Source organism: Hippoglossus hippoglossus, chromosome 3 (genome assembly GCF_009819705.1).
Source record: "Hippoglossus hippoglossus isolate fHipHip1 chromosome 3, fHipHip1.pri, whole genome shotgun sequence".
In the NCBI taxonomy this organism is placed as follows: domain Eukaryota; kingdom Metazoa; phylum Chordata; class Actinopteri; order Pleuronectiformes; family Pleuronectidae; genus Hippoglossus; species Hippoglossus hippoglossus.
Window position 1 is genome coordinate 1,425,416 of NC_047153.1, and position 69,412 is coordinate 1,494,827.

The 69,412-nt window shown below is 44.2% G+C and overlaps 5 protein-coding genes and 2 long non-coding RNA genes across 20 annotated transcripts in view; 2 read left to right on the forward strand and 5 right to left on the reverse strand.

The window, feature by feature from the left end:
* LOC117752668 (ankyrin repeat and BTB/POZ domain-containing protein 2-like) overlaps nt 1-12,267 on the reverse strand; it is a 12,836-nt gene extending 569 nt beyond the window's left edge. Inside the window, 21 exon segments of the mRNA XM_034570213.1 lie at nt 1-231; nt 376-489; nt 863-931; nt 1,366-1,380; nt 1,382-1,439; nt 1,857-1,959; nt 2,046-2,082; nt 2,084-2,152; nt 2,342-2,398; nt 2,400-2,432; nt 2,434-2,522; nt 2,737-2,978; nt 3,065-3,200; nt 3,745-3,841; nt 4,104-4,205; nt 4,309-4,398; nt 4,965-5,130; nt 5,246-5,398; nt 5,785-5,992; nt 6,729-6,878; nt 11,337-12,267. The exon segment at nt 1-231 is cut by the window's left edge and continues 569 nt beyond it. Of these exon segments, the coding sequence (XP_034426104.1) occupies nt 4-231; nt 376-489; nt 863-931; nt 1,366-1,380; nt 1,382-1,439; nt 1,857-1,959; nt 2,046-2,082; nt 2,084-2,152; nt 2,342-2,398; nt 2,400-2,432; nt 2,434-2,522; nt 2,737-2,978; nt 3,065-3,200; nt 3,745-3,841; nt 4,104-4,205; nt 4,309-4,398; nt 4,965-5,130; nt 5,246-5,398; nt 5,785-5,992; nt 6,729-6,878; nt 11,337-12,213 (3,093 nt within the window). The 5' untranslated portion in view covers nt 12,214-12,267 and the 3' untranslated portion in view covers nt 1-3.
* Nucleotides 12,268-15,381: 3,114 nt separating this feature from the next.
* LOC117752790 lies at nt 15,382-26,461 on the forward strand. The gene is made up of 3 exons (XR_004612139.1): nt 15,382-15,393; nt 23,757-23,759; nt 26,390-26,461. It is a non-coding gene; the product is annotated as an uncharacterized LOC117752790 (long non-coding RNA).
* Nucleotides 15,643-28,441, reverse strand: LOC117751889 (USP6 N-terminal-like protein). Of its 2 annotated transcripts, none has more exons than XM_034568924.1 (15): nt 28,059-28,441; nt 25,694-25,767; nt 23,876-23,961; nt 23,727-23,766; nt 23,083-23,163; nt 22,207-22,314; nt 21,893-22,002; nt 20,574-20,622; nt 19,671-19,791; nt 19,456-19,550; nt 19,231-19,296; nt 17,589-17,688; nt 17,012-17,164; nt 15,908-16,441; nt 15,643-15,826 (listed from the first exon to the last, which is right to left on the reverse strand). In XM_034568924.1, exons 2-15 carry the CDS (start codon nt 25,757-25,759, stop codon nt 15,810-15,812), a joined length of 1,626 nt encoding a protein of 541 aa, XP_034424815.1. In that variant the 5' UTR covers nt 25,760-25,767; nt 28,059-28,441; the 3' UTR covers nt 15,643-15,809. The 2 variants fall into 2 exon arrangements, with proteins under 2 accessions (XP_034424815.1, XP_034424823.1); XM_034568932.1 differs by having other exon boundaries at nt 15,643-16,441; nt 28,059-28,220; nt 28,330-28,432.
* A 550-nt stretch (nt 28,442-28,991) lies between these two features.
* si:ch211-71n6.4 (para-nitrobenzyl esterase) lies at nt 28,992-36,054 on the reverse strand. Of its 6 annotated transcripts, none has more exons than XM_034568773.1 (10): nt 35,947-36,054; nt 34,178-34,448; nt 33,631-34,051; nt 33,016-33,123; nt 32,119-32,303; nt 31,412-31,611; nt 31,277-31,335; nt 30,847-31,014; nt 30,301-30,528; nt 28,992-29,646 (listed from the first exon to the last, which is right to left on the reverse strand). In XM_034568773.1, exons 2-10 carry the CDS (start codon nt 34,439-34,441, stop codon nt 29,504-29,506), a joined length of 1,776 nt encoding a protein of 591 aa, XP_034424664.1. In that variant the 5' UTR covers nt 34,442-34,448; nt 35,947-36,054; the 3' UTR covers nt 28,992-29,503. The 6 variants fall into 6 exon arrangements, with proteins under 6 accessions (XP_034424664.1, XP_034424682.1, XP_034424702.1 ...); XM_034568791.1 differs by having other exon boundaries at nt 35,853-36,002; XM_034568811.1 differs by having other exon boundaries at nt 29,480-29,641; nt 30,295-30,528.
* On the forward strand, nt 30,571-31,018 carry LOC117752815. The gene is made up of 2 exons (XR_004612150.1): nt 30,571-30,707; nt 30,763-31,018. It is a non-coding gene; the product is annotated as an uncharacterized LOC117752815 (long non-coding RNA).
* A 434-nt stretch (nt 36,055-36,488) lies between the features above and the next one.
* On the reverse strand, nt 36,489-53,420 carry LOC117752656 (EMILIN-1-like). Its single transcript, XM_034570204.1, has 15 exons — nt 52,785-53,420; nt 48,900-49,025; nt 47,915-48,126; nt 47,303-47,562; nt 46,838-47,011; nt 45,610-46,405; nt 44,936-45,054; nt 43,889-44,195; nt 43,462-43,812; nt 43,136-43,384; nt 42,702-42,893; nt 40,084-40,200; nt 39,894-39,911; nt 39,641-39,775; nt 36,489-38,955 (listed from the first exon to the last, which is right to left on the reverse strand). Exons 1-15 carry the CDS (start codon nt 52,916-52,918, stop codon nt 38,633-38,635), a joined length of 3,513 nt encoding a protein of 1,170 aa, XP_034426095.1. The 5' UTR covers nt 52,919-53,420; the 3' UTR covers nt 36,489-38,632.
* A 6,971-nt stretch (nt 53,421-60,391) lies between these two features.
* The window catches only part of vps13c (vacuolar protein sorting 13 homolog C), a 35,886-nt gene continuing 26,865 nt past the window's right edge, over nt 60,392-69,412 (reverse strand). For 5 of the 8 annotated variants that reach the window (XM_034614938.1, XM_034614928.1, XM_034614919.1 and 2 more), the window contains 17 exons: nt 69,117-69,257; nt 68,965-69,046; nt 68,487-68,556; nt 68,093-68,204; nt 67,896-68,009; nt 67,547-67,677; nt 67,224-67,305; nt 66,942-67,055; nt 66,609-66,684; nt 66,181-66,344; nt 66,050-66,095; nt 65,700-65,823; nt 63,636-63,750; nt 61,700-61,791; nt 61,496-61,619; nt 61,291-61,371; nt 60,392-61,187 (listed from right to left, as the gene is read on the reverse strand). In XM_034614938.1, coding sequence (XP_034470829.1) covers nt 61,086-61,187; nt 61,291-61,371; nt 61,496-61,619; nt 61,700-61,791; nt 63,636-63,750; nt 65,700-65,823; nt 66,050-66,095; nt 66,181-66,344; nt 66,609-66,684; nt 66,942-67,055; nt 67,224-67,305; nt 67,547-67,677; nt 67,896-68,009; nt 68,093-68,204; nt 68,487-68,556; nt 68,965-69,046; nt 69,117-69,257 — 1,770 coding nt within the window. In that variant the 3' untranslated portion in view covers nt 60,392-61,085. Of the gene's footprint in view, nt 61,188-61,290; nt 61,372-61,495; nt 61,620-61,699; nt 61,792-62,997; nt 63,247-63,635; nt 63,751-65,699; nt 65,824-66,049; nt 66,096-66,180; nt 66,345-66,608; nt 66,685-66,941; nt 67,056-67,223; nt 67,306-67,546; nt 67,678-67,895; nt 68,010-68,092; nt 68,205-68,486; nt 68,557-68,964; nt 69,047-69,116; nt 69,258-69,412 lie in introns of those variants that run through there. The other 3 variants (XM_034614910.1, XM_034614965.1, XM_034614957.1) reach the window with 3 other exon arrangements.

The window sequence follows — 69,412 nt, forward strand, 5'->3', positions numbered from 1 at the left end:
CTTCTACTCTCCACACACACGGTGAAGGGTGTAAAGTCTGTGGATCAGCGCCACCTTCAGATCATTCAGGAGCGACACGTCCCCGTCCTGAACGATCGTCCCCGGGCAGAGCAGCTGCTGACCGGCGCCCCCTAGCAGCAGGCGGTGGAAGTCCTCTCTGTCCAGGAGCAGGTCCATGTGCTGCAGGAAGAATCCTTCACAGAACCTGCAGAGTTCAGCGGCTCCATGGTGCTGCAGACACAGGAATACAAATAAATTAAAGACTGAACACAGAATAAAACATTAGATTTGATATAAAGAGTCTCACAATCACAAGAGGCAGAGTCGTGACTCCGCCCTCTCGCCTCACATTAACGCCAGCCTGTGTTTTCGTACCTTGGCGGTCTGGTAGATGTTGACCACGTTGTCCAGCGTCAGACTTCGCGACAGCGTCGTCTCGCAGCTTCTCTGCAGAACTCTGACCTGGAAGAATGTGGCAACAGGAAGTAGCTACAAAAACAAAAACATCCAAATCAGTGTCGGAAGATAAAGTCTAATAAATCGAATTTCCAAGTTTCCATACTTTATATGTTCAGCTTGTGTTTTTACTCATCAAGTGGAGACTCAAAGACACAAAGTGTCCAGGTTCAAAAAATATTATCAATGTGTCCTTCTGCTTCAGAGGCTGAGAAATACAATTTAGTAAATGTTGTCTTCAGAGAAACTTCAGGTTTCAGGAGGTTGATTTTAAACAACAGGGTTTAGAGTTTTTATTTAGCTCATCAGGGTTTTAATCACAGGAAACTGGAAACTGGTGAATAAGTAAAATCATCAGACTGAGATGAGCTGTGAGAAAAAGCAGGAAACGTGTGAGTGACGTTACCTTCACGGCTTCGGACTGAGAGAGAGTCGTTCCCTCTGTTCCTCCACAGTACAAAGCCTTCATCATCATCTGCAGAGACACACACTTCATCAGCTTCAGTCACATTAACACCAAACAGGAAGTGAATCTGACGACAGGAAGTGAATCTGACTTCGGGAAGTGAATCTGACTTCAGGAAGTCAATCTGACTTCAGGAAGTGAATCTGACCATCAGGAAGTGAAATCTGACGACAGGAAGTGAATCTGACTTCAGGAAGTAAATCTGACTTCGGGAAGTGGAATCGGACTTCGGGAAGTGAATCTGACTTCGGGAAGTGAATCTGACTTCAGGAAGTAAATCTGACTTCGGGAAGTGAATCTGACTTCAGGAAGTAAATCTGACTCTGGGAAGTGAATCTGACCTTCGGGAAGTGAATCTGAGTTCAGGAAGTGAATCAGACTTCAGGAAGTAAATCTGAGTTCAGGAAGTGAATCTGACATCGGGAAGTGAATCTGAGCCGAACCTGGAACGTGCTGTATGGTCACGTGACTGATGTGGATGATGTTGTCGGGGGAGTCGCTGAGCAGCCGTCGGAAAACTGAAACAGGACAAAAGACCGAGTTCATTAAAGAAAGTTTTTATTTTACTCATATTATTGTGAATTAAATAACAGGAACATCTGGAGGGACTGAAGCTGCTGTCCACCACAGGAGGTGGTTCCTGTTCAACTACAGTAGTAAAAGTACACAAAGTATAAAAGGCACAGTAATATCTAAATGCTATAAGACTTTAGGTTTTTTGTTTGAATTTGTAACATAGTAATAGAAATTATCATATGTAAGATATTGATTCTTCTTTCATTCCTATATATTGTTTAAACTTTTGTCTCTTTTGAGCCTTGAAGAGTTAAAAAGATGATTTTACATATTTTCACAGGCAGAAACTCTTTGTCTCTTAATCACAGGACAACAGACACAGTTTAATACGTGTGAGGTCAAAGGTCAGAGATCAGACCGTTCAGAGGCCGACATCAGCAACACCCGGTGAGCGAAGAATGGACGTCCGTCCACCATGAACGTCACGTCAGACATCTCCTGGTTGTTGAGGAAATGAACATCTGAGGACAGACACATCAAATCCTTTAAGTGTTTAAGTTGGAAGAAGAAAAGTAAAAGCCAGAGGTCGACGTCAGCGACGTGTTACCGAGCTGTGTGGACAGAGTGAGTCCACTGGGCGGGACAGGAGTGGACAGGACAACAGCCGTAGCAGTGAGAGAAGACGGACGCCAGACGCTTGGTTATCACATAATCCTGCAGAGAAAAACCACAGGACCACGTTAAACTGTCCTGACAGAAAAACTCAGGCTTCAGCTCCTCGCAAAGACAGACTGAAACAACGGTCTGTGTCCTGTCACTTAACAACCCTCAGGACGCAGCGCTCAGAGGGACGAGTGGACGGACAGACGGACGGACAGATGGACAGACGGAGGGGTGTGGTACCTTGCTGGTTTCCAACATGCTGAACATCAGCGGTATCCCTGTGGAGAGCAGCTCGGGGGTTGTAGTCCTCTGTCCTGATGGAGGGAAACTCCTGTGAGGAGCGAGACGGTCACTTCGTCCCTGCACAGCTGCCGAGCTCTGCGGAGAGACTCCAGCCAGATGTGGAGCCTCCAGGGGACACCTGGGCACAGCGGGGAGATGGGGGAGGTCAGAACATGTCCGTCTCCCTGGTGGTCAAGTGGTTAGAAGGTTCGATTCCCAGTCAGGGAACATGTTTCGACTGTCTGTTCAATACAATGGTTAATGAGCATCATCCGATTCTCACAGATTATAAACTGAGATTAATTCCAGCGTCACGTGATCCCGCCGACGTCAGATGACATCATCGTTCTCACCCATCTCTCTGAGCTCCATGGTTACGTCCAGGTATCCGTGCTCAGCGCTGTAGTACGCCGCCTGCTGCAGAGCCTTCATCCTGGCTTTACACAGCCTGGGAACACGACTCGAGGAGTCGGGAGGAGGAAGAGGAGTCTTCACCTCCTCCTCCTCTTCCACTCCTTCAGCCAGGATCTCCTCCAGAGAGAGAACATCCTCCTTCCTGTGCTGCGGCTGCAGCAGCAGCCTCCTGAGAACGTTCCTGTAGAGGAGGAGACGGGCGATGAAGCTGAGCAATCATCATCATCATCATCATCATCTCAGTTGTGAGAGGAGGCGGAGTCTCACCTGTGTCCGTGAGCGGCAGCGTAACTGAAACAGTTCATGTCTTCATACAGCGGTGATGTCAGGGAATTCCCATGATGCACTCTGAGCAGAGGGTCGGCTCCGTGGGCGAGCAGCAGACTCACCACCTCATAGTGACCTGAGGGGACGGAACATGGGGATTCATTCATTACACAAAATAACTGACGACAACTTGAGAAATCTGCTCATCTTCAGTTTCACACTTCACCTCAACAAAAAAACACAAACACAGAGTTTTTAAACACAAACGAGGCCAAAAGTCTCTGATTCAGACAAAACTCAGTAGTGTGGACAACAGGCGTAACCATAGCAACAGTTTAGAACTTGTTTTAGAACTAAACCGTGTCAGTGAGGACGGAGCTTCACGTTAGTTTCCTGGAGACTTAAATTGAAATACTGCTTAATAGAAATCTAATCTTACTCCAACACCTTCACCCAACATGCACAAAACACCACAAACACAACAACTAAACCAATTACTCGCTGCCAACCTTTAGAAAAACACAGCTGATATTCTTAGAACCGATAAACTGATGGACCAGCAGCTCGAATCCCATTGAGCCTTCACACTCTGAAGCTGGTGAGTCAGGGACGTTCCTGCTTGTTGCTCCAGTCAATGTGAACACGTTGTATTATAATATCTGTGGAAACTGGAAAGATACCTGCAGCAGCAGCTAACTGCAGCGGCGTCTCCGCGGAGCTCTCCTGGTCGTCCAGCAGGACGCCACCTTCCACGTCTGCTCCGGCCTCCAGCAGCAGCTGCCGAGGAACGAGGACACGAGGACACAAGCACATTAGGACACGAGACATTAGGATACGAGGTAATTTGTATGTAATTCATTTCCAAGAATTACATAAAACACATATCAAACACACTTATGGAGGGAATTGACTGATGCTACTATCATCATTAACATTATTATTAAGCTTTCTTTAGATGTAATTTTGTCATCTTGACTTATTTTGGCCTCCGTCATAGTGAACTGAAAATCAGGACAGTTCTCATTCCATCACAACTCACCTGAGCCACAGACAAGTGACTGTGCAACACAGCGAACGTCAGCGCCACCCAGTGTCTGCTGCCGGGGTGAACAGATGGATGTCTGACGGAGCAGCCTGGGACCTGAGCGACACACACACAGACACACACCACACACACTTCAGTCACAAACACACTAACCAGCCGGGTCGTACAGTTACAGCTGAGTCAGCAGGAGTGTTTCTACCTGCAGATCCAGATTGGCTCCGCCCTCGATGAGCATCTGCACCAGCGCTTCATCTCCTGCTGCGGAGGCGTACATCAGAGGAGTCATTCCCTCACACACACACACACACACACACACACACACACACACACACACACACACACACCACACACACACACACACACACACACACACACACACACACACACACACACACACACACACACACACACACACACACAGCATTGGTACACAAATAAACTGAACACTGCAAATATGTACCTTCAATTATTATGTTAAAATCATGTCTGAACCACAGACTGTAAATAACCATTGCTCGCTGTCGGCTGCAGTGTAGTCATAAACCCTCCTCCTCCATGTTAGCAGCATGGGACATGGACCCAACAAAAACTAAATCTAAGACTTTAAATAAATGTTTGCCAAAGATGGTTTCTGTCATTTCCGGTCGTTCTCATCTCCCTGTACATCGTTATCAAAACAGGCTGAGACGTCATGATTGACAGCTGAGACTGACTCCTGATTGGTCGAAATTATGTTTTCTTTTCCTAAAGACAACACCTGTGATAAATAGTCATGAGCATCAGAGAGGATCAGGATTATTACGTCTGCAGCGCTAACATTCCATAACGTTAAAAGAAGAAGAAGAGCGCCCCCACCTGGTCGTCCATGGTGTTGACGCTCTCCGCTCCCAGGAGCCGAGCGGCCTGATGGACCAGATCCGCTCGACCACACGACAGCATCCTGAAGCCCAGGTCCAGCTGGAACTTCAGCGAAGCAGCTTCAGCGTCCAGACACTTGAACGACTGGAAGCAGCACCCCGACCTGCACACACACACACACACACACACACACACACACACACACAGACACACACAATGACTCTGAGCCTCCTGCTTATCACCACACACACACTCAGTCACATCCTGCGACCGCTCACCTCAGCTGTCTGGGCTCACAGTCCAGTCCTGGAAGAAGCTGCCTGGCCGTCTGTCTGACATCATCGCTGTCCACCAGAAGGCTGCGGCGGTGTTCCGCGTGCACCACGGCAACTCTGATCCACTCCATGAGAGGAGGCAGCAGCAGGAAGGGCCTGAGCGGGGGGGCAGCAGGGAGCAGTTCATCTGTCTGTTTTACTCGTCTTCAGGTTTTGTCTCAATTTTAAAATTCAAAAATTCTCTTAAACTATTGTCCAAAGAATAAAATGGAAAATGGTTGTGCATGTAAAATAATTGATTTCCTCTGATATAGATATATTATTTGTTGACATCATTTTATTTATTTTCCTTTTTTTTTGTCATTTCATCATCTCAACCTGTTTTACCATTTTCACTTTAACTTAAAATAAAAGGAGTGGAACTGAAAATGTTACAACACACACACGCACGCACACACACACGCACATGCACACACGCACATGCACACACACGCACATGCACACACACACACGCACATGCGCACACACGCACACACACACACCTCTCTCTGGTCAGCGTCATGCTTGGAGGCTCCAGGTTGGGACTCTCCAGTGATTCCATCTGAGGGCTGGACAGGAAGTAGTAGAGCGTTCGGAGGGCATCAGGCGCCCAGGACACTGACGGCTGATTGGCTGAACGGGCGAGGCTCGTGCAGGCGCTGGAGCTGCGCAGACGCTGCATGTGGTACATCGCTCGAGACACCAGGTCACCTGCAGACAGGCAGACGGACAGACGGACAGAAAACATCATGATCGTGGCCTCACAAATCTGGGTTTTTGTCCTTTTGAACATTATTTCTCCATCTGTCTTCAGGGAATTTCTTCCAATTTTGACCAGTTGTCATTGGACTCGAAAATCGAGTGATTAGATTTCAGGGGTCTAAGGTCAAAGTTCACAGTGACGGAGGCACACAAACACAGGGTTTGTTAAAGCAGCTTTACCTTTAACTTAGAAAACAAACGTGTGCATGTGAAGCCTGTAGTGAAACTCATCGTCTGAAACTGTGACTCATTATTATTAAATTATATATGAACACAAGATTCCTGTGTGTGGAGTTTATTCTTTATTTTTTGTTGGTTTATTGATCAAATATCATTTAAACCAAATATCAAAAGTAACAATGTGAAATCTGTAAAAACAATATGACGTGAATGGACACTTTAGTAAACTGAGTTCAAGTTGTCTGTGGTCACATGACCACGTCGTCAGGTCAGTGACGGTACAGAGATTAACGAGCGTTCACATAATGAGATGCGTGGCCAGCAGGGTGTGAGGGCGTCCTTGTTTTCTGGATACAAGCCACACGCTGTTATGTAACTGAGGGGGGGGGGGGGGGGGCAGGCAGCGGCTAACGATGTGTCCCAGGAGCCCGACACAGTCACAGTTAAACAAACACACACCAGACACAGGAGTCGACTGTGGCAGCAGCGACACACACACACTTACTGAGCTCTGAGATGCTGCCCACGCACGTGGCGAGCAGCGCCTGTTCCAGTGTCCGCAGCTCCAGCTCGATGTAAGCGTCCTCCCTGCTCTCCACTGAATCCTCGGGAACCTTCGTGTATGGGCTCACATGGGCCGGCAGCGACAGCTCACCTGAAAACACACACACATTAAATTATAATCTTATAGCTGCTCAGTGACAGTGTCTCGATGACGATGACTTCCATCAGTCCGTCACTTTGGCCCAGAGTCTATATATATATATATATATATATATATATATATATATATATATATATATATATATATATATATATATATATATATATATATATATATAAATAAATGTGGATTTTTGTTAATATTAAAATCTGCATTAATGTGTTCCATCAAAGAACATTGATGTGGTTGTGCTGCAGAAGTGGATTTGAATGGACGCTGACGTACAAAGACATCAAAACTAAATGTGCTCATGTCGAAAGCAGGAGCCACTTCACTGAAACTTCCTCACGTTCTCTGCACCAGGACCACAGGTGATTTGATGGGACCCTCAAAACACTGAAAACAGATGCACTGAGGACGTCCTCATCTGTTGTGACCCGTTGAATCAGGTATTTGCTGACTCCTGGTCCTGAACACAATGGAAACAGCCTGAGTGACAACGACGTGCACAGAGCAGATTCATCAGCTGCAGCGGAAACTACTGGGACGGGAGTTTTGTGCAGAAATCCTGACTTCTTTGCACTTTACTGACAGAAGCAGGAATAAAAGGTTTTAGATGTGTTCCACTTAACAGAGGAAACAGTGTAAGGCTCATTATTGACACGTCACACTGTGATTAACGATGTTTGACAAAAGCCTGAGTTTCTGCCCGATTCAGGAAACACACCTCTGCTTTATGGACGTCAGCTCCCGTCTGGACCGGGAGAAACAAGTGTTCGGTTCAACAAGACACGAGTGTGAGTCCGATAATTGGTTGTGATTACGCTGCTGTGTTGACACACACAGAGCGAACAGGCAACTATCATGAGAACACAACAGGAGACCAGTCTGCAGCGCACAACGCACAAATCACTGTTCTCTACCTGTGTACGCACACACACAGGCACGCACACACACACAATCATGAGTGATCAAGTCATTTCCTTCCACTCTCTCCTTGTGTACGTGTGGCTGAATGAAACAGAAAAGTGTGTGTGTGTGTGTGTGTGTGTGTGTGTGTGTGTGTGTGTGTGTGTGTGTGTGTGTGTGTGTGTGTGTGTGTGTGTGTGTGTGTGTGTGTGTGTGTGTGTGTGTGTGTGTGTGGAATGAAAACAGAGGCACAGTCACCAGGTCTAAAAACAACAGCTCTTTTCTGGAGTGGTATAAAGCTACAAGTGTTTGGTCAAGACAACAGAACCACAGAGAGCCAAGGTGTGTGTGAGTGTGTGAGTGTGTGTGTGTGTGTGTGTGTGTGTGTGTGAAACACCTCAGTAGAATCTGAGTTTTAGTTTTAAACAGCTTTAGATAGTTTGGACAAAGGAACGTTGGACCGTGATACTGATATTAGGGAGTAAAAAATGTCCAATACCAACATTATGTCCGATATAAAATATATATATATATATATATATATATATAAGAAAATGTAAGAAAACTAGTCTGTTGTAAACCTGCCTGTTCAGCCTGTGGTGAAGCTGGTTGCTTGTTTCTGAAACAGTAAAAGTGAGCCACCACAAATAAAGACCTGCTGCTGGTCTGTGAGCAAACAAAACACCGATACTGAAAAGTCCGGGAAAGAATGGAAGCAGAAGGATTCACAGCAACACTCTTAATTTGTGCTGAACTGAGGAAGAGTGAGACGTGAACTTCTGTAGTTCATCCTCTGTCAGGTCGGCACTTCTGCTTTTCCGAGCGTAAATAATGTCTTTACGCAACTTTACACAACAGAGTCATGTCAAACACGCAGGCGGAATTGGCGGGAAGACTTTGTTGTGGTAGTGTAATCTGGTTAAAACCTGCTGGTCGTAGGTCTGGAGCCGGTGTGGATGGAGGCTGTGAGTTCAGGCCGCCGCTGACACAGTGTTTAACAGTGAAGGCGGGAGTCTGACGAGGAGGAGTTCACATCAGAGCCTGAGAGAGACGCCACGCACACGTCCAGCCGTTCATCAGCAGAGCGACGTCATCGACCTCTGATGAATCATTATCTGAGAGTAACTCAGCTCTGGTTGAACTCGCAGCTGAGAAGACGTCAGATTCTCTTCTTCTGTTCAACAGTTTAACACAAAGTCCAGATGGAGAGAACATTACAGACACATGAGGTTCAGTGGAGCTGAGGGTTGGATTACTGCAGCTCTGGGATCTGACTCAGGATCAGAGCTGCGTCGTCTCCACTTCCTGTTGCACGCACACACACACACACACACACACAAGCACACACAAACACAGACAGACACACACAGGCCATCTAGAGATTGATGAAACCCTCCGAGGCTAATTGTCGACACGACAGCAGATCTTTTTGGATATTTTCTCCTCTGTTTTTACAACACATCAGAGTTTAAAAGTCACATATTGAGCAAAAATGATAAATTCATTGGTTTCAGATTCTCTGAAGTTTCCCTGTTTTCTATCCATTCTAACCTGAAGACATCAGCTGGGCTGCGGGTCCATGTCTCTCATCAGTATCAGAGGAAACAGGTTTCATGTGCTAATCAACAGCTGATGGTTCGTTTAGTGTGAAATGAAACTGAGTTAATCTGCAGAATCTGATACAAGCAGGGAAAAGGTCAATAAAGTGTCTGAGTGGATCTGATCTCGTCAGACGTGTCTGAGCTCAGTGTCGAGCTGATGGGACGATAACGACGCTACAAGCTGGAGACTCAGTGAAACAGAGAGGAAGCGTTTTCTCACGTTTCACTGCCGGGATTTATTTTTATCATCAGATCAGACGCAACAATTTGGCCATTTGGTCCTCGAACAATGTCCAGAAGGAGTGTGTGTGAGAGTGTGTGTTAGTGTGTGTGTGTGTGTGTGTGTGTGTGTGTATGTGTGTATGTGTGTATGTGTTAGTGTGTGTGTGTGTGTGTGTGTGTGTGTGTATGTGTGTATGTGTGTATGTGTTAGTGTGTTAGTGTGTGTGTGTGTGTGTGTGTGTGTGTGTGTGTGTGTGTGTGGCTGACAGACTCTCCTGCCTGGACAGCAGCAGCTACACTGGCTGTTTGTTTAGCCGAGCAGACGGACCTGGGAGCCGTGAACCTCGTGGCTCTGCAGCCTGAGCGGGAATGAGAGCTCCTTTGTGTCGTCTGTGCGGGTCAGAGGCTAACAACACTCACTCAGTCGCTCGACCCGCTTCTTCTCGCTCGCTCTCATGGGGGGTTCGGACCTGTATCCCAGCATGCACTGGGCAGCAGGCTCAGAAACACAGTGGGGTTGTGTTTACGTTTTCACGACCACTGAGCAGCCTATTGATTTATTCACAAGTCAAATCTCATTTGGAGGTGGATTCTTAAAACTAAAAGCTTTTTATTCTATTTATTTATGTCCAAATGATACAGGGTTTTCAACATTTAATATCTGACCAAACAATAAAGTCCAGTTTAGTTTATTCTTAAGCTTTTAATTAAACCAACATCAGAACAGATGTTGATTTCCATTTGTCTTAAGAACTTAATTTACTGCTTGAAAGGTTCATTTGAAGATTATCTTAAACTTTAATTCAAAAAGTCCTGAAAAGGCTCAGGAGATGTTTCTTCCACTCCACATGCAGCAGAGGATTAAATACATGAAACCACTGACAGCTCTGTGACAGACACTTTCCCTTAATTGTTTGGTCAGAAAATAGAAAATGAAAAATGATGTTGAGGATTTAAAAACTAAATATATCTCTAGAGATATGAGAGAAAGTTTGTTTGTGTCTGTATCAAACTAACCGGACCAGTATAATCCCAGTGACACGTTTATCAGGAACCATCTTCCACTTCCGTGTCCGTTATTACCCAAAATGCCTGTTTCCTGTCTCAGGGGTTTTCCCTTCACTCTCTCCACGCTGCTGGAAAACTTCTTAAACTCTCAGCACTTATCTAGTATTATTATCTCAGCTACTTTCTGAGCAATTTCATGGCAGCATGACTGCCTGAGCTACAGCCTGGTTTGACATGGACCTGTGTGTGAGGCCCAGTTTCTCTCTGGACGCTTCAGTCTCAGCTGTTGGGGTCATGCTGCCACGGCCAACAGGGGGGGGATGATGAGATCATTATTGAACATCATTATCAATGAAGAAAGATGGAGGACACGTCTCCACTCCACAAAGGAAGCTAAATTATCTCAGATACTGGCGACGTCAACATGTGAGGTTTTCACACAATCAAATCACGAACTAAGACCGAACCTGGTTGGAAGGGTTCGTTCATTTCACGTTTAGTGTTAAAAACCAATAAAACATGAATGAGACAATGTGACGTCACAGAGGAGACTTCAAACTGATTATAAAACACATAAATAAAAAACGCTTCCTAAACGTTTTTAAAAAGTCAGATTTGACAGTTAATGAATAGGAAGTTAAACACAAACCCTGTTTTTAAATGTGATAAATGAAATATAACTGTTATACTGTTTAAAGTGTAAACTCACCATGGGCATTCCTCCCACACATGAGGTGCTCGTACACCTGCAGAAGTCCCCACAGCTCCGGGTCGTTGTTCACGACCCCGTCCAGCAGCTCCGCGCTCACCGGGCTCCAGGGGACCCCGCAGCCCCGCTCCTGCTCCTCCTCCGCCGCCCGCCTCGCCTCCTGCAGCGCCCTCCGGGTCACCTCCTCCGCCAGAGTCTCCAAACAGGCTGCGAGGCACACGGCTGCGTACTCGTGCACTCGCACCGACACGCGCGTGTCCACCATCCACCTGAAGAAGCGGCCCGCGGACAGGGTCAGCCCGCAGCGCGCAGACTTGCCCCGCTGACGCGCGGTGTCTCCGGAGCTCATGCAGTGCTGGGACACCGCCCTGACCGCGGAGGAGACGCACCGCTCGGCCAGAGCCCAGCTCAGCACCAGCCGGACCGCGCTCTGCACCTCCAGGCGGGTGCACCGTCTGTGGAGCTCGCTCAGCCGCTGCGCCTCCCTGGACACCCGGAGGAGAGCCCTCCGCAGCAGGACGGACAGGCGGCGGACTGCCTCCCCGGTAAGGGACGCACCGGGCACTTTACGCACGACCTCCCGCAGGTCCTGCTCGGTCCAGGGACACTCCTCCAGCTCCGGCAGGCACGGACACTTGGCCAGGACGTCCGCCGCGTCCTCCGGCAGCGTGCTCACCGTGTCCCAGCTGCCGTTCCTGCTGGACAGAGAGCCGGCGTGCTGCCACCAGGCTCCCCGCTGAGGAGTGCTGGTGTGCGGCTGAGACTGCCCCGACCTGCCGGAGGAGGACAGGCTGAGGGACGTGCACGGGTCCCCGGGCACATAGCCTGGATCCAGGGTCAGGTCCTCCAGGGTTCTCAGCTCCAGACCGCTGCACATGATGGAGGAAGAGTTTAAACCACAGAGAAGAACCAGAGCCACGTTCCCATCAAACCTCAGGAGCTGGAACCAGGAGCAGCACGAGACTGAGCCGAAAGTCCCCAGGACACCAGGAGCTGCACTCTCATGGACCAATCAGAGCCCAGCAGCCACACAGGTGACTGCTCCACAGCGCCACCATGTGCTCACCGCTCAGACTGACTCGTGCAGGAGCTGAGCAGGTGAGGCCTTCTTCATCTTCATCATCATCATCATCTGGTTACAACTTTACAAATAAAAGCATGATAAAGGTGGATTTCAGAGCTTCTCACAAAGATCAGAAACTGAGATGAACAAACAAACTTTATTTTAATTTCATGAAATCTGAATTGGTTGGTTGAAGGTTTTAGTCGTGTGCAGCCTGTGGAGATTTACAACAACACTGTGATTTCTTTACAAACTAAATTCATTTAATATAAATATAAATATAAAAAATGTAGTTTATTCAGATTTAATCTGGACTGGATGATACCAACAATCTTAGAAACACACTTTCAGATCCATTCAACATTTACAGCTGTGAAAGGTTCATTTCATGGCTTCTGGTCTAATGTGGTGAGAAGATAAAATACAGGTCAAGTCTAATTGTGTTGTTTGATCTGTTCTCTGTAAGAAAGACCTGTATATCTGAAGTTTAGCATAACTGAGGATTAGCTTCATTTAGCCAACACTTTGTAAATCACAATAAGATGATGAATCTTTGAGATTTACAGACACAGGACAGATGAATTTTAACGTTTAGTCAGAACCAGGTTCTCTATTTGTATCCAGCCTAAGCTAACATGAAGCTAACCTGAAGCTAACACGAAGCTAACACGCAGACATCTTATTTCCACAGTAAAACATCTGAATTAATATTTTCTACAGTTTATTTTTACAAAGTAAGTCTTCGGTGCTGTAACTAGTTTTTATTGTAACATATTTATGCTGCTGGCGTTTGTTTGTCTTCACTATGATAATCCACATTTAAAGAGTCTAACTGTATTGGTAAAAAAGGCCTATGTCCACAATGCTAGCTTCGTTTAGCATAACTGCTTCAGATAACGATTAGCATAATTACGGTTGCTAACAGCAGGAGAATCAAAACATCTTTTCCTCTGTTGGTTCTGAACATGTTGAAGTGATAAATCGTGAGTTTGGATTATTTTATTCATGTAGTCACAATCTGATCAGCTGTTTGTATCCAGACTAAGCTAACATGAAGCTAACCGGCAGCCATCTTAGTCCTGTGTTTTCTGCTGGTTTAAATGTTATTTAAATTCTTTATGTTGCTGGTGTTTGTTTACTTTCCTGTATGTTAACGCATTAGTTCACTTTAAACACCCATGTCCAGGTGTTGCACCATCTTGACATGGCCACAGGGAGCGCTGTTTCACAGATGAAGAGGTGGTTGTGGTTTATGTAAAAGAAAAGCTAGATATTTGCTTCTTAAAATGTATGAATATTGAAGCGTCTAATATCATTGTACTTTGGTATAATGACAGAAAAATCTGTTTTCCAACAAATTAGCTCAGTGTAAACCAAAATAATTCAGTTTTTAAAGTGAGGATTTGAGTCTCTTCAGCAGGATGATAAACCAAATGCACAAATCTGCAATTAATCATATTGTGAACCAATTGATGCAGTAAACTGGGGCTTTTCTGGAGCAGTGTCCCACTGGAAACAGGTTTTATTTAGTGTTTTTCAATCCTGAAAGAAGGTGAGAGAAATGCAAAGTACCTGGAAAGTACTGGACGTAGAATAGCTCTCTGAATGTCCAGGTCAACAGAAGCAGAACAGAGTCAAGATCGAAATCACTGTAAATGAATCAAATGTAAAACCAGTGCTCTATTCAAAATTGAAAAAAGAGTAAGAATCACGCAGACATCAAGGATGATAAAAGTTGTATTGTTTCATCTCCAGATTTTCATCAACCTCTTCAAAGTCCTGGGAAAGTTTCTGCTTGTTTCAACGTACAATAAAACTGTTAAATGTTTAACTTGAATACAAACGATCTGGAGTTCAACACTGAAATTCAGTCAAACGTCATAAAAAGCCAAAACATATTCACAGAATTCAAAGTTATGGCCTCAAATCACAAGAATTTTCGATCTGATTTTCTGATCTAAAAGTTCAAATCATCTCTTTTCTCCTCTAAAGAAAGACATGCTTTACCTAAACTGACCACAAGATGTCGATCTCTCACTATTTCTAAGCACAAAGCTGAGTTTCCTTCTCTGTGATGGAGAAACTCTTCTACTTAATACTGAACTTTCTAAACACAAAGTCAACAGCAGCTGTGACGTCTACTGCTGAGTTTCTTTAAGATTAAAAACAGGGTTTATCTCCACGTTTCAAGCACCTCGGTGGAAAGGCAGCAGATACTCCGGGTCTGGAAAAGGACAGTTTTTAAATGACCTTTCTGTAACAGGACAAAACAATAAATTACTGAGCTAGAAATCCACGTATTTGAAATGAGCTCAACAGGTTTGGATGTGTACAATCATAACAGTGAGCCAGCTCACTGTGTCAGAGGTGTTCAGTCCATCCCCTGAAAGTCCCGTCCAGTCAGATCCTCTCAGTGCCTCTGTTGCTGTGCACGCATGTCACACACATGAACTGAAGCCGATACAAATAAGGCATCGAGACGATAGTACAAAAAATAAAACTGTAACTCTGCTAGCAAACGTTTTACAAAGGCCGAGCAAACAAACATTCTGTTCTCTGACGAAACATTACAAAACTAGAAAAGGTTTTTTGTATATTGTAAAGGTTGACGCCTCTTTACGTGTCTCAGCTCCCAGGTGACAGAACATTAGATGGAAGCAGCGGTTTGATCTCCTCGCCGTCTGTCGTCTCCTCTGATCTCACCGAGTCTGGGAACGAGCACAAATCTTCACTTATCACAAACTTTGTTCATGAGAAGTGAGAAGAACTATTGAACAGAGGAATATTTAGTGGAGGGTAAAGTGTGAGTTGGACCTGTTCTGTACAGGTCGAGGTTTTCACTCATCTGAGGATCTAATCATCGATCATTTGTCCTGTTGTTCTGTCGACTGACACCAGCTGCAGGTTTGGATCACAGATTTATCACTATTTTACATCCACGACATGAGACAGATTTAATAAAAGAAAGAATATTGAAAAAAATTAAAGCAGTACGTCGAGAATTCCTGACTTTAACTCCCAAAGATTTACTACACTTCCCACAATGCAACTTATTCAGACCAAATTTACCTGAAAATCACAATAGACTCAATAGACTCACACTGTGTTTCCATCCACATCTGAAAAACAGACAGAAGTTTTAAAATGTTGACGCTGTTGCTTTGCCTGAAAACAGATTTAAAAATATAAAGTCGTTCAGAAACTTTTTCAGGATTCTTAAGAAAAGGAAAATAATGACATCACCAGTTGACAGATTAGATCTTCAACCTGAAACTGAAAACACACTTTAAAGCAGTTATTGCTCGACACTGATGATCTGACTGATAATTCTGTTGTTCTCCACCAAAACTGACAAATGATCAAGTAAACAAAGATGGAACCTCCTGAATAAATCATTGCGTGTTGTGGGTTCATGAAACATCAGGCGTCTGTGTTTCCTCTGGGGCTGAACTCCAGTTCCGCTTCGGCAGCTCGACCACAAAACCGTCCTCAGCCGCCTCAGCTGCCGACAGACTCCCAGAGTGAGCCAGGACCGAACCTGGCGACGCCACCTGGACTACAGGCGCCGAAACGGTCCGTGGGACGCCGCGGGAGGAGTGGTCAGTGCTGACGGCTGCAGAAGAGTCAGGGGAGAGGGTATCTGCAATCCGCCGAGCTGTGGCAGCTGCTGCATCTGGTGTCATTTCATCCCCACGGTGATCCGGCAGTGACGGCTGATCCGCTGTGAACACCGTTTGGCTCCCCGGGGGCTGATAAGGCGGAGGCCCCATCAGCGGAGACCCATCGGGGGTGAGCGGCGCCTGGCTGTGGATGATGATGGGGTCTGGGGAAGGTAGCGGAGCCTCCTCTGCAGCATCGAGGTCCCTGGGGTCCTTGGAGGGGCTCTGGTCGGGGGATATGGTGTCGGGCTGGTGGGAGATGATGTGGAGGCTCAGTCCAGCTTTGGGGAGGCTGCTGGCGGAGGACGTCTTCACTCTGACCGGACTGAGCAGCACCGGCAGCTCCTGGCCCAGAGGCTTCCGAGGCAACTCGTCCGGCTTCCCTGAAAACAACAGGAGCAGGTACAATCACACAAGTCGTGCGTTTAGATTTTTACTTTATGAAGATCGATACATTTAAGCAAAAAACATCTGTTTAGTTCAACCAGCTGTGACGTCACCCTTCGGTTTGTGAGCTGCTGTTTTAAAGCCTCACTTTCTCCAACGCCATCTTGTTTTTTTAAGAAGTAACCATATTAGGAGAAGCGGTTTCAGCCACTTCCTCGTTTGCTTCACTTTCTGGACCCGGAGTCTACAAACATCTTTATAAACAGTCTGTGATCAATTGTGTCAGGAACAGGAAGAATGTGAGGAACTGACTTCCCCTCTGGTGCCCCCTGCAGGTCACAACGGTAAAGAAAGAGAGTAACTCCCTGACCCATATCACGTCCTTATGTAGAAATGTGTGTTCACATCAAACACTTGGTTCTGTTAAGAACTTCAACTTGTTTTCTTGCATGATTTTGAGTGATTTAAAAAAAGTAAGGTATCAGTATAGATACAGTGACTCAGGTTCAGTGACTCAGGTTCAGTATAGATACAGTGACTCAGGTTCAGTGACTCAGGTTCTGTACCTGGAGGAGGAAAGTCCAGCTTCATTTTTCTCAGTTCCGACATGGAGGCCTGAAGCTGCTCCACGATCACGTCGTCGCTGTAGAAGAACGTCTGAGCGATTCTCTCCTGCAGAAACTCCCTGAGCTCCTCCAGCGACATCTTCACCAGACGTTCTGCACAAACAGTGTTATTAGTGTCTGGATACATTTCTACTGTTGGTTGGAGCAACTGCACCGAAACCCAACTTCCTCCTGGGGATCGGAACAACAAAGTATAAAAACAAAGTAGAAACATTATTATCACACATGCAGATGCACAGTAAACAGCCGGTGCTCTCAGAGGGCTGATGATTATTTGCATGATTTTATTTTGAAGTTACCTCGTATGTTTTGGCTTTTGGAACCAATACGGCTAAAGTATGATATTGAGAATTGTTTTTAAATTGTATCTGATGTCAGGAAGTCATCCTGTGACCCTCTTCCTGTGTCTCGTGGCCGGCCAGGGGGTCCAGACCCTTAGTTTGGGAACCACTGATGTAGAATATTCAGCCGGAGCAGATGATTTATGTTTTGTGTGGAACGTGTGGTCGTCTCTTACTCTTGTGAATCTTCAGGACGGTGTAGGACATGGCGGTGAGCAGCTTCTCTCCCTCCAGGATGAAAATGTCCCACAGACGAAGGTTCAGGATGAACGGCGTCTGCAGAATCACAGACACAACAAGTCCCCCACATTACTGCGACTTATCTCAACGTGCCGGAGGTTTCACGTACATGCAGCTCTCGGTCCTGGCCGGAGTCAGGAGGTTTGTTTGGTTCCCTCCCAGACCTCAGGGGCCCCGGAGGCCCCTCTGAGCCGAGCAGGGAAGTGCTGACAGCAGCCGGACGCTGCCAGACCTCCACCACAGGATTGTGGGCAGAGGAGACTAATAGCAGTTCAGCCTAACAGCTCTTAATGCTCTAATGTAACATCCCAGAGCTCAGATATCACCAGAAACATTTTCCTGCTGAAATCATGAAAAATTATCACAAGATAATTGACAGTTTTCTTGTGTCAGTATTTCTTGGGAAAACTTGCAGTTTTGTTTTCAGGCTGAATTTAACATAATCTGAAGCTTCTGTTGAAGGCTCTGTAGGTGGCGCTCTTTACTTGGAAAGCTACGCTAATGCTAACAATGAATATAATCTACAAACAAAGTGGAGACATTGAACATACATTTTTAAAGGTAACAGCAAACATAGATGTTTTCATGACCTAGATCAGTTGAAGCCACAGTGTCCTGATAGCCCCCTGGTGGCTGGCTGCAGTATAGGTCATGTAAACCCTGCTTCATCCATGTTAGCGGATGGGACATAGACCAACCTAAAGAAATCGTTTACACGTCTCCACTGTACTAAAATTAATCGTTAGCGTATCCCTAACCCTATGTTGGATACGAACGCTGCCATCTTGAGTCTGTGCAGTAGTGATCATGGAGTGGAGCTGTGGTATCAAGGTCCCGCCCACACACACTCTCTGTGAGTCTCATCTGTCAATCATAACCTCTCAGCCTGTTTTTATATCATCAAATATCTAATAAGAACCAAACTGATCAGAAACAACTTGAACAAACATCAGTGAGATAAGAAACATTTAGTTAACGTCTACTTATTGTTTGGTCCGCGTCCCATCGGCTAACAAGGAGGAGGCAGGGCTTATGAGCTATTCTGCAGCCAGCCACCAGGGGGAGATGAGATGGTTAAGCCTCACTTTAGGGAGCTGTCATGTCGCCGATATTTTTTGTTGTTTGACTATTTTCACATCTGGATGGAAACAGGACGTGAGATGTGAGGTGGATAAAGATATAAAACATGAATCGAGAAGGTTCCTCACACTGTCAATATAAACAATTAGCCAGCCACCAGGGGGCGATGAAGACGCTGCAGCTTCACTTTTAGAGACTCGTCCTGTCGTCTGTCTTTATTTACAGTCCGTGGTTTTTGCCAATTAAAGATGATCTTAACAAAGCTGCATTATGGGAAGTGTAGTTAGTTTGTTTGGAGTTTGAATATCGGGATCTTTCGTGTGTGGCCTCACTTATCGGATGTCAGGTCGCCCTGTTGCACCCTTTTCCTCCGGAGGAATTAGCACCACCTACTGTTCATCTTGGGAAACAAACTATTTTCCCATCTGGATGGAAACAACACAGGGTGAGATGAGAAGTGGATAAAGATGGAAAACATGAATCAGGCAGGTTCCTCACCCTGTCAATAAAACACTGTAGGAACCATTTAGTGCTGTAAATCCCTGCAGACATCTGCTCCCTGTCCTGCAGAGAGACAAGAGACATGTGGAGGAAGTGTGAGGATCAGTGAACTGACAGAAACTCACATTAGACGTCATCACGAAGTGTTCGTAACAGAGCTCTCGCTGCTGTTGAGTCGCCCTCGCTCTCTGTTATGAAACTCTTGTGTTACTGTGACCTCACCAGATGTTTCTTCAGTTTTGGGATGAGTTTGGAAATAATCTGATCGTGATGTGTCTGGAATCGCTGGAGTTTGGGAAACCCGGGAACAAAAAAGCCTTTAGAAAGAGAGAGAGGGAGGAGAGAGAGACTTTTTAATCTCACGCAATAAGAAATCTGACCCAGGCCTGAGAAGCCGTGATCAGGAAGCAGTGTTTGTCCAGATGAGGTCAGCTCACCGTGCATGCCGTGCTTGTGATTGGTCAGCAGCTGCGACAGGGCCCAGAAGGCGTCCTCCTCGTTCATGAACATGAGCAGCAGGGCGGCGATCTGACTCATCCCCTGGCAGTAGCTCACCTCCTGCAGGCGGCAGGAAATAACATGAAGCACATTTTCAGAGTTTCCATAGATGTTTATATTTTCAGCTCAACAGAAATAAAATGTACAGAGTCGACGTTTCCCTGTCGAACACTAAAAGGTCCTAAAGGTAGAAATACAGATCCTGAACTACTCTGCTGTGAAGGTCCCTGATCACAGCTTCAGTCATTACTTTTGTTTTCATAATTAAAAATATGATCTTTCAAGTCTTCCGAGTCCTTAAAGAATAATTACTGATGAATAAAGTTGAACAACATGACTCGTTTGTCCCTGAAATGGTTTTTAGCCTCTGTAGCAGCGATGTTGTTCCACCAAGTCGGCTAATGTTCAATTAAATGGTGATTTTCAGAAATAATGAAGTTCATTTTTTGGTTATATATTATATATTGTGATAATGTGATAATATATTCTAATATGTAATAATAAGTCATATACAACAGATTTATAATCAACTTATTATTAAGGTTTTCTGAAGGTATAATTTATGTGTTCTTGATTAAGTTATCACCTGCATGTTTAATGGGAGAGAAACTATTTAGCTGCTGTGATTTAAAATAAGAGGCCATAATAATAACCTCTGAAATCTTCAACAATCATGAGAGAGAGTATAATAATAATATAATAAATACTATAACAATACACAAGCATTCTGTAATACTGCAGCTCACAGTAAGTACGAATCTGCGCAGAAGGAAAATCTCGTTTTTTGAGTTAAAGAGGAATTTTAATGTTTCATGTGATGGAGAGAAAAACCAGCTACTTACTGTGTTGTAGACTGAATACGCTGAGAGGACATGGAAGAGGGACTGCTGCCTGAAGAGGAGGAGAGGAGGGAGGAGAGGAAACGAGGGAGGAGGGGAGAGTAGGAGAGGTATGAAAGAACGTAGGATGAAGGGAGTAAAACAGGAGGAGAGGAAGAGAAATGATGTCACTTATTCAATAATTCCATGAATCATGTGTCACTGAGGCTGTGTGTGATTCAAACGGTTCCTACAGAGAACCATCAAACGTTCTGTCTCATAGAGAACACAGAGAACCAAGAGACCTCAGAAACAGAGAACACAGGACGGAGAGAACTCAGTTCTACCACTTCTCTCTGTCTTTGTGAAACACTCGGTTCTTGCAGAGCCTCTGAACTCATATTAAATATTGAAAACTGCCCCAGATTTTCCACCTCCGCTCCAGAACCGGCCTGCGGTCTATTAAACTGTTAGTGACATCACAGCGGTACAGGATCAGGTTCTCTCTCGGCCCGGTTCACACCGAGGTCACAGTGTCTCCGCTTCTCTTCCTCCTCAATCCATCTGAACTGAAACCTTGCACATTACAACCTGGACACGGAACAGAGGAACGTGGACGCCCGAGCGTGTTGTTCCACACCCGTGAGCTGCAGGAACAAACTCTCTCTCTCTCTGGGTTCCAGATGTTGAAGGATTTCACATCAGAGCCTGAGTGAGGGCGACCGCTGAGTGTCCACTTACTTTTGACCATTGAGGATCTTCACAGACACTTTTTCATGTTTGAAGGAAGAAACTGCAAATTGATCCTGTTACGCATTAAAGTTGAGTTCATATAAAACGTTCCAGAAGGTTCTGATGCTTCAGTCTCACTTGTGTACGATCTATAAACAGATTTTAGGGCTGGAAGCTTCTGGTTTCTGTTTCTAGTTTGACCAATCAGGTTTGAGCAGCTTTGGTTGCCCACAGCTCTTGTGGAGAGAAAGAGGGGGGGACACCGGTTTTTAATTTATCTGCATCTGTCGTCTGGACATAAAACTCCTACAAACACCATCACTGTGTTTAATGTGAGAAACATTCGACTCGTGCGATATAGAAACTAGTCCCACTGTGAACAGTGTGGAGAGAAGACGGAGTCCTGGCCCAGATCTCAGCTGTCTAAGGACCAAAGATGTTGGCTCCTGTCCCCAGAGGCTGATTCATCATCAGCTGATAGCCAACGGGCTTCCTGATTGGACATGAACTGGACGTTACTGAGTTTATATCTATAACTAGAACATCACCCAGTAGAGTTCATACCAACAGTCCTCTGTGGAGATAATAAATACCCAGCACTCGTCTCTTACTTGACTCCAAAGCGATCCATGAACATGATGTGGTTTCTGAAGGTTCGGTTGATGTCCAGGTCGATCTGTTTGATCTCAGCCGAGTAGAGTCGGGCCTGTTCCTTCATCCTCTGAGGAACAACAAGAGGAGAACATCCACCAGGTGCTTTCAGATACTTGAGAGTAGAGAATTCATAAGACAACCTTCATTGTCTTTTGTGTGAATGGATTTTTTACAGTTTCTTGTGTCTGCTTTGTAAGTCCTGTTTTTAAAGGTGCTATATAAATAAAGTTAATATGATTATTATCTAGATTTTCACAGAGAACACACTGACCTCATACTTGCCCTCGTTCTCCCTCTTGACCCTGTCCACATCCAGCATCAGGGCCCAGGCTCGGCCCCGGAGCTGCAGCGGGACGCCCTTATACACTCGATTCACCATCTGACAGCCAGAGAGAAGAGGAAGAAGAACATCAACACCGACCAACATGAAGAGCCGGAAGGGTTAGAGAGACGAAGATGGAAAGTTTAACCACCTACAGCTCGCCTACGACACTGTTCACAAGAACGAGGCAAAGGGTTTTTACATCCCTGAGCGAACTGTGTGTGTGTGTGTGTGTGTGTGTGTGTGTGTGTAGCTGCTGTGAATATAACATACACTGGTTTGTTTACCTGTGTGGGTTGGATGGATTTAAAATACCTTCAACGTGAAGCCACATGTCGGCAGCTCCGCAGGACACGAGAGAATATCCCAACTATTAACTTCAGGATGTAAAAGAATCCCTGATGTCATGTTAGTGGCTGTTTGCTTCCTAGTTGTTCTCACTGCTATGGATCTGCTTCAAAAATGTCTATTTTTATAATTGTCAAAATATAATAAATTAGAAAATACACTAAAGTCTAAGCTGCCAGTTTGTTAGGTGAATGGGAGCTTGATAATTTGCCTGAATTACACATCTATAGATAATTAACCTGTGAGAGCAAATTATAGATGAGACAGTATGAAAATGTTGTAACCGTTTAATCCCTAGAGCGAAGCATCTGGAAACAAAGCCGTTACACAGCCGCAGCAGTGCGTGATGTCAGAGAACATGCCGACGCTGCACCATCGGAGACGTGAGGAACAGACGGAACAGTTTTCCAATCTTTTAGCTCCAGGTTTGTTCTCCACCTCCTGATGAACAAATCTCCTCTGGTCTGTGCTACTCACCCTGTCACTGTTCTTGTATTTATCCCACTTCTTCACCATCTTCAGCCACTTCTCTGTTCTCTCTATCTCCAGCTGCTTCAACTGTCAATGAGACAAAATACACAGTTAGACAGACAGACAGACAGACGGACAGACAGAGAGACAGACGGACAGACAGACAGACGGACAGACAGACAGACAGACAGACAGAGAGACAGACAGTTAGACAGACAGACAGACGGACAGACGGACAGACAGACAGACAGACAGACAGACAGACAGACAGACAGACAGACAGAGAGACAGACAGTTAGACAGACAGACAGACGGACAGACGGACAGACAGACAGACGGACAGACAGACAGACAGACAGACCTTCACTTTTTTCAGATGTCCCTATGAATAGATCTGTAAATACATCTATAAATAAAATTTAAATCTGTAAATAAAACTGTATAGACTATATATAAACTGTATATAATCCAGCTCCACCTGCAGCAGCTACAACATTAACATCAACATATAATAATATATCAGTCATTAGGACGAAATACATTTACTTCAATACTTTGACTGAAAGGTTAACTGTGTAGGCTTTAGTGACATCTAGTGGAGACGTTGCAGATTGCAGAGAGATTATTTGTGACATTTCCGGAGTCTTCACCTTTTCTTCATGTGCCGTCGGGGCCGGTAGTTCGTCCTCACTGGAAAAATGATGAAACAGAATCAGAAAACAAAGTTGACAGAGATGGCTGCACAGCGCCACCAACTGGAGGGACAGTGTGAGACCAGCGTAACACAGGACGGACTTACTGCATGAAGCCGAAACGGTCAGTGACTTTGTAGACGCTGTAGTCGGCATCTTCCCAAGGGTCGATCTCCACCCCGCCCTGCCTGCCCTGTAACACACACACACACACACACACACACACACACACACACACACACACACACACACACACACACACACACACACACACACACACACACACAGTTATATTCACTGTACTCAACCTCACATTAAAACTATAATACTTTATATGGAACCAGTGAAATCTGCCTGAAAAAACGACCGTAGCTATTTTTCTCATAAGGGTAAAAATACAGGGTTATATTTGGGTTAGATGCCTTGCTCCAAGGCACAAGAACCTGGGTTCTGACGGATGACTGAATGATAGTTAGTAGTATAATTATATATATATAGTATAATTATTATTATATCATCATATTGTTTGCCCTCTCGGGGTTGGGGGTGATTTGCTGCCTCACAAGAAAGAATATTTCGGGGCTGCACATCCACACAAACACACAAGCAGCAGTTTACACAAACACATTCAGTAAGTCAAACTGAACTCGACAGAGAAACACGAGCATCAACTCAACTGCAGCTCTGATGTTTGTATCATGGAAAATCCATTTAAGCACCAATCAGGTTCCAGTGTTGACACAACACAGAGGCAGCTAATCCTGCGACAGTCGACCACAGAGCCCACTGCTGAGTGGCTGTCTGCCTGACTGGACGGCAGCCAATCAGCCTCCTGCTCACAGCGAGAGGAGGGGGGGGGGGGGGGGTGTGCAGCTTCATCGAGGTTGAGTCCGAGGCCCCTGAGGCCCCGTGAGTGATGTCAGCATCATGAAAGTGAGAAGACTAAAAATACTTCCCCACTCAGGCAGTTTGGAGACATCGAGTGTCGGAGCCAGATTTGAACTCAAATCAACCAGTGACTGAATCCAGGACTTTTAACACACAACAAAACAAACCTCATGTTTTACTGAACTCAACCTTTCAGCTGTGGGTTCAAACTCTGTGTGACGAACGAGGTCGGACCTCAAACCTTCACGGGATCTAACCTGAATGTGTCAGGTATTAAACATCCGGTGAAATAAACGTACGATATCGAACTTTTCTGGATTTAAAAAAATGGATAAAAAAACGACCAGACCTGAGTTACAGATGTAGTTGAGTTGTCCCGTGAGGAGACAGTTGGGCCTCGGGGGTCGGGGGCAAGTCAATCAAGATGCAGTGTGTCACTGCTGAGGCTATGGCGAGACAGCCCCCCCCCCCCCTCTGTCGTCACGCTGCCCCGAGCTGCTGAGCTAAATTTAACCTCCGACCGCCGCCGCCATCCCCGACCAGAACTGTCTGTTTATCGTAGTTTATCTGAATGTTTTTCATTTCTGATTCTAAAGAGGTTTATTCAGGTTATTACACAATGTGTTATTAACACACTGACAGAGTACTCACCTCCTCCTACACACACACACACACACACACTGCACACTGCACTGCCCCCCCACACACGCAGAGTACACTGAACCTCCTTCTCATGCCATAAAATCACCCAAGTGTAAACTCTACCTCCTACACACACACACACACACAGACACACACACATTAAATCATCCAAACCTGTAGTTCTTTAAAATGTTGACGATAAATTTGTGTTTTCAAAAAATTAAAAAATATTTCATATAAATTAAAGATAAATACCAATATTTTTTCCTCCAACGTTAAATGATGAAAGTTCACCTTGAAGTGTTCCGGTGTAAATCCTGAAAGAGATCCTGAAGTATATGTCGTATAAAAATGTAGTAAACTCCGGCTGTTCCGTGAGTTGGAAACAAACTCACCGTGGCATATTTCAAGATGATGTCAGCGCGTTCCTCTGCGATTAGAGTCTCGATGTCTTTCTTCATGACAGAGTCTGCAGAGAGAGGAGAGCGGAAACATCACAGCTCAACTACAGCAACTACAACAAGGAGTCAGGAGGATGGAAGATGAATATATTGAGGAGTAAATATTTGAGACGTGGTTGTGAGTGAGCATCGTTCTGCAGGTTTCGTCCATCGCACAGATTAAAAAACACAAGAAGACTGAAGAGCTGCAGGAACACGACCCTGGAGTCAGAATGGTTTGATACGAATCCCAGGAAATGAAGCTTTTTGACTTCCTCTTCTCACAGGACGTGTTATGACATCATCACCTCTATCTGAGCTACTTAAGTCTCTTTTAAAACAAAGCACACAATCCCAGCTGGATCCAGACGGCCGCTGGTAAATCATCCCATAACAAAGCAGCGAGGGTATTAATCCAGATTAATCTACTTCCTCTGTGCAGGGTCCTCACCAATGACCGGTCGTACTCTGGACACGCAAACCATGTGGATTAGGAATTTCTCCAAAGCAGGATTATGCAATGAAAGTGAGGAACAAAGAGAAACAAAGAGGATCCACAGCAGCTGGAGGACGTAATGAGTTCAGGTTCCTTTACATGTTCTGTAATCATCAGAACATCAGTGAGGTTCCATAAAACCTGAAGAACCTGAGAACTCACAATCAGCTGCAGCAAGTTGAGGAGTGAAGCTGAACTGTAGATCAGTTCAAAAGACTCTGAAGTTATTAAAAACCAGAGTTTATCTCCAAAATTCATCAGGAAACTTTAAAATATGAAGAATTCTGAACAGAGTTTGGTGGATTTGTTACAGCAGCAGCTCTTCTGGTTCAGGAAGCAGAGGATCATGGGTAATATCCAGTGTTGAGAGTGGGACGACACAGTCAGAACCCAACAGAATCAATCACAACATGTGTCAGCAGGGGGCGCTGCTGCTCAGTAACAGTAACATAGTGTTGATTTAAAATTAAAATAAAATGGCTCCTGACGGTTCCTCACATCTGAAGTAAACTCTCCTGATTTTAAACTTTCAGGCTTTTTGAATTGTGGTTTTTGCTGATTCCTCCTGTAAACATCAGACCCAGGAGAGTTTGGGTCATTGGGTCGTTGTCGGTTCAGATACTTTGGTTTTGGTCACGTGATGCTTTGATCCATCAAACCCCGATGAGATCAAACTCATGAGGAGAAACTGCAGAATCTAGTTTCAGGCCAGCGGAGGCTCTGCAGACGCTCAGGCTCAAACCCTGACTTCTCACAGAAGCTTTAAAAATGAGCTGCGATGTGAAGCATGTGGCCGCGGCTGCATGTGGTCAGTGCACTGAATCCCAGAGGAGCTCTGGCTGCAGGCCCAGAGGAGGGTGGAGGCCCCGGACGGAGGGCGAGCGGGCGGCCGCTCGGCGCTCCACCTGACAGACCAACCGACAGGCAGAAAATTAGACGTTTTCTCTGGTTAGTTACAAAAACAAAGCATGATGGGTGATTTATCCACAGAGCGTCCACCCATGATGCATCTGGTCTGAAGTGATGACTTCATTAAACAAACGACATCAGAGTTTGAGACGTGGGTCCTGGACCTGAGTCAGATTTCACTCCTGTGATTTATGGACGGAGGTGGAAAGAGAAAAATCATCACGTTCAAACTCCAGCTACCAAAACACAGCTGCCTGTGATAAAGAGTCTGGCTCCGAACAACCAGATATCATGAATCTGATAGTTTCAACAGATCAGACTGAAAACAGCAGCATTGTGTCGGGAGCTGGAGAAAAAACATCCTCCAGCTTTAACTGAGGTCCTTTAATTCTTTTAAACTTTCTGAATCAAAGTCAAAGCCAAGGTTCACGTCCCTCCTGATGGAGCTGCTGCATGTCACTCACATGACGAGTGTCCACAGACCTGGAACACGTCAGTGAACGTTTGAGCTTTAAAAGATGCAGAACGACACTTTGAAGACGTCACCAGGAGGGAAAGTTCACCTGAGTGGAGCTGGAACCATCTCATTAGTGTGTATGTGTGTGTGTGTGTGTGTGTGTGTGTGTTGCAGGCCACAGCTGATGCTGCCTTCACTGTCTCTCACACTGATGCGTTCACGGACCCGGTTCCTCAGCAGCTCTGCTCGGTACCGACTCGCTCCGCGGGGCTCGGATCTCTGTGGCCGCTCTAAGAGTCGCTTTCTGCGGGTCAACAAACCCGGAGGCTCCGGCGGGATGAGCCGAGATTCTACGGTTAGTGACGATGCTACAAACTCACGCGAGATCATTTCATTCTAATGAGAATAAAACACAGAAGACAATAAAGATAAAAGAGTCAATAAAGGAGAATAATTACCGTGATGCACCGCGGGGATTCCGTGTCTTCTGTGCGGGAACAGAGCTCCGAGCCCCGGCTCGTCAGGAGCATCCTCCGGGTACAGAGCAAACCACCGGGATGACAACAATAGACTCAATCCATGGGCGCACACACATACGCGCACACACACACACACACACGCTCGCGCGCGCTCACACGCTCTCAAACACACACACACACACACACAGACTGAGTATCACTCTCACACACACACACACACACACACACTGTGACACACACACTGTGCCACACACACACGCGGACGGAGCAGCTCCTGGTCCTGGTCCGAGCCGCAGCGGGTCAGACTGAGGAGCCGCAGCAGCCGAGAGGGAGTCGTCAGATCCGGCCTGAAAGACACAGAAGCTCCCCACTCTGCCGACATCTGCTGGACAGAGTCGGTACTGCAGGACCTCTGTGTGTGTGTGTGTGTGCGTGTGTCTTTGCCACGGTTGTGTCTCTTTGTAGCTGTTGTGCGTCTTTGTCGCTGTTGAGTGTCACTTTGTCACAGTTGTGTGTCTCTTCATCACTGTTGTGTCTCTTTGTAGCTGTTGTGTGTCTCTTTGTATTTGTTGTGGTTGTTGTGTCTGTTTGTGGTCACTTTGTGTTTTTTTCTCCTTCAGTTTGTTATCATTCTTCATTTGTCTCTTTGTAGCTGTTGTGTGTCTGTTTGTAGTGTTTGTGTGTCTCTTTGTATTTGTTGTGGTTGCTGTGTCTGTTTGTAGCTGTTGTGTTTCTGTTTGTAGTGTTTGTGTGTCTCTTTGCATGTGTTGTGGTTGTTGTGTCTGTTTGTGGTCACTCTGTGTTTCTTTCTCCATCTGTTTGTTGTGCTTCTTCATTTGTCTCTTTGTGTCTAGATGTTCTGAGAAGATTCAAGAGGATCCAACATGAAACCAAACATTAAATAACACGATGGAAGTGGTTTGAGTTTATTGAGCTTATAAAATATAAAGTGAAAAAGTGTCAACACAACAAAACACGATGCAAAGCTCAGAGGTTCAAAAAGCACAGATGAGAAAAAAAAATGATTTGTAGTAAATTTGTGAAATAAAATGTAAAAGCTTCAAAACTAAAAACAGGTGGAATCAAACAGGAAATAAAACAAATGAAACTAAGATAATGAATCAGTGCAAACAGCCGAACTTCACAAGTTCACAACACAAGAGTGTGATTCACTCACACGTTCACAAACAACACAAATAAAGCTACACACGTTTCTCATTCTGTCTCCTCTCCAATCACGTCCCTGAAAATCCTCCTTGTCTGCACTTAAGAAACTGAATCTCTGTTCTCGTCTTTTCTCGTATGTTCACCTTCAAGTTCCTGAGGCTCTAATTACCCACAAGTCCACGTTTGAGCTTCTCAAACTAAACTGCTGAGCTGAGGGGGGGGGTGAAGCGTCTTCATGACATCATCCCCTCAGCGTCTCAGTTCAGCCAGGCGTAGGCGAACAGGCTGTTCTCTCTCCACAGATCACAGCGAGCGGCCGAGTAGTTGTGAGTCACCGACAGGTTGCTGGACAGGAGAGCAGTGGCTGCTGGGAACTCAGGCCACTCCTTCTCCATCTTACCTGCACGACAGAGAAAGAGTTCAGTGTCACGTTCAGAGGAAACAACCACGAGTCGCACGGGCAGAAGTTAAATGTTCCTCTGTGTCGATACGTCGTCATCATCAAACTGCAGCACGATAAATACAGGAAATAAAACGTGAGGCTTCTTTTTTACATTTCAAATACACTGAACCTTCCGGGTTTACGACGAGTGTTAGGCCCATGTTGAAGAAAAAAAAACGTTTCAAGAATAAAGTCTTAATTTTATGAGAATAAAGTTGTAATATTACAAGAATAAAGTCATAATATGACTAAACATAAAGTTGTAACTTTCCGAGCATTGAGTCGTAATTTAACAAGAATAAAGTCATAAGATAACGAGAAGTAAGTCCTAATTTTACAGAAACTAGATTGTTTCAGGACTTTGGATCCAGAGGAAGTGAAACTGCTTTTCACTGATATCACAACTTGATTCTCTCTTTTGGCACTGTTTTAAATTTATAGAAATTTCACTAAAACATTCTGTGGTCTTTAAAATGTGCTCAGAGGAATGATGAGGATGAGGATGAGGATGATGAGGATGATGAGGATGATGAGGATGAGGATGAGGATGAGGATGAGGATGAGGATGAGGAGGAGGATGAGGATGAGGATGAGGATGTGGATCACCATCACCTGTTTTGGCGAAGGTAACGAGGTGACGTGTGATGACCTCCTGGAATCTCTTGTCCCCGTCGGAGAGAGGCTTCCCCAGGATGGACTCCAGTCCACCAAAGAACGCCACGGCGTCCAGGCGGTGGAAGGCGAAGCGGCTGGGGAAAGGCAGCAGAGCGCTGGACGTGTTGACCGGTCCGGACAGCGTGTGAGTCACCACGTAACGATACACGGGGCTCGTCAGTGCAGCTGCAGGCAACAGAGAGATTTTCAGATTCAGCTGAGACGTTTGCTGCCAGTTGTTGTGTAAAATGTTCTAAAAACAGTATAAAATAGTGTTTGTCATTCAAATGAATGAATCCTGAACTCTGTGTGCATTAACATGTTGATATTATATCACTGATAAACTCTGACTTCCTGTGTCCCTGGTTGTATTCATGTGTTTTTCAGCTTCATATGAATTTAATGCACCTTTTCCCTCAGGGACCTCAGGGTTATGACACTAGGTGGCGCAGTTTCACCACAACAGGCGCTGATGATACACCTTCAGTATGAGCGTGAGTTTACCTGCAGCCCTCCGTGCCAGCTCATTGTTGGGACACGTGACCCGGATGTCGGACGCCATGGTGGTGTACACCCTCTCCTGGCAGCGGTCCGCGGTGGTACAGGGGCCCGAGATCGGATACAGGTCCAACGCATCTTTAGGGAGATTCTCACTGAAGGACTCAAGTTTATCTGTCGGGAGGAAACAGGAAACGTTCAGATACAGTGATACTGAGAATTGTAACATTGAACATTTAGCATTTAGCATTTAGCATTTAGCATTTAGCTCATAAGATACTCACAAGAACTCACAAATAAGAGACCGGAGGCAGTTAACTGGTAACTATCTGCTGATACTGATGTTTCCCAACAAATCTTTAAATCTGCGAACTGGAGCGCCTGCTAAACCACATGGTTTCCTACTGAGGCTTGAGTGGCCTGCAGCAGCTGTTACCTGTCACAAACCACCTGTAGTCCTCCCACGTCCACTTGGAGATGTTTTCAGCCGGAGGTCTGGAGAGAAGACACACAGTCCGATCAGCCGACAGATCAGCTGACAGCGACACACCTGAACCGGCTGAGCTCTCACCTGAAGTCCACCTCCTGCTCCATCGTCCCGACAACAAAAGGGACGTCGCTGTGCCGTCCCTTCGTCTCCCACATCTCCAAGGTTGGAGCTTCCAGGACGAATCCGTCCACCACCACCACCGGGCCGATGAAGCGCCCTCTAGTGGGGAGGTCTGTCATCCCGTCGGGTGCCCACGAGGGGTACTCCTGCCACGGGATGGCCTGGAGGGGGGGGGGGGTTATAGTTGAATTTGATTATTATTATTAATATTATGGATACATGGATGCTTCAGCAGCACTTCAGGTGGAGCTGATCTTAACTACACAGTCAGATAGTTTAGTCCAGTGGTTCCCAACCTGAAGGTCAGGCCCCGGCAAACGGTCACCAGATAAATGTGAGGGGTCCTCAGATGATTCAAGGGAATATCTGACTCACTGGTCCGTTTTCAGCATCAGGCTATTCTCTGCTATAAATGATTCAAATGATAGAAACCATCTTTTAGAAAAATGTATTTAAAGTCTACTGCGATTTTTTTTGTTTGGTCCATGTCCCATCTGCTAACATGGAGGAGGCAAGGTTTACGACGTAAACTACAGCCAGCCACCAGGGGGCGATCCACATGGTTTGTCTTTACTTTTGAGAGCTGTCATGTCATTGATCTTTATTTACAGTCCATGAGAGAACTAAGATAATTTAAATTGAACGTGGTAGCGCTGCAGGTTTCGTACCTGCAGCACCTGACGGACAGAGAGGCGGCGGACGCAGCTCAGGTCTCCGCAGTTCGTCTTCTTTAGGAAAACCAGGTTGTCGGACTCAGCTTGTTTCAGTGTCACGTCACGGACGTACGGGCCGCTCATGTCCACCGCTGCTTGGAAGAGACCCTTCGCCAGCAGGGACGTCATCAGGGTCCACACTGAGGTTCCATTTTCACCACAACACAGAATATTTAAAATATTGATTAACGTGCAGATTGTTTAACTGATTAACTGTTTGTCAGTTAAAACAGAATAAAGCTGCTAATTCTTACGTCTGAGAACCTGAAAACCGATGAAACATTTTTCATTAAAAGTATTAATCAATACTCAAAATATTGACTTATATTGAAAGGTTCAGTGTGTAGTATTTAGTGACATCTAGTGGTGAAGTTGCATGTTGCAGCTGAAACCGCTCACCTCAGCCCCCCCTTCAAAGTGCGGAGGAGATCCTACAGCGGCTCAGGCATCAGAAGAACTCAAGGTTTTTGCTTTGTCCATTTTGGGCGACTGTAGAAACATGGTGGTGCAACATGGCGGCGTCCGTATAAGAGGACCCACTCTCGGTGTGTATATATAAATATATATAAATATAAAGGGCTCATTCTGGGGTAATGAAAACAACACTTCGTACATTCAGATGATTTTTCACTCCTGAATTTCATCTTTTATCGTATTTCTTTTTGTCAACAGATTCCTTTAACCTAAATCTTACACACTGGACCTTTAATTATCAATTAATGAACCACTTATTGAAGCTCCCATTTCTAACTCTTGCATAAAAATGTTTTGCAGTATAAAAAATAAACTTTAAAAAATTGCTCTTCAGACTCATAGTGCGTCAGTGACACACTTAATTGTTTTCTTTAATACCTGAGCTCTGTCCAAATATGGTGACTTTCCCTGGATCTCCCCCGAACGTGTGGATGTTCCTCTGGACCCACTTCAGAGCCGCGATCTGGTCCATGAGGCCGTAGTTCCCTGTCGGTGACGGAGGGACGGATGGAGGAGTTAGTAACGAGAACCATGTGACCTTGTTACTGGCGTCCCATTTTCTTCATCGGAAAAAAACCCATCTCGCTAAGAACTAAATTTAACTCTTTTGACGCCGAGTGGCGAGGAAATGGGTCATGGAAGATGAAAAAAGACACGTGTGTCCAGAGTCAGACATCACGCCATCACGCCATCACGTCATGTGAGGCTCAGAACGTCTTTGGATCATGAAACAGAGATAAACTACCCAGCTTGTGTGAGAACAGGCCCCCACAGTGTGTCATTAACATGGAGGAGATCTCATCACATTAACATTCTAAACAATAAACATTTAATTTATGTATTACGGTTAAACACAGACTCTAAATAAAGATGGACGACACGTCTCCACTTCCTCCCACTATTTAGAAATGAAGTGTTGCTGCCATCTTGTGGTGGTGGTGGTGGTGTGTGTGTGTGTGTGTGTGTGTGTGTGTGTGTGTCTCATGGACGGACCTGAGGTGTTTGTTGGAGAACCTTCTCTCAGCATCTCCAGCGCCAGGAAGCCGAAGGCGTTGAGTCTGTAATTGAAGCTGACATAAACCACCCCTGTGTTGGCGGCGAGCGTCTCCGTGGGGGAGTAGCAGAGCTCGCCCCCACTGAGCGTGTGCAGGTGTCCTCCGTGGATCCACACCATGACGGGGAGTTTGGCGTCCGGCTGCAGCGAGGGCGTCCACACGTTGACGTAGAGGCAGTCCTCCTGGCCCATCACCTTCCCCGTGCTCGACATCGGATGCACCTGCGGACACATGCTGCGGAAGCGTCCGGCGTCGGTCACCCTGCTCCTGCATGTCGGTGCAGCCGGAGGAGCCCAACGCAGGTCGCCAACGGGAGGAGCGGCGTACGCCATCCCCTTAAAAGAGTAGGCTCCATTTTTCTGAGGAAGAAGGATTAAGAAGGATCGAGACGAAATGTTGTTCATTTCTAAAAAAGTGTTTGGAAATGTTGGTTGAAATGTTGCATGTTTACTTTATACTTTCTAAATTGTGTATAATAAACTCACGTGTCTTCCTCTGAATTCTCCGCAGTCCGTCGACACCTGAGCGAAAGACGACGGCAGCGTCTGGGCCACGTAGGCCAGGTAGGTGGCGAGAGCGAGCAGGGCGAGGACGCCGAGGCAGATGAAGAAGATGCAGCGTCTGGACAGCACCAGGAAGGGGCTGATGTAGTTTCTGTGACGGACGTACTGCACCTCCTCCTCGTCCTCCTCCTGCACCAGGTAGCGGTACTCAGTCCTCGCCGGGACCTCAAATGCGTCCTGGTTCATCTCCGCTCTGCGACAAAAAAAACAAAACGAACCGACCTCAGATCAGATTCAATCTGTTCGACAGGTGCAGGAGAAACGAGCAAGAACAAGACGGACGTGAAACTGAACTGTAAATTGAATTTGTTGCTTTCAAAGACAAAGAGAAGAAAGAATGTGTTCTCTTGTCTTGTGTTGATGCTTCAGAATTATTCTTTGTCATTAATGAGTCGTCCTCAAACTCTTCTCCAACATTCGGTCACTTTTTATAGTTTGTGTGCTGAGCTTTTTATAAACTAGTTAGAAAAGTGTGTTCATCCTGCCTGGTTTATCTGCACTGAAGATTTTATACTTTAGATTTTATAGAATTTTCTTTATCACTTGTCACAGAGTCTGTAAAACAGCCGACAATCTTCAGACCCAGTTGGTGAGTTTTCATTTCCTTAGATAATAAAGTAAAAATTCTATTTCAAACATTTGTATGACCTGTACCAAAGTCGTCCGGTGCAACAACACGACCACGTCAATAATAAACATGAAGCAGAATTATCATCTGATTCTCTCACTGCGGATTAGTTTTGTTTCAAATTGTTCAGGTGTACCTAATAAAGTGACCACTGGTAATATTACGATAATATATAATATTATGACATTAACAGGAGATATTTGTCAATGAAATATAACTTTTTAACTTGTCTTGTAATTGGCCTTTTTCTCGATATTGTCCTGTAATTTTTCTTGTTTTCGGAGGGACATGTTTTTATCAACTAAGAACAATCAAAGATCGTACGTTCAATTTTACATTATACATTAATTATTCAGGATCTATTTTAAAATAAGCTCAGTCTAACACTTCTTCTTCTTCTTTGGTTTATTGGCGAGTAGCAACCAGCATCAAGCTGCATTATCTCCAAACGTCTGTCAAAGTCTAAAAACATAATTTAACGTGGCTACATTCCCTGATTTGACCTCATTCTAGTTTCTATTATTGTGATGATCATGTTTAAACTGTTATTTTGTGTTTTTACTCGTTTTTTGTTATTCGTGAAAGACTTTGTAACTTTGTAACTTGAGAAGTGATACATAAACATAATTATTATTTTTAGTAGTAGTAGAAGTATTAGTATCATGTATGTGGATACAAGTTTTGAGTATTTCTGATGAATTCCTGAGAAGTGAATGAAGTGATATTTTACATTGTGTGTTCATATCCTGTAACGGAACAGAATGTGTTGAGGAGCAGAAACACAAGAAGGAAAGAAAACACATGGAACAATAAACTAACACAACAACACAACAACAACAGATTCACGAGTTCAGTCAACACAACGAGATGATTCGTGATAAACTTCAGTTTGTGAAGTTTGAACTCGTTTCCTTCAGAAAAGAGAAGAAGAGATGAAGTGTGAACTTTATGTTGAAGAACTTCTCTCACTCTTCTTCTTCTTCTTCTTCTTTTCTCTTCTTCAGACGAATCGTTTCTTCTCTTTCTTCCTCAGACACTTTGAAGAAAAGATGGATTTACTCACCATGTCCCGTCCACGTCTCACGCGCACACGCAGCAGGAAACAAACAACAGTTGACGCACTTAAGTTGTTTTCAGGGTGGAGCGCGCACCGTGAGCGCGCATGTCCGGCTCCTCCCCCCTCTCAGTCACATTTAAAGAGACAGTACACGAAGACGAACTCGCACTGTTTGTGCTTCAGGTCAAAAAATAGAAACAAAAATATTCGTAGACTCCGAGTCCAGAAAGTGAAGCCAATGCGGAAGTTATGTATTTTCTATAATGACCAGCAGGAGGCGACTCCACTGGTAGTTTCTATAGAAGTCTATAGAAAGTGACTTCTCACTTTATAACGTGAGTAAACATTAAGGAGTTTCTGTCTCAGTCTCTAGTTTCAAGTCTTCTTCAAACAGCTGATGTTCATTTAGTGAATTATGATCATTTAGAGTCAAACAGACCATAAAGCACTGGATGCATTGGGGGGTGGATACCACAGTGTGATTGACAGCTAGTACTGTCCAATGGGTGTCAATAAAAACAAAACAACACAGTTCGATAAACGATCTCTTTGGTTTCACTCGTGTTTTAATGACAGTGAAATTTACTGGATACAAAAGTGTGATTTAACATGAGAAGTGAAGCTGAAGCCTGTCGGAGAATAAACTTTAAAATTCACTCAAACACAAGTGACGCTCGTGACTTCTCCTCTCGGACTAAATGAAGATGATAGTTAAAGTATACGTGTTATAAATATCTGGTTCATCAGTTTATTAGAGTGAAAACAAACACGTCAGTGATATGAAACCATCACACATCCTCACATCAGCTTCTGATGAAGTCATTAAATAACAGAAGGTTTAGTTGAAATACATGATTCATACGTCGTTCTTAGAGAAATGATCATTAAAGCAAAAACCATCGTGTGTGTCTGTGCATGTGTGTATGTGTGAGTGTGTGTGTGCATGTGTGTATGTGTGAGTGTGTGTGTGTGTGTGTGTGTTTGTCCTTCATATGTCTCAGTGGTGATGGTTTAACATCAGATTTAAACTGTTTCCGTTCACACTGAATATTTTAATTTTTGTCAACAAATCACATGTTCAGCAGCAAACTAACAGTTTTAATAATGTGTCTGTTGATGAGATTTTATTTAGAGTAACAACAGTAACTGAGTACTTTTACTCACATAGTGTACTAAAGTACTCGTGTAATTATGCAACTAATGTGTGTGTAACTAATCTGTGACTGGTTCTTTTCACACCTGATGTTAGAATGTGACTACACTGACCCCTTGTGGTCAAAACTCATTGTACATGTAGGACCGATTATCTTATCTTATCTTATTTTAACTTATCGTATCTTAACTTATTTTATCTTATCTTATTTTATCTTATAGATGGTGTTCTTATCAGTCAGATTCTACAGATGTGTTTATTGTTTGTGTGTGTGTGTGTGTGTGTGTGTGTGTGTGTGTGTGTGTGTGTGTGTATTTGCGCACAGCTATAAAATATTATACGATTTTACACATTTAAAAAATATAAAACATTTAAATGATAAATATTTTTTATGTTTACTTAAATAACATTTAAAATAAAAACTTCTCTTGGTATTTTTACAGTGTGGTTTCCTGACGTTTCTCCTCCACTGCTGCTCTTTAATGTGATTTGTTGACAATAAGAAAATATGGTGTATTTTATGGCCTTTGTTCTTTAACACACGCTAAAAGTGACATTTTGTTATAATGGTTTAAAAACTCGGACACAAAAATGAACACAAATAAAACACGAGAAGGTGCAGCTCAATATAAAAACATTCACAATGTGAACTCACTTCCTATAAAATTCAACAGAAAACATTTTCTGCTTTTATAAAGCAAAACGTTTTCTTGGTTTTTCATCAAATTCAAAGTTAAACTCTCACGTGTTGCCACGGCAACGTCTGACCTGCTGAGGGCGGAGCTTGAGGATCATCGCTCTGTCCAAACGTCTCAGTGTCTCTGACTCAGATCATCAATCACACACAGGGATCTAAATATCGACCAATCAGATAATCAATAAATGTCCTGATCTTGTTTTTAGATGTAGACGATCTCTCCTGTGGCGCCACCTTCTGGACACATTCTGCAGGTTTTGCTCCACTATTGGTCAAACTTGAAGAATCAGACATTTTTATTTATGTTGTGGCTGTAATGAACTATGCTGCCTATAGGGGGGGTAGTATTGCTACAAACTGTTAATTCTGTAATTGTTTACCACAGGAAGTCGCGTGTTTAAAAGATTCAAGTAGCAGCAGGCGTCAGCGAGTCCTGGTTTACAGTCGTGTCCTCACAGTGCTGCTCTGAGGTCATGTGACCACATCACATCAGGTGATTGGATTAAAGCAGTCGCACAGTTCAACTGCTGCTGTCGTCCACATGTAAAGAGACGTAAAGACTCAGAAACAATAACGTCATTTAAAATATTCTGTCATAACCTCTAAGTCAGGGTCATTCAGGGTCAGAGTCATTTAGGGTCATTCAGGGTCATTCAGGGTCAGAGTCATTCAGGGTCATTCAGGGTCATTTAGGGTCATTCAGGGTCATTCAGGGTCAGAGTCATTCAGGGTCAGAGTCATTCAGGGACATTCAGGGTCAGGGTTGAACCCTCTGAACGGCCGTGACGTCAAACTTCATGTTCCTGTCGGTCTGGTTCTCAGGCATCGTCAGGACGAGGCGGTCACATGTCTTCGTACAGCAGCATGCCGTTGAAGATGGTGAGCGGCTCCACGGAGTGGGCGAGTTTTCCCATCACCAGGTCGATGCAGATCGTGTCCCGAGTCAGCAGAGGCAGGATGATGTTGAAGACGGCCAGGGAGCCTGGAGTGGTCTTAGCCTCGGCCACAGGATTGTTCTCCAGGCCTTCGGGCTGGTAGCCTCCTGAGTCCACGCGGGCCATGCCGTAATTAGACTTTGAAAGAACTGCCTCGATTTTCTCGTTCTTATGACCCGTCAGGACGGCGCTGAAGAAGTAATGTCCGTCTACTGGAGCGGTGAAAACACCTGGAGGGGACAGTTTCACAGAGAGACACCGGATCAACTTACAAAATTTTACTAAATATCTCCGTCCAGACAAGAACACAAAAACGACTACAAACACTCAAACAAGCACAGCCGGCCAGTAGGTGGCGATAAAGTCTAAGAGAAGAACTTTGTGAAGCTGCTCAGTGAACTAAAGGCTCATTTATTCTGACTTCACAGAACGAAAAGAGAAACCGTCACTGTCCACATACTCATGAGTCCGGTACATTGGCATGACTGTTAGCAATACATCCACTAGGGGGCAGCACAGGGTTGAGAGTTTCTGACAACAACAAACATGGCGAAGGTCGAGAAGGTTGTGATACTTTTCCAATTAAGAAAAAGACAAAAGCTGCTTTTTTTTCTAGAAACAAATCTTTTCAACAAGAAACTATTTCACTGTTGTTATAAGTTACAGTTACATATTATTATTATTATTATTATATATTTCATATGTTTATTTTGGTCAAGTTCTCTTTTCTTTTCAACTGTTGTCTGACTCAGGTAAATGAATCAACAGGATTCATAGTTTGCATTAATAAAACTATTTTATACAAATCTCTTTACATTTAGTTTCCAATAAACAGACAAACTGACAACAGAGACACACTCAGGAGCTGGGGATTGAACCAACAACCCTGTGACGAGTGGACGACCGTCGTTCTACCTGTTCTCGGGTCGTAAAATTCTCCTTCATTCACAAAGATCTTATCGAAGACGATGGTCCCAGCTTTGTCCACAGGGACGGTGAGGGCGGCAGAGAACGACAGTCTGGGGACATGAGCATGAGCACCGGGCAGACCTGAGAACACACACACACACACACACACACACACACACACACACACACACACGTATAAACACATCGCTGCAGAATGAATGTTGATAATGATTTGTCACGTGTTGAAAACATCACATACCTGTTTCACCTTTGGGACCTGGAAGAACCAGATTACATGTTAGAAATATAAATACATGTTTACATCATATGAACTGAAATAGTAAATGTAAACTTTTTATTTAAGCTCATTACACATTAACTTTCTAGATTGAAAATATTTTTTCCTCTCACATCATCTTTTTCCTCTAAATAAAAAACATCCGTCTCACCAGGAAAACCTCGAGCTCCGTTCTGTCCTTGTAGTCCAAGAGGTCCTGGGGGCCCCCGGGGGCCCGGCAGCCCATTTAATCCTCTTTCACCAGCTGGTCCTGGGGGTCCAGGCAGGCCTGTGAAATGATAAATAAAATAAAATGAAATCACAATGAGCAGAAAAGTAGAAGCTGCTTCACCGACGTTCATCATTTTTCAAATCTAATTTGACTGTTTTATTCACAATGTGAAGAAAACGCTGACTCCTGCATCTCTGCCTCATCAAAATAAAGTTCTGTGGGTTTGAACATGTCAGTTATCAATGTATTGATCCATGTATTGACGACTGTCAGCAACAGGAAGTATCATCACTGCTCATGTGACATAAATGTTCAACAGGATTTTTCTTCTCTTTCAACTGTGAGTATTGATTGAACTTTATAATAATAATAACAATAACAACAATAATAATAACTAGGGCTCCGTTGTAGCACTAACGTGCCCGAGCACATGCATTTTGAAGCCTGTTGCGGTTAGTGGAGAGAGCATGTCTCTGCGTTGCATGCGTTTTGGGGCTCTGATGTAGCGTGAGCAATTTTGTGTCAATTGGACAATGTTACAACAAATCAATTTTCACACTGATCAATAGGTGGCGCTATGACCCTGCACTGATATTAATATATGGAGCTGTTCAGGTCAGGATTGTGATCATAGGTCAGTAGTTCGGGGCCGGCTGGATAATGCAGAGTGGATTTACAAAGTACTTCCTGTTTCATGGTGAATCAGTAGGTGGCGCTATGACACTGAGGAAATATTGACACATAGAGCTGTTCAGCCTTGGACTATAATCATGAGACAGAAGTTTGGTGGTGATAGGACGATGCACACTGGAGTTATGACAACATCGTCTCCTTTGGCGAAGGATGAACCTTCACCGCAACGCAATGTTTACACGGTTTGAGGAAATGTCACAATTCTGACCATGGTCCAATGACTTGTCTCAGCTCATTTGAGCTGTATATTGTTAAGCAGCCAGGAGCAGTTCATCAAAGTATAAAACATGTCACTTCCTGTCGCCAGTAGGTGGCGCTGTGACGATGAGTCAATATAGATTACATTTTCACCACTTTTGAGCATGTTGAGCTCAAAAAGCCAAATCATTTGGGTTAGAATAATAAGAAGAAGAAGAGCCAACATTAACTTCAATCTAAATTAAATATGTTGTAAGAATTTAGATATTATTGTTATAAATCATTGTTATTATAGTAATTGTTAGAGACAGACTGTTTCTACAGTTTCCGCATTTGTCCACCAGGTGGTAGTGTTGTACTGTTGTTGTACTGATTAGGCCGCGGAGGGGGGGGGACCGGGAGAAACGGCTCCGAACCACGGCCACTAATCACGCACTACATTCCACGCCATCACGTGCAGCGCTGTCAGTATCACTACGCACAGACTGATCTGTTCCGGTCAAAAACAAAAAATCTCCGTGTTGTTGAGATGACGTCATTTAAAGTTGATATGATCGAACGTGTAACGTCAAAAATAGGCGACTTCCTGTTGCGTTGTTCCATAACGCTCCGCCATAACGCCTTTTTTGTGCCACTGGTATATATACATACACCATATATATATAATATATATACCAGTGGCACAAAAAAGCCGTACTGTTGTTGTACTGTTCCTAGAAAAAAAAAAAATGAAAAAAAACATATATATAAAAAAATATACCACTAAAGCCAAAATGGTGGGCTTCCTGTTTGGTCTAGCATATCTATCCAAGAGACTTATTTGTTTGTTATGAAAAGACACATGTCCCCATCGATTTTTGTACATGTCGGCCAATCGTGGTGTCAGGGCTGCCCTTTAGGGGGCGCTCGTCAGTTATTTTGCCACGCCCATTGGCAAAATAACTTAATAATTCCTTAAAACCATATGAATATTTTCAGGGGGGGGGTCTGTTGATACACAAATGTAGTTTGCGGGAGGTTGAACCTCGAACACTGAAGTTACAGCAATTTCGTGTGTCACAGCGAGTTGATGAACTTTGACGCCACGCCAAAAGCCCTGGGACAAGTTCGTCAAAGTAAAAATGTGGAATATGGCCAAAATGGCCACTAAATGCAAAATGGCGGACTTCCTGTTGCGTTTTTCATAATGCCCCTTGAGACGTTTTTGTTTGTCTGGTCACGATACACCTGGGCTACGATTTTTGTGAAGATCGGTCAAAGGGAAACCTAGGGGCTGCGTTCCAGGGGGCGCTGTTGAGCCATTTTGCCACGCCCATTTCAAATTACTCCAGAATACGTACATTTTCACCACTTTCTAATTTTCTGCAAAGTTTGGTAAGAAGTTGAGCATGTTGAAGCCTCAAAAAGCCAATTCATCTGGGTCACTATAATAAGAATAATCCTTACAATTTCAAAAGGGCCTCCCACCGTCGGTGCTCGGGCCCTAATAAAAATATTTTCAGAATAAAAACTTGAAGTTGAAGTGAAAAGAGAAAAGTAAAGATCTGATGTATCCTTGTCCAAACGGAATCCGTCTTACTGACAAACTAACAAACCAACAGTCGTATGAACAGGAGTGAAAACATGATGAATAATGTTCTAATAAAACAATAAACTGTCCAGCTCACCGCTCACGTCCTGCTCAGAGAAATTCTGAAGATCTTTGAGGACGTGGGTGACGCTTGAATTCAGGTTCTTCATCCGGCCGTGGACGTCGTCCTGATTCTTCTGAATAACGTCCAGAATTCCTCCATGATGGAGGACGGTGTCGTTCAGGCCAGAGACACATGTCCACAAACTGGACACGTGTCGATTCAGTCCTGAACACGGAAATAATTCAAACATAACAATATGGAAAACGTTAAATCAATCACTCAATCAAATCAAATCAAATCACAGTTTGTCTAATAGATCTTAACAAGGAGCAACATCCTCTGTCCTTATGAACACGTATGAACACGTATGAACACGTATGAACACGTATGAACACGTATGAACACGTATGAACAGATGAAGAGTTTATGTTTAGTGGAATTAAAGTGAGAATAAAAAGAAACTGTACCTTCCTTGATCTTGTGGATTGAGTCCGAGACGCCGTCCAGTCGCCCACAGACGCCTTCCAGCTTCGACAGCCTCTTCTCCAGCCCGTCTCCGGACCTCTTACAGTCGCCCATCTCCACCAGCAGCGTGCTCTCGAACCGCCGCACGTCCCGATCAAACCCGTCCAAACGGTCCCGGCTCTCCTCCATGTGCTCCGTCACCTCCAGCTGGATTTTGTCCAGCTCGGAGATGATTTTATCTTTGGTGTTTCCTGGTGGGAATCAGAGGATGAATGAGGGACCGTCGGCTGGGGACGGTGCAGCTATGACGACATCGAGTTGGACTCACCGAGGTCGGTGATGACGCTGCCGTGTTTCTGCATCGTGTGTTCGAGTCCCTTCAGGGTGTCGTTGATGGAGCTGAAAGTGAGGACGACCTCGGACAGTTCGCCCTGCAGCGTCTTCAGCTGGTTGTTGTGGATGGAGCCTCCAATTACACTGTGGCCGTCTAATGGCTTCGCAGAATCCAGCCCAGTTCCATCTTCACTGGTACCAGAACCACCAGAACCACGGGAACCACCAGATCCACCAGAACTACCAGAACTACCAGAACCTCCAGAACCACCAGAACTGCCAGAACCTCCGGAACCACCAGAACTGCCAGAACTGCCAGAACCTCCGGAACCACCAGAACCACCACCTGTTGGACGTCACATTACAATATTTCTCAGTCGGTCTGTGTTAAAGATTTGTGGGCGTGTCAGAGCTGCTCTTACATTTGCTGCTACACCTCCTGACGTCATCTCGCAGCAGGCGGACGTCGCCCTGCAGGTGTGAACACATCTGGAGGCAGCCATCTTTCTCTGAGTCCAGTCGGATCTGGAGTCTGTTGATGTGGCTCTGCATGCGCCCAAGTGCATCCTGGGAGTGATTCTTCAGCCTCCGCAGCTCCTCCTCCACCTTCCTGCAGAGGTCGCAGTCGTGTCCCAGCGTCTCCACCTCCGTCACGATTCTGTTGAAGTGTTCGCCGTGATCGCCCGTCAGGGCTTTGATCTTACGAACGTCGTGACTCAGGTCCACAACCTGGAAACCACTTTACAAGTTACTATTCAATATATTTAGAATATATACATAACGCTATATAACTCTATACTATTTATACCATCTCTATGTACTTTCTATACAACTCTACATAAAACTCTGTAACTACATATAACTCAATTTAGAACTCTATATAACACATAACTATATACAGTATAACTCTAAAACTATTTATACCTCTGTATGTACTTTCTATATAACTCTATATAAAAGTATATAACTACATATAACTCTATAAATAACTCTCTGTATAACTTATAACACTATAACTATATATAACTCTATATATAACTATTTATACCTTTGTATGTACTTTCTATACAACTCTATAAATCTATAACTCTATTTATAACTTTCTATATAACTCTATATAAAACTCTATAACTACATATAACTCTTTATATAACTCTATATAACACTATAACTATATAACTCTATAAATAACTCTCTGTATTACATAAAAACTCTATATAACTATATATAACTCTATAGGTAAGTCTCTATATAACTTTCTAAGAACGAAAAACTCTCAATATAACTGTTCGAGTATATATAACTCTCTACATAACTCTATTTATAACTATGTATAAGTATATATATATCTTATCATTCTATATATAACAGTTCTGACGTCACTGTTCATCTTTGATCTTTTTCGGTCCTGATCTGTCAAACATGAGTTCATATTTTGAACAGATATTTATACGTAGTTAAGTCTCCACCTTGTCGTACAGAGAGTCTCCGGACACCGACAGGTCTTTGAGTCGAGTGTTGAAATGTTGAATCTTGTCCTCGTTGGCCACGACTCTCCAGGCCAGAGACTTCTCTGTTGTGTTTCCTCCTCCAATCCCAGGTAGCCTTCCTCCTGTTCCTCCCCTGTTACCTCCTCCTGGAATGACTCCTCCTTCCCAGCTTCCTCCCTCTCCTCCTCCTCCTCCTCCTCCTCCCCAGCTTCCTCCCTCGCCTCCTACTCCTCCCCGGCTTCCTCCCTCGCCTCCTACTCCTCCCCGGCTACCTCCTCCTGGAATTACTCCTCCTTCCCAGCTTCCTCCCTCTCCTCCTCCTCCTCCTCCCCAGCTTCCTCCCTCGCCTCCTACTCCTCCCCGGCTTCCTCCCTCTCCTCGGTCACCTCCTCCTCCACGGCTTCCTCCCTCTCCTCCTCCTCCTCCCCGGCTTCCTCCCTCTCCTCCTCCTCCCTGTCCTCGGTCACCTCCTCCTCCTCCTCCTCCTCCTCCTCCTCCTCCTCCCCGGCTTCCTCCCTCTCCTCCTCCTCCCCGGCTTCCTCCCTCTCCTTCTCCTCCTCCCCGGCTTCCTCCCTGTCCTCGGTCACCTCCTCCTACTCCTCCTCCCAAGCTTCCTCCCTGTCCTCGGTCACCTCCTCCTCCTCCTCCCCGGCTTCCTCCATCTCCTCCCCCTCCTCCCCAGCTTCCTCCCTCTCCTCGGTCACCTCCTCCTCCTCCTCCCTCTCTTCCTCCCTCTCTTCCTCCTCCTCCTCCTCCTCCCCAGCTTCCTCCCTCTCTTCCTCCTCCTCCTCCTCCTCCACAGCTGCAGTGCTCCAGCCTCCGGATGATGAGGGAGGTGTTGTTTTCCAGCTTTAGGAGTCTCTGGTCCTGGTCACTCACTCGGTTCTTCACCAGCCCCACGTCCAGCTCCACATCTGCGATCCTGAAGGCCTGGTCATCAAACCGGTCCAGAAACACTGTCCTCAGGTCCGTCACCTCTTTGTGGACGTAGTCCTTCAAGTCGTTCTCCAGGTACGAACAGCTCTGCTCGGTCTGCTGCACTGTGTTGTTGACCCGCCGCTCCACGTCTCTTAGGCGGCTGTCCAACATGTCCTCGGTCACCACAACATCTCTTCCACCGCCACCGATTCCACCGCGACCACCAAAAGCTCCTCCTTGGGTCCCACTGTTCTGATTGTTGCTGCCTCCTGCTCCGCTGAGCGTCTTATCCAGGCGGTTCTGTAGAACGTCGAAGTTCTCTGAGGCCGAGCTGATCTTACGTTCAGCATCAGTGATGCGGTTCTGGAGGTCATTGACAGTGTTGCAGCATCCCTGCAAACGTAGCACATCCCGCCGCAGCACGTCCAGTCCCTGGCCATAACGAACGTCCATGACGTTCAGCTGCTTCTCCAGAGCTCGAATCTGCTCTCGGTCCTCGAGCTGCTGTCGGCGCAGATCCTCCACACCGGCCTGGAGAACACACGGCACTGAATTGAATCTAAACTAACCAGTTTTACTTCAGCTACAGTGATGTTTGCTTTGTCACAGATGTCTTCCACTGTCATCCAACCAACTAACCAACCAACCAACCAATCAACCAACCAACCAACCAATCAACCAACCAACCAACCAACCAACCAACCAACTAACCCATCCATCCATCCACATCAACTCTGTCCAATGTTCAGGACAATTTAGAGTCCTGTGGAAATACTGTTTCCACTCCACTGTTTGGAGTATTTGATAGGGCTTGTATAAGTATTTCATTGTGTTGTGAGTATTTAGTTGTAATGTTGTGTTGACATCTTGTCGGAAATGTTGAACTGTTCCTTCACATATGACTGTAGTCACTTCCTGACCATCAGGGGGCGCTGTGATTGGCTGACTGTAGTTTGGTGATACCTGACAGGAGGAGCAGGACAGCGACACTCTGGTCTCCAGTTCCCTCAGGATCTCCTCCTTCAGTGAGTTCAGTTTCCCTCCGCTCAGTTCTCCTCCAGACAAACCTCCGTCCAGATGGTTTCCTTTCCCGTTCACCAGGTGGTTGTTGATGCTGAGCAGGTTTTTATCATGAGCCTGTCGGAGGAGGAGGAGCCAACATCAACACAACTACACAAACCATTTCTGTGGTGGATCTGACCCATCAGGATCTGGACTATCGGGATCTGGACTATCGGGATCTGGACTATCGGGATCTGACCCGTCAGGATCTGGACTATCAGGATCTGACCCATCAGGATCTGGACTATCGGGATCTGGACTATCGGGATCTGGACTATCAGGATCTGACCTGTCAGGATCTGGACTATCAGGATCTGACACACCAGCCCCACAGGTAAATATGGAAAAAGGGAAATGCTGCCACACCTGTGTGCGATTGTCCAGTTGGTCCAGTTTGGTCTGGATACTGTGAATCGTCTCTTTAATCTCTGGCTGAGCAGCATCAGCAGGGTTTCTTCCTCCTGACGAGCCTCCTCCTCCTCCTCCTCCTCCTCCTCCTCCTTCTCCTCCTCCTCCTCCTCTGCTGACGGACGGATTGTTCGTGGTGGACTGCAGGTCCTGGACGATCCTGGTCAGACTCTGGATCTTCTCCTCCAGTTGCCTCATCTTCTCATTCTCAACTTTTCCTTCAAACAAATAAAAAGAAGCAACAGAACAATAACAGGAGCAGTTCTTGAAGGTCACCAGTAGAGGTCAGCAGAGGTCACATATTACTGCTGCTGTGTGTTGGACTGAGAATGAAAAGTTTCTCGAGTTGGTTTCATTGAACTTAGAAATAACAAGTTGTCTGAAGAATTTAAATGAAAAACTGAGTATTAAGATCGTAAATAACTGAGAATTATAATATTCAATAACTCTTTTGATGAAATCACTGGCTTAAACTCCTCTAAAGCCAGCGAGAAGAAATGTTTAAAGTGTCTTTTAACGACACTGTGATTAAAAAACGAGTCTAAACATTAACGTTGTGACTCCACTCACCACCGTGTCCTCCGCTCTGTCCTCCTCCAGAGCCCGTCCCTCCTCCATGTTCAGGTCTGGGCTGTGGTCTGTAGGTGGAGACCTGGGGTCCTGCTCCACCAGCTGGACCGTTGGAGCAGTCCTCTCCGCTGTAGCCATGACAACACTTCCACTCCATCTGCGTCACCATTTTGTAGGCCACTTTGTACCGCGGCCTCATGAAGGTCCGATAACTGCAGAGACACGTTGGATTTCTATTGTTAAACAGAAAACTGTTTGACAACGACCGTCCAATCACAGCCAGCAGCCGTCACATCAACACGTCATGATGTCACATCGACACGTCATGACGAGCCTGTCAGCTGTGGGCTGTGATTGGACGGTTTCATGTGCTCAGTAAGAGAGAACGATGTTTTGCTTCCACCTGCAGCAACAGGAAGTGAAATCACTTAATAAACCTGGATTTGTTAATCCTGTGCAACGAGCCGATCTTGATGTGACACCACAGAGTTTCTTTATAGTTTCCTGCTGATCAGAAGATTTGCCTTTATCTGATCTCAGATCTCAGGCAAACTTCTCTTATTTCTCTTTTCCCTCAGTCCACCACAAATATGTTGGCGAGCAGCTCTCGGCCAATCAGAGCTTCTGAAAACTGAAAGTAAAACTTGATTGAATCCATCTGTGGGGCTGCAGGGCAGGTCGGCCCAGAAGAGAATCACCAACAGAAACACTGAGGAACAGATGTTAGAATCACTCATGTGAACTGTTTGTTACTATTCACAGTCACAACCAGCAGGAAGCTGTGTGTGTGGAGACGTGGCCTGATGGTGGCGCTACACAGACAGAAAGCATGTCAGCAAACTTCAGAAGGAGCAGCTGCTAATACTGTAAAATGCAAATAACTAAAACCCAGATTGTAAAACAGTGAAGTCATCATGCAACATGCCAGCGTGTGTGTGTGTGTGTGTGTGTGTGTGTGTGTGTGTGTGTGTGTGTGTATACTCACACCACCACTCGGCTGCACTGTCCGCTCCCCCAGCTGCAGGGATGATAATCAGGTTTCACATACGTCTCAACTCCGTCCTCGACGACACAACTCACCGTCTTTGTCACCACAAACGAACACCAGTTCCTGTGTCACACGCACACACACACACACACACACACACACACACACACACACACACACACACACACACACACAGCACAACAGTGTTGATGGGTGAGGGGTATTGTGGGTAAAAACCTCAGCAAATGTTCAGCGCGTGGTGGTGATGTCATCAGTCCTTTTGTGTTTAAATTAAATTATGTTTAAAATTCTCTGGAATCCTGAACAACAAGCAGGAATCTACTGGTTTTTAACTGGTTCATCGTTTCGGCTGAAAAATACTTTTTTAAATTTAATGTACAAATGATTAAATCAAGTTGACACATGATCAGTGAGAAACAGGAACATTAAACATTTAGTGGGCTGATGTCTGTTAAAACGTGTCTTTAATAAAAACTGAATTTATTCTGGGTTTTTATTTAACTCGATTTAAATTTAATTTATATCAGATGAGTTGAATTTATTCGATTGTTTTCAGGTTGTTTTACATTAGTAAAATAAAAAGAGAATGAATTTATCATGAACCAGGAGAACAAACGGTTAATATGTGTGAGTTTCTCTTTTCAACATTCAGTCCTGATGTCACCGTCACGTCTTCAGTATCAGGACCAGCTTTGACCTTTGACCTCCAGCCGGCTGAGACACTGACACACCACAGACCGACGACAGGAAACATTCGACCTCATGAGAGAATTTGTTCGGATTCTGGTCTCACTTTTCTCGTACATTTGTTCGTACAAACACGACAAAACAAACACAAACATTTCTAACTTCAGAGTTGTACTTCTTCTTTGTGAGGACGCTCGTTGACATAATGCAACTCGAACCTCGAACATCACGACCGGACCGATTGTGTTGCGCAACTGGTCCTCACAAAGATAGAAGAAGCACACACACACAGACACACACAGCATGATGTCACTCTCTCTACAGGAAATGAGTCATTTAGGCGTTTGTTTAAATTTTTGATGATGACATCACAGACTTCACTGTGTGTGTGTGTGTGTGTGTGTGTGTGTGTGTGTGTGTGTTTCAATACAAGCTGTAACTGTTACTTCATGTGAACAGTTACAGGAAACAACACAGACGTCAACTTGTCTTATTCAGAAAATGTTTTATTTAAAATCAATATTATCAATTAGTGTTTTAACATCAGGCCTCGTGTTTGTATTTTTATCCTTAAATTCTCTCACGTTTGTTCGCACGCTGAGTTTGTACGAAAGTTTCTTACGTCAGATTCCAGAAACGCTTCTATCGCAAAAATAATATACAGAACCATTTCCTGCCTCGTGTCCGACGTGTTGAATCGTGAAAATGAGAAAAACGTTTAGAGACTGAAGTTCTGATTCCAGAGATGAGATGAGAAACTGAACCCACACTGAGAAACCTGTTACAGCAGCTGATCTGCAAAATGATGTAAAGAAGAGAAATATTACAAAGGAAAACAAAATAATTCAAATTAAATAAAGATACAAAGAATATGTACACGATCCAAACCTTTCACTACAGATGGAAATGATATCGTAGACCAGTGGTTCTCAACAAAATGATGACGAAATGGGCCAAGTTCAACATGTGTATTTACATAAAATACACATGAACATTAAATTCACATTACTTTCAGGAATTTCTGAAAAAAACTTTTTCAAACAACTTTTTGTGACATTTGCCACTTTTTTCAAAGAATAGTGCAACAACTTTGCTTAAATTCAACTTAATTGAAGGACTTTTGGTGACATTCCTCAGTCTGAAAAAATTAATTAAATTATAATCACTTTGTTACAACGATGATAAAGCTCAACCAAAAAGAACACATGCATGTGACTGGGGTGTAATGTTTCTAAGTGTTAATTTGTTGGGTCTCATACTGTCAGCTGACCTAAAAGACACACTGGTCTGTCCTCGTGTCCTCCTTCATTCACTGTGAACCCAGGAGCAAGACAGACTTCATCGGACTTTCTTTTCAACTTGGTTTGTGAACACTGTGTCTTGTTTGTCACTGAGCTGCTGCTTCACGTGAACGAGCTGATCTCACTGTGTGTGTCTCTCTGAGCGAGTGAGTGGGGGCGGGGGGGGGAGCCCCGGGGCCTGTGTGTGTGTGTGTGTGTGTCTGGGGGCGCACACACACACACACACACACACACACACACACACACATTGGCCCGCTCCTGGTATTTCATGCTGGCCTGATACGATGATGATTTAACAAATTAACGTGAACGTGAGTTCACTGCTCGCGGAGCCGCTGCGGGGTCGCTGCCCGCGGGTCGCGACCCCTGGCTCCGGCGAAAGAACGATTTGTTTACTGTTCCACCGTTACAGAGATGCGGCGTCAAAACATGAGTTCAATGTGAAATATATATATTTATAAATGATATAATGCCACAGTAGTGTACTGGTGAGTATTATATGATTTATAGTATAAATAGACATTAACTCACAGTAGTATGCAATTTGGTATGAATATAAAAAATGATCTGTAACTGTATAGAAATATAGAAATATAGAAATAACTAAAATAGTGAATTTCAAGCAAATCTGTGCGTTCCAACATTCAACAGGATCATTATACGTTAAACAGAAGTATGTCAACATTACTATGACCTCATTTATATATTTAGTTATAATCCTTCAAACTAATGAAATAGGATTATTATAAACTAATATATATATTCTCCAAATATGAGAACATCAGTGAACGTGAAGTTCTTCACTAGTTTGTTCAAGTTAAGAACAAATCTGTTGGTAACGGTTCCTGCATGAAGCCAAAAGATCCGACTTTGTGGAATGAGACAAAAAGCAGAACATCAGGTAAAGAAGTCACAGTCAGAACCAGGACCAGGACCAGGACCAGGATCAGGATCAGGATCAGGATCAGGATCAGGACCAGGACCAGGACCAGGATCAGGATCAGGACCAGGACCAACTAACATTAAGTTTGTTGTTATAGATCCAAACGTTTGCGTGGGAAGTGTCGTACACATCCTAAAGACCCGGGTTCTAAGTGAACGGTGGACTGTGATTGGCTCGTGTGCAGCGAGAGTTCAGACCCAGAAGACAACACCTGAGTTTGAGTCTGGAGGTCAGGGGTCAGCAGAGGTCAGGGGTCAGCAGGGGTCAGCAGAGGTCAGGGGTCAGCAGAGGTCAGGGGTCAGCAGAGGTCAGTTTCAAATTGAAACATGAACAAACTGAATCACGACAATTCATCTTAATATTTTGAAATAATTTTCATGAGAATTAACTGAAATAAATTTGAATATTTAACTTCACCAGGGAGGTTATGTTTTCACCCCTGTGCCTTTATTAAAGATCTCACAAAAACCACACACTCTTTTCAGTTTGGTGCAGATCCAGGATTTTGGGGGGGGTGAGATGAGGGGTGTTCAGCTGCAACATGACACTTCACCACTAGATGTCACTAAATTCTGCACGCTGAGCCTTTAAGGTGCTGATGGGACATGGTTCTACTGAGTGAGGTTCTGGGTTTAAATAAATCTAAATTAATTTAATAACCTGAAGCTGCATCATGAGCTCGTAACCATGGGAACAGCAGAGAGGAGTGAAGTCAGTCACAGTGACATCACCGTGACGTCACTGTGACATCATCGCAGTCAGACGCATCGAACCTCCAGCACCAGGATTCAAACCAGCAACTTTTAAACACTTCCTCTTCTCTTTCACAATAAAACATCTGACAGAGAACCCGTCTGAGATGACGTCACCACATCCTCCTCCTCCATCACCATCATCATCCTCATCCTTTCCGTGCACGTGTCATCCTACCTGTGTCTGCTGGCTGCGCGGCCTCCGTGCGCGTGCCCGCCGGTGTACAGGCTGTAGGAGGGTCGCGGCGCGAACGCGCTCTTGGCGTGTCCGCAGGTCCAGAGCGCGAGCAGCAGCAGCGGGAGCGCGGCCATTCCGCTGATCAATAAACAATCAATACACGATCAGTCCTGCGATCGATCCTCTCATCTCCATGGAGACCAGATCCGTTTCCTCCAGGTCCGGTTCTAATGATCCATGATCTGGATTCTGGTCCAGACTCTAACTTCTGCTCCGGTTCGAGTCCCGCCGCTCCTCCTCTGCGCCTTTAGTCCGGTTTAATCCCCCGTTAATCCGGTTTGATCCCCCGTTAATCCGGTTTGATCGGTGAGACTCGGTCTGAGTTTGTTCATCAGAACTTTTCATGTGAAACAAAGAAAACGTTGCGACAGATTGAAGCAGCTGCTCCTCCTCTTCATCACCGCCCCCCCCCCCCAACTGTCCCCGCCCCTCCCACAGGAGAAACCAGACACGTGCGCCTCTGCAGCCTCACCTGCAGCACGAGGACCTGGTGCTGGTTCTGATCCTGGTCCACAGTCCTGGTCCAGATCTCCAGTCTTCATCACAGGTCCTGGTCTTCATCACAGGTCCTGGTCTTCATCACAGTCCTGGTCTTCATCACAGGTCCTGGTCTTCATCAAAGTCCTGGTCTTCATCACAGGTCCTGGTCTTCATCAAAGTCCTGGTCTTCATCATTTAGTCCTGATCTGTCACCATTTTTCCAAGTTTTAAGTTTTATCAGTGAAATGTTTGTCTTCACGGGGACGAAGAAAAGTGATGGACAGTTTCAGTAATAAGAGAAATATCACATTAAAATATACATTTAAACAAATTAAAGTTCAATACAAATCAAACTCGACATTTAACACATGTGAGGATGAAAGTGGATCAAGTCACTGAATGTAAAAAATAACAGAAACATAATTGGACATTAATCAGATGATGAATTTAGAAACTGATTTTACAAACTGTTGTTTTCTTTATGTTTTAACACAGATTTTCAAAAACCTAAAGATTCTCGGTCGTCAGGTTTCTTCAGTTTGACGTGAAACGACAGATTTACATTTATAAACTGGATCTATTTACATTTCAGTGCATTTATTTACACTTTGAGAAAAAGTTACAAAATCTCACCAAAAGAAAAATGAACCTTTTTAACATTGTTGCAACTTTCTAACAAATTCATTATTTTAAATGTTGTGATTTTATGAACAAAGTCATTATTTCACATGATATGATAACGATACACAACAGAGACAAACTGTAACTGAAAGTAACTGTAACTGAAAGTAACCATAAACTAATGTGACTCTGAAGAAGATGATTAAACTTTGTCTCAGTTTCTGTTCAGTGACTTTTCACCTCCATCGGAAACTTCCTGAAGTTAAAGGATGTTTCATATCAGCTTCTCCTGAAATAACCAGTCACTCACACACACACACACACACACACACACACACACTCTGATGATAACAAACTGTCTCTGGAAGCTTGTTGTTCACTGGGTGTGTTTGATTTGTGTCACTGAACTTTTCCACTGGGTGGAGCATTAAATCACAAATTCTTTGACCTTGTTGTAAATTTAGTTTTTATCCATAATGACGTAAAACATTACAAACTTTCAAGGCTCTATTTCTGTGAACTGCTGAGGCCCTGTTCTATCAGGGGCCCCGCAGTCCCTCAGGGGCCCCGCAGTCCCTCAGGGGCCCCACAGTCCCTCAGGGGCCCCGCAGTCCCTCAGGGGCCCCGCAGTCCCTCAGGGGCCCCGCAGCCGCAGCAGCTCTGATAAGGATTTTATTTATGGTTTTATTACGGAGATAATTTGAAGCTGAAGAGACGTTAAAGGAGCAGATTGATCATCCCACTCTCGAACCTACATTACCCACAATGCACATGGACCTGGGACAGTAGAGACGACTGATTCTGAATTCACACAGATGATAAAATATATACGTGAAGAAAACAACATGAACAAAGTTTCTTTTCACAATAAGAGCGTCAGAATTATCAGACCCCCCCCTCCCTCCTTCCTCCCTGTATGGAGACGGACCACCCAGAATGCATCACTTCACTCACACTGACTGTTTCACTGTTTGCACTTTATGAGGCAGTTTTTAAAAGAAGCTGTTGTTTTAATGACAGAGTCACATTCCACAGGAAAAAGCTCACGTGAGAAACAGCAGCTGCTGCAACACATTCAAACCTGATCGTGAAAAATCTGATCATTATAATTTTATAATATTATTCACCTTAAAAACATTTTCACCATCAACAGAATCTGTCTCCAACAACGACAAGAAGACAACCAGGTCAACAACACACACATGACACACACACACACACACACACACATATAACCCTGAACCCGTCAACAGAGCAGAGAAGAAGAACCAGGGACGGGCACCGGGTCACATGACAGTGTGAAGCAACACGTCTGTTCCACGATGTGTCGACTCACGTTTCACAGCAAACACATGGAAACGTGGAAACTGTGACGTTGTGTTTTTGTTTCCACGTGTTGATGGAAACTGTGTCTCTGCGAGGACGCGGCTGGTGCCTGTCAGTCCACACTGAGGGAGAAACAGGTGAATACCAGGCACTGCTGCAGTGCCTCTGAGCAACACGCTGACAGAATCAATCAATGAACTGATCACTTACCATCAGCTCATTTGAAGCCTGACGCCCCCCCTCTGTCACCTGTACGGCCTGCAGGCGATCACCTGGTCACTTATCTCATCAGCTGATCACCTGATCACCTGATCACCTGATCAGCTGATCACCTCAGGGGTCAATAAAGTCTCCACTGATTGGTTTTTAAGAGCTGCTGTAAAACACAGAGGTCCTGAGAGGTCCGTCCGTCTGAAGGCTTTTATTTTGATACGACCCTGCAGGCCGCCGTAGCTGGTCAGAGGTCGAAGGTCAGAGGTCATTCAAATGTTGACTGAAAGAACTCATTCCTAAGACCCCCCCCCCCCCCAAATAACAGACCATCTAAAAGGATTCTGTTCTGTACGTCTATATTTCACAGAATAAAGATGTTATAATTACAGAATAAAACATTATTACAATATGAAACATCTGTGTGGATCCAGGTCTGTGTGGATCAGGTCTGTGTGGATCCAGGTCTGTGTGGATCCAGGTCTGTGTCTCAGAGCTGTGGGTCACAGGGACTCTGGGTCAGGGTCTCTGTGGGTCACCGGGACTCTGGGTCAGGGTCTACAGAGTCCGGTTCAGTCTGGGTGAACGTTGGCGAAGCTGCGTTCTCTGTTTATCTCTGTTCAGCTGAAGCTTCACTTTAACACAAACAGCTTCATATTTAGTCTGAGAGCAGAAAATCTAAACTCAGCTCAGTGGCTGGGGGGGGGGCTGGGGGGGGACATACCTGGAGGCCCCGTTAACCCTCACTCTGCTTTTTCCACTCACCCCTCCCCCACCCTCCCCCATCTCCCTCCCTTTGTTTACTTTACACGATCCTTTCTTTCCACAGAAGAAAATCTGAAAGATTCAGGAGGAAAAGTCTGAATCAGGAAAACAGAGAATGAACTCGTTTTCATCTTCATCATCTTCATCATCACACCACCACCATCTTCATCATCTTCATCATCTTCATCACACCACCACCATCTTCATCATCTTCATCATATTCTTCATCACACCACCACCATCTTCAGCATCTTCATCACACCACCACCATCTTCATCATCATCTTCTTCATCACACCACCACCATCTTCAGCATCTTCATCTTCATCACACCACCACCATCTTCATTATCATCATCTTCATCACACCACCACCATCTTCATTATCATCATCTTCATCACACCACCACCATCTTCATCATCATCATCTTCATCACACCACCACCATCTTCAGCATCAATCCGCTGGCCCCGCCCTCGCGGCTGTTGTCTAGCAACAGAGCAGAGATTCTTGTTTCTCGACTTTTTAAACCTGCACCGTTCAGTTGAGTTTAAAGGTGAAATTCAAGTATCGGACGTCTCGTCACTGAAGCGCAGTGAATTCTGGGACATGCTGGACCAGGAGGGGACAACCAATCAGAGCCTTTGAATGAGACGGCCTCGTCGCACCACTGTGACGAGGACCTGATTCCCCCGAAGCATGATGGGAGCTCGGAGATGTGAAAAAGTCAAACTAAAGAGGAAACTTTTTCAAAGGGTCAGAAACATTTTGTTGTAAATCAACGTGACTTTTATTCTGAAAATAGTAAAGAAAAGGTATAAAAGGTCTAAAACCACATGTGAGGAAAACAAAAGACAAAAAAAAAGAAACTAATTTAACTCTTTAACTTTACTTCAACTCTAAAAATAAGGTAACTTTATGTTTTGTGTCGATCTCAGGTGAGAAGTGAATCGTTCCACATGATGAAGTGAGCAGGTCACATGTTCTGGTTCTGACTGTGTAGAAATCAAACGTCCTCCTCCGCTCGGCCTCAGCAGCTGGAAGTCATTACACCCCCACCCCCCCGTGTTTTACCACATTATAAATCCACTCAGGACTCAGAGCCAGACGAGTCCGAGCCAAGTGAGTCGAGTGTAACAGCAGCGCTCAGTGGGAACAATTCAAACCCTCAGATTCACAAACATCATTATTATCAACAAGCGTTGATCAAAACGTTACATTTTTAACGTGAAAATGTTTTTTCAAGGTGAAAAAACAACAAAATAAATCAGAGGGATCGTTGTGACGGAGCGGATTTAAACCTGCAGCAAAGTCACTGACCGATCCCTGGATCAATCACTGACCAATCACTGACCGATCCCTGGATCAATCACTGACCAATCACTGACCGATCCCTGGATCAATCACTGACCAATCCCTGGATCAGGGGTCCTTCAAGTGTCAGTCGCTGCTCAGGTTTTTGCTGTTGTAGAAATATAAACTTAATTCCGTTGAAGAGTCTGAAACTTGAGTAAAAACACGTTGACTCGTTATTTTACACGTTGATGAAGTTTAAAAGAAGAAGTTTCATTAATGTTGCGTCCGATAAAAGTTTGTTTCACCCACGTTTCTCTCTCCGACTCTTTGAAAGTGAATTTAGTATAAAAAGTTTCCAGGTGAGTTTCTGATCCTGGATCTGAACCAGGGTTTGATTTAACGAGTTGAACCTCCAGCAGAGAACAGACACTGGGAGTCAGTGCTGCTGTTCAAACAGGCCTGTTAAACTTTACACTCTAATAAAAGCTGAAACACAACAGCAGCTCTGAGATCAGCCTGAACTCAGATTCTTCACACTGGAAACCACCGAAGAAAAACTGACTCATTGTTCATCAGTAACGTAAAAACATCTCAATCCTGATATTTCTCAGAATTAGGCCTAAACCTTGTTCCTGTTTCCATGACTACTGACGATCTTTTCTATGGCTCATTAAAAAGATTGATTTTATTTTGAAATCACTCAGTCTCTTCTAACAGGAAACATGTGGAGCAGCTTCTCTACAAAACAAATTCCCAATAAATGTAGCTGTGAGCTCTGATTGGTCAGAATAAAGTCACCTGGTCAGTCGATGTTTCACCTCAGACAACGACAACAAGACAAAATGGTGAAAAGCCACAAACGACATCAAAACATCTCAGTAAATATAAATAAGCCAAAAATATTGATGTGAAAATGTACCTCACCAAGAAAGCCACGCCCCCTGGTGTTGACAGGAAAGAAACTGCTGCAGGTTAAAATGAACGCGATCACGTCCACGAGGACTCAAGTTACATTCAGTTATTGTTGTTCACGTGAACAGATCCACGTGTTGACAGGTCACATCAGCACCAACATGATGACAACTGGTTAGTGGTCAGTGGTCGGTGAGTTCTGGTTAACCCACTAACCACTGAGCTTGTTTTCACCCACTAACCCTGATGTGATGTGACAGCGACTGAATTCATGACCGAACTGAGGGAAACTCATAAAAGAGGAAACGTTAAGAGTCAGATTTATTTATGTGACGTTTAAATGATCAGAATCTCATCAGAGCGAGAAAACGTCTGTTACGCTGATTGTTTTAAAACCAGAGAAGAAGAGTTCAAAGTCAAATCTGTCCACTCGCCTCATCTCTGTCGTTTTCTTCTTCTCCTTCATTTATCTTAATCCTCTGTTAAATATTTTCACGGTGAAATAAAAAATGTTTAAACTGACCTTCACTCATCCGATAAAAAGAGTCCCATGACCCTGACCTGCAGGGAGGTGACGCGTCCTCACTTCCTGTCCGAGCTGTGCAGGAACAGGACGTCATCAATCTGTTGCCATGGATATCATAAATCAGAGTCGGTTTCCGTGGAGACAGGATGAACATAGTTTACTTATCGGAGAGGAGACGCCAGCGAACAGAAGGTCGAGCTGCAGCTCATTAGTCGATACGTCTCTGGACCAATCAGCAACCTTGACTCGGTGAACCACCACATCCTTCTGTCCTGGTCTGATTCCGTCTCACTGGGCGTCCTTCAAACTGGGGACACGAATCCAATAAGTCCCTCGTCCCTCATCATCATCTTCTCGTCTTCTCACCTCAGCTGAGGTCACGAGCATCTGTGTGTGATGTTTGACGAGCAGCTCGTCGTCTCGGACCATGATGCATCTGTCTGGTGACATCAGAGAACTCAGGTCTGACCCGACTCATGAGTAAACAGTCTGTAAACAGTTTGTGAAAACTTCTACATGCAGTAAAACAGTTGAACGGTCAGTAAACTACTGACGGACACAAACTGAACTGAATTATCAGAGGTTGGAAACCTCACTCAGAGTCTGGAGGTCAAAGGTCGCCTGGAGGAAACAGGTTACCATAACGACCAAGCAGACAGGAAGCATCTGTTCTGACACGGCTTTTACTTTGGAGGATAAACTTTTTATCTGAAAACCACCAATGATAAAATCATGTATGACAATATTTTTGTCGTAAATTTTATGATCAGTTTTTACTGAAAAATGTAATTTAGTGTGTAATATTATTTTGTATATCATAGATAATATTGTATTATTTTGTATAATATTTAACAGTAGAGTCTAAGTCGAGTAAACTGACCTCAGATCTGTTTCTCTCTTTGAACGACCTGTTCCAGATGTTTCCATGACGACAGAAGGTCTGAACAGAGAACACTGAGGGAAATCTTCCCATGGTGCACTGGGACAACTCCCCCACCAGCCTGTCAGAGCTTCGCATAAACTGACTCAGGGTCAGTTCCCTCCGAGAAACAACATCCAATCAGATCACACATCAGCCTGAGAACGGACCAATCAGGAAACAGCAGAAACAACCAACATCTGGAAATCATCTTCTTCACCTTGATCCTGTTTTTATTGTTGCCATGACGACGCCCTGCAGAGCCAGCCTCACAGTGTGTGTGTGTGTGTGTGTTGAATCCAGCTGTTACACACATTAACCTCTGTGTGTGTGTGTGTGTGTGTGTGTGTGTGTGTGTGTGGGGGGGGGAGAGTCGTCAGATTTGCAGTGTGCTGCCTCCTGCTGGTCTGAAGTGATTTATAAAGTGAAGCAACAACAGCTGGTCTCACTCTGATCACAAAGTTCACTCATAAAGAAAATGTTTAACAATCGTCTTTATAAAAATCTCTTTGGTTACAGAGCAGGGTTTTTATTTGCCCTTTGATCTTCAGACGTAAACAACAACAAAGACAGAAACAGATGAAAGTAAATCAAACAGTTCAGAAACAAGTGGAACGGATTTTAGTGCAACACCTCATTTTACAGCTTCATCTTAGACACGTGACAGCGCCACCTGCAGGCAAACAGCAGGGACCAAGATAACCCACAGCCCCAAATTGTCAAAATAATCTAATTAAAATAAAATAAAAACATTTCTCTGATGACAACAGATACAATTATTTGATATATTTAGAATTTTTTTTAAACAGGAAGTTAAACAACATTCGTAATTCCTTCATTAAGTAAAAGCCCAATAACACATGAGCTTTAATTTCTTTTATAATCAACTTCCTGTCCACTAGTGATTGGCCTAATGTCTCAATACATATAAACAATAAAGTTTTATGAAGCTATTCAATTCCTTACTGAAAAAAGTGCAGTGTGAGCTCTGATTGGATGGTTCCAGATGTGTAAACAGGAAGTCAGTTTGGATCTGTTTCTACACTTAAAGGCACAGCTCAACATTTCATAAAAATCCTCTTTAACATCTTACATTCAAACAAAGACACCCGCTGACAGGAAGTGACACCCGCTGACAGGAAGTGACACCCGCTGACAGGAAGTGACACCCGCTGACAGGAAGGAACCTCAGTGCTTGTTGTCCAGTTTCAGGAAACGCTGAGATTTCTGTCTCGCCATTCGATGCTGCTTCTGCGCCGCCTGAGCGTCTGATATGGCCGCCTGCAGCGCCTGTACCATAGCAACAGAGTGAGTGAGGGGCCATAAACAGAAACAACAAAAAACACACACACACACACACACACAAACACACAAACATACACACACACAATACCTGAGCAGTGTTTGTGTCTCTGAGCTGAACTTTCCTCACCGACTCCTCATCTCTCATTGGCAACTTTAACTTCTGCTGCTCCTGATGCACACGTATACACACACATACATTTATTATTTACAGTTTGTTTCAGGTTCACTTCAAGTTTGATTTCCGGTTTATCTGAGGTTCATTTCACAGTTTATTTGAACTTTTATTTTGGTACCTTGCAGTAGAGGCTCAGCTCAGATCCCGTCACGGCCGGAGGACGATAGAAGTTCTCAAACAAACACTCCCACTCTTTGTTAAAATGGCCGACAAAGTTAATCTCCTTCACGCACAAGACTCTCCTACACAACAAAACAAAGGAAACAGTAAAACAACAATAACATAACAATGTTAGTGAGGCTTTTATTGTGGAGGTCTGTACCTGTTGGTAATAATGATGTTGGTCTTGCTGTGTCCGGGATAAAGACAGTGACGTCTGAAAACTTCTCCGTCCAACTGTTGGATTTGTGAACGCTGGAAACAAACAGTTTAATAATTGATTTAATCTGCATCTTTAGGTTTTAACTGTTTTAACTGTGACACTGGATTCATCTGAGGCTACAACATCCAACTAGAACTAACTATAAGTAACTAAATGTCACTAGAATCAACTTGAATGAACCAAACTAAAACCAACATAGGAGCTAGAGTTAATTAGTGTTAGTTAGTCAGAGTTAGTTTATTGGTCCTAGTCAGAGCGAGTTAAAGTTCGTTTGATTTCGGGTTAGTTCGAGTTAGTCTGAGTTAGTTGGTGTAAGTGTTAAATGGAGCTAGTTAAAGTTAGTGTTAGTTACAGCTAGTTATTTATTAGCATTAGTTGGTGTGAGTGTCAATGATGACAAAAGTTCAGAACATCTGATTTTCACTGTAGAAAAACTTTTGGTTTATTGAATGATTACTTTTTTTAAGATTAAAGAATAAGATTTAAATGAATTAATTTAATTATTCAGTTATTTAATTTAATATACACTAGTATTTACACATGATACCATTCATATTATTACTGTTTTCATTTAATATGCACAGATGTGATGTGTAATAACACATTAGGTACATTTCAATAACATCTGGAAAATGAAGAAACTATAAATCTCCTGGTTCAGTGATGTTTGTGTTGACACATCTGAGAAAAGAAAGAGTTAGTGAAGAGAGAAGTTTTATTACATCTGAGGTTTGAACAATAAGATTATATACACACACACACACACGCACACACACACACACACACACATACATACACACACGCGCACACACACGCGCGCGCACGCACACGCACACGCGCACACGCGCACACACACTCACACTCACTCTGAATCAGACAGTTTTAGTTTAACAGAAACAGAGGTCAGAGGTCATGCTGAAAAATATCAGACACAGACGAACACAACACAGAATTATTAACAATATATAGTATATAATATAATACAGATAATATAGTATATGATAAGTTATTAAATAGTTTATACTATAACATTAATATTGTATTATAAAGTACATAATATAACATTATATAGTATATAACATGGCAATATTACATACTATATAATAAGATATATATTTGCAGGATGAATTTAAATCTGATGTTTATAAAAATATCACTGAGATCTACAGAAGAAACAACATTTATCACAAAGTTAAAATAATTCACACCGAGCTTCTATTTTCAATAAATTAATCATAAATTAACTAAAACATAATTTATAAATAAAAACAACAGTGAAACGTTTTGTCATAAACTGAGAGTAAAAACAGTTTGAGGTATGAGGAGAGATTAGTTTGAACATATTCAATGATTCATATTTATACAACAATATTTATAGATTAATTATCAGATCAGCAGAGTGAGAAATTAATCATATGATTAATAATGTTTAAAAACTCATTCTCAATAAAGTTGCTCAATTCAAACCCTGTTCATTCCTCCTCTGGCTGCATGAGACACAAACACAAGAAGAAGAAGAAGAAGAAGAAGAAGAACGAGAAGGAGAAGAGGAAGGAGAAGAACGAGAAGGAGAAGAAGGAGAAGGAGAAGAGGAAGAGGAAGAAGGAGAAGGAGAAGGAGAAGAGGAGAAGGAGAAGAGGAAGAGGAAGAAGAAACTTCAGATTAGTAATAAATGAAAAATCATTCACACAGACGACGGCTGTGACTTAAAAAACAAACACGACGTTTAGATGTTGATATTATTATGATACTATTTATAATAAATATTATACATATATATAATATTGTGACTCAGACAAACGTTTCACGACACAAGGTGACGGAGGCTGAGGACAGGAAGTGACATCATGTTGTAAGAAAGTGAAAGTGATCAAACCTGGAAAAGATCAAAGCCCTGAGACTCGGTCAGGTCGTAAGGTCGAATGATCCCGTCCTCCCGGATCAGACGCACCGGACGCAGTCTGGTCACTTCCTCTGTTGACTCTGCCACTCTGCGTACACACACACACACACACACACACGCACGCACGCACGCACGCACGCACGCACGCACGCACGCACGCACGCACGCACGCACACACGCACGCACGCACGCACGCACGCACACACGCACGCACGCACGCACACACACACACACACACACACACGCACACACAGAGGTCAGTTATGCGTTTTTAAAGCAGCTCACAACTTCACCTGTGAAACCGAGTCTTTCAAAAACCTGACGCTGGTTCAGTTTCTGTGTTTGAGTCACGTTGTGTGATTAAAACTGAGTTAATCAGATTGATTAATCTGACTCTGGATCATTCAGTAAATTAATCAGGTTAAAGAAACTGACTCAGGATCAGTGGGCGAGTTAATCAGGTTAAAGAAACTGACTCAGGATCAGTGGGCGAGTTAATCAGGTTAAAGAAACTGACTCAGGATCAGTGGGCGAGTTAATCAGGTTAAAGAAACTGACTCAGGATCAGTGGGCGAGTTAATCAGGTTCAACCTGACGCAGCCTCATAGATGCACATGATGCTCTTTAAGAATCGTCCGGTGTGATGTCTCACCTCTCTTGACCTCTACAGTGACGGCATGAAACATAACGATCGACAGGTTATAATGAGCTGACTGATGAGTCACATGACAGATGGATCACTGAGGCTGCTGGGAAATGTAGGAACACAGGCAGGTTGTCGAGCCGTCACACGTCAGTGTTTTCTGACTAAATACTAATTATACAAGTATTTCTTTGCGTGTATTAGTGTACAGACACTAAATTAATAATGATTAAACGTCTAAAACATTAATCATTATTTACGTATCATTAGTATTTAAATGATCTACATGTCTTTAAGTTCTTCTGTTTATTTACTGATATTATTTGTAACTACAAATATTTACATTTGATTGTCCTTAATGTCTTTTATATGACGCATGCCTTCACACAAACATATATAGATTTAATATAAAGTATTTAAATGTTTTTGAATATTTTAACATTCGATTTAATTTCAAATATAAATTAATATTTGTAAATATTGACATGTTCTTTCATGTTGTCAAGTGCTTTGTAGAATTTAGTAGCCAAGCAGTTTCCAAAAACAAACAAACAAACAAACAAACAAACAAACAAACACTGAGGCTGTTCGTGTTTCTCCAAATCATCAGTTTCAACCAAACTCAGCAGAACCATGTGATCATTCAATCAGCCAATCAGCCAATCCCTGAGGAGGGGACAGGCAGTGCAGAGGGGATTCTGGGTAAGCTCATCAGGTGATGACTCATGATTATGAAAACGTATCACTGAATTAGCAGCTGATTGGTCGTTGGTTTGTGGAAAAACATGATTCAGGAAGTGAAGCGGGACGGCGACTCTCCTCAGAGGCGTGGCCTCCTGACTCATGATGCCGCAACAGGCTGGGGTGGGGCTTATAGTGGGCGGGGCTTGTGGCAGTGTTAGAAGGGGAAGTGACATGAGTCTGGAAACGATGGATGAAATTTATTTTGCGACACGATGCACAAACTCACCGTCCGTCCGCTGCACAACAACATGCAAACATTTAAAGATGTCGTTTAAAGCTCGTCTCCTTCAACTCGCCGCTCTTATCGGCCTCATCAGCCAATCAGAGTCAACGATGATATTCACAGACCCGTTCCCAACCACAGGAGAATACTTTTTTTTTAAAATTTAAACGTTCACGACGTCAGACAAGCGGGAAGTGAAGGAGCTGAGCTTTAACACATTTCATGTAAAATACTCAAAACAAAAACCACAAGAAAAAAAAAGAAGAAAACTCCGGAGAGAAACGACAAGAGACAGAAAACAGAAACAGAAAATGTGAAAATTAGTGAACAGAAGAACAGAGACAACAAACGTTACGACGCACACAAACCTCACAGGAAGTTCATCAACGCAAAAAACGAAGCCACACAAACTGAAAGTCTGTCGTACCTCTGGATGCCCTGGAAGGTGCTGCTCGCCATGTCCACGATGCCCCCGGTCGGCCGAGCGACCACGCCCACCAAACCTTTACCGATTCCTTTAAAGAAGCCGGCGGCGCCCTCCTTCTTCGCCCCTGAAAGGTCACATGACACCACAGGAGGTCAGAGTTCAACCTGAGATCTGAGTCTCGTGATCATGACGAGAGGAAACTGATAATTTACGTTTCCACAAAGTTTGTGTTAAAAAAAAATGTAAATGCTTGAGATCGTTTTCTTTTCTTTTTTCTTCTGGAACATCTTCAGTCTCTTCTGTAAATTTCATGAATTTAACTTCAGTGGTAGAATCAGAGAAACTTTTACCTTCCACAGGTTTGGTGACGATGCCTGTGAATCCACCCACGACTCCCTGCAGAGAGATCATTGGTTACTGTGTCTCATCGGCCAATGAGCTGTTGCCTGACGATGACATCACATCTGAACAAACTCGTTACCTTCAACAGTCCTTTTCCTCCTTTAGCCAAACTCGCTCCGAAGTCCTTGGGCGGTCGGTTCATCTCCTCTCGACGTTTCTGTTGATACTCTTTATCCATCGTGATGGCGGCCAGACCTTTACCCACCGAACCCGTGATCCTGGACACCATACCTGCAGCTCCCCCTGCAGGACGTGAGGAGACAGACAGCTGATGACAGGATATATCTGTATGTGATTAAGACTAAAAGTCGAGGAATCACAATCAGACGTTTTTTATTTCTCTTTATCGTGGTCATCGGACACGGAATCAGGTGACATCACCGGACGCCACAGCAACAACAACACAGAGTCGTTTTCTCACGGGTGAAACGCTGAAACAGTGACTCCTCTTTTATATTTTCATTTTTCATTCAGTTTCATCAGTTTGGCAGATTTTCAGTTTCTTACCGACAGTGTGACCCAACAGGCTGCGAACGCCGATCACTAAACCTTCAGCAAACTCCTCTGGACCCTGAACGGCTCCCTGAGCAACACACAGGGTACACGTGATACAAAACAACATCAATAAAACAGACATCATTATTAATACATTTATTATTATCATGTAACTAGTTATCATATTCTGCTTCCATCGGTCTGATCACAGAAACATTTATCTTCTATTAAAACTGCAGGTTCTGTTTCTGTTTCAGATACAAACTGAATATTCATAAAAAGAGTCACGTTTATGTGACGTGGGAGGGGGGGGGGGTTATATCGGAGTTTCAGTCTCTACGTTACCTGGAACGGTTCGTAGAAGAAGGCCTCCACTCCCTCAGACAGACCTCGGATCAGTCCGAACGGATTTCCCAAGACGTCCAGACCCAGAACCAGAACGTACATCTGCCTCAGGAACTGCAGCCAGAAAGAAACAAGTTTCAAATAAGAGCTTTTCACACGTGTCACAGGCGGAAAGTTGATCCACAGAGACGCCGGCGGAGCGAGGAGGACGTGAAGAAGACTTTGGTAGAACCAGCAGAACATGTCGTCATGTCTGGACAGACGAAGACGTAGGGACGTTACCTGTTCGGTGTAGTGTCGGACCACAGTCCACATCAGCTTCTCTCTGCGGTAGAACTGAAACTTCACCTCGAAGAACGCCAGTCTGTCAGGGAGAGACAACCAATCGGCAAAGAGCACATCAGACCAGACAGGAAGTCAGACATTTTCTTTCAGAAGCAACAAAACTAAAAGTTTGATCATTGTTATTATGTAACGTTGGATTCATTATTGCAACAACACAAAGATTCATGATTTTACATATTGACACGTAAAAGATTCCTGGATCAATACATCGACTGATCGACCTTCTGATATAAGACTGAAAACAAAAGAAAGCTTCTCACTTGAAGATGAGGTCGTCGACGTCCGTCAGCGAAGCTCCGAGACTTTTCAACAACAAGTTGAGAGACTGAACGGCGGCTGGCTCCTGAGAAACATCGTCACCGCTGGAGCCCAGAGACAGACTGAGATGAAGCTGCAACATAAACAAACAGGAAACTGAAATATAAACAAAAAACGACTGAAATAGATCAAATATATTAATACTGAGACGTTAACACCAACATGAATCAGTTCTGATTCATCACCGGTCATTGAAATCATCAGTTTTTTTAAATAAAGTGAGAAACTTTTATTGATTCTGATCTGTAGAGAAAGTTTGACGGTAAAGAAGGAGAAGTGACGTCTCTTCACCTTGACGGGCGAGATGTGGAAATGTTCGAAGAAGCTCAGTCCCGACATGTCGCTGAGCGAAGCCTCCATCAGCTCGGCCTGCAGCAGCTGCAGATCTCTGTCGATCAGCCGGGACTGAAACACAAACCCTCATGTTAACCTCTGTGTACTGTTGGTGTGTCAGGGAGTTGAACCGGCAACTTGCTGCCGAGCCCTACCTTCTGTTTGTTGGCCTGGGGGTCAGCAGCTGGAGCAAATACAGCCAAGATGGCTCCTAGGAAACCCTGATCCAGCTTCACTGCCATTTCCTGAACCAGAGCCATGAAATACCTGAAGAGCAGACATTAGAAATCTGTCAGATAATAATAATGTTAAAGATAATAATAATAATAATAATTAATATTACGATCAGCCTATTACTCATGATCAGCATTACTCATATCATTATCAAGTCGTCGAAGACAATTAGCCGTTCAGTGTATTCATAACAACATTCAGAATGGAGGAGCCGGGGATCGAACCACCGACCCTGCGGTCAGTGGACGACCCGCTTGACCTCCAGAACGGTGATGAAATAATAAACATTACACATTAAACCTGCTGGACACTCACTTGAACTGCATGACGTTACTGTGCTGGTTGAACCTGGTGATGATGGACACGTCAATGAACGGCTTCGGTTCTGAGACGACAGGATAAACAGACTCATAACTCTGACCTCTGACCCCTGACCTCTGACCTCTGACCCCTGACCTCACACGGTCACAACGACAGACTCAGACCAAACTGAACAAGACATCTGATTATTATTCTGTTTGATTCTTAAGTGAAACCTGATGATGAATATTGATGCTTCAGTTTAAACAAACTGATTTTGAGGATTTATTTGTTCGGTTCTAATTTAAAAATCATTTTCATCAAACTGAATTAAAAGAAAACGTTTTAAATATGACAAAGGATGATCTGGACTTTTTATCTGAAAGTTGTTTGATGTTAAATCTGTAAGTTTTTTGTGATAATCTCTATATGTCTAAAATAATAATCTGAGTTTACAATCTGATAATAATCTGCAGAGTTGATGTTTACTCACCTGAATCAAGAGCGATGGATTTTGGAGGAGAAACTGGATGAAAGACGATCGGGAAGATCGCACCAGGAAGCTGGTTATCTACCTGCACACACAAACATGTCAGAGAGTGTGTGTGTGTGTGTGTGTGTGTGTGTGTGTTGAATTGTGTGTACCTGTAACCAGTGCAGCTGGGCTCTCAGGCTGCGTTGATGCAGTGACTGTTTGAGCTCCACCTGGATCCCAGACAGGAAGTTCCTCCTCACCGGACAGGAAATCGGCTGACGCATCATCATGATGGCGCCGCTGAGGTTCACCTGACAACAAGTGACATCACACCATCTCAGTCAGCTCATTGGACAAAAGACCGAACAAGTGTCTGTTACAGTCTGATCATAAACATCAGGAGAAGTCACTTCCTCACATCAGAACTCTAAACTAAAGTACATTAAAGGTTTAGACATATAGACAA

Coding starts and splice junctions, on each gene's coding strand:
- si:ch211-71n6.4 (XM_034568773.1), bottom strand. CDS start 34,441: ATGAACCAGGACGCATTTGAGGTCCCGGCGAGGACTGAGTACCGCTAC. Junction 31,612..32,118: donor CTGTCCGTCAGGTGCTGCAG/GTACGAAACCTG, acceptor CCCCCCCTCCAG/GCCATCCCGTGGCAGGAGTA. Junction 30,529..30,846: donor GCTGGCACGGAGGGCTGCAG/GTAAACTCACGC, acceptor TGTTGCCTGCAG/CTGCACTGACGAGCCCCGTG.
- LOC117751889 (XM_034568932.1), bottom strand. CDS start 25,759: ATGAAGAAAGACATCGAGACTCTAATCGCAGAGGAACGCGCTGACATC. Junction 23,767..23,875: donor GACCGTTTCGGCTTCATGCA/GTAAGTCCGTCC, acceptor TCATTTTTCCAG/TGAGGACGAACTACCGGCCC. Junction 16,442..17,011: donor GCTGGACTTTCCTCCTCCAG/GTACAGAACCTG, acceptor TGTTGTTTTCAG/GGAAGCCGGACGAGTTGCCT.
- LOC117752656 (XM_034570204.1), bottom strand. CDS start 52,918: ATGGCCGCGCTCCCGCTGCTGCTGCTCGCGCTCTGGACCTGCGGACAC. Junction 46,406..46,837: donor TGTCCTGCTCCTCCTGTCAG/GTATCACCAAAC, acceptor TGTGTTCTCCAG/GCCGGTGTGGAGGATCTGCG. Junction 42,894..43,135: donor AATCCACAAGATCAAGGAAG/GTACAGTTTCTT, acceptor TTCCGTGTTCAG/GACTGAATCGACACGTGTCC.